Source organism: Myiozetetes cayanensis, unplaced genomic scaffold (assembly GCF_022539395.1).
Source record: "Myiozetetes cayanensis isolate MyiCay16 unplaced genomic scaffold, myiCay2020 scf52, whole genome shotgun sequence".
In the NCBI taxonomy this organism is placed as follows: Eukaryota; Metazoa; Chordata; class Aves; order Passeriformes; family Tyrannidae; genus Myiozetetes; species Myiozetetes cayanensis.
The window spans coordinates 381,297-433,917 of NW_026087765.1; the positions used below are offsets into that span (position 1 = coordinate 381,297).

Sequence of the window (52,621 nt, forward strand, 5' to 3'; positions counted from 1 at the left end):
ACTATAGTCTGTAACCGCTTTTTTCGCGTCCCGTAGGATAGGGTATGGGACAGGTTCCCATTGTCGGTCCTGGTTATCGTTCTCGGAAAACCGGGAAAACTTTCAGTAAGTTCTAAGTCCCCTGCCTCTTCTGCCTGCTTTCTCGGACCCTGCCACTTATTGCTTGCGGTAGGGGAGTCACAGCCTGTGTTGCTACCGGCTGGGGTGTCTGTTGTTGCAGGGTTTCTACTCGCGGCACGGGATCCATGGGCGCAGTCATTTTTGCGGATGTTTACATCCGGGGAGTCGGCGCAGTTGGTAACACGTCGGCTCCGGCCCCTCCCCTCGGAAAAGCGGAGCGCTGCGTGGTCGTCGGGGAATGAGGGGGCGTGGAGTCAGGGCTAGAGTCACTTTGTGCGCTGACCTCATCCCGGGGTGGGGGCGTGCCTAGCTGTTTCACGCGCTTTAGGGTGGGGGGGTAGGTGTCCGCGCCATCTTGCGAGGACGGTGGGCGGGGTTTGGTAGTTTTTTCGGGCTTTTTGGACGGAAGAGAAGGGCTCTCGTCGCTACTTTTGGCATGTCTCTGGTTTTTCAAATGTGGAAGGATGGCACGCCATGACATGAGAGAGAGACCTGCGTTCTTATCGCCCTGTTCAAAGGCATGTCCCAGCGTGTTTCCTAGCTTGTACCACCGCCGATAGGTTAATAATAATGGCCAGTCTTTGCGAGCGAAGATCCGGGGAAGGTCTTTCCACCTTCCAGCCTGCGCATTGGATTTTTTTAGGTGAGACACAGTGTGCGCGGAACTGAGCCCACCCTTTAATCCTAAGGTTCATCTGCCGGGGCCAAGCGAGCTTGGACGGTGGCAGCGAGGTCCTTAGGACGTAGGTGGGTTGCCTTTAAGGGCTAACGAGCTCCACCTGCCCGGGAGTGGCCCTGACCGGGAATCGAACCCGGGCCTCGGCGGTGACAGCGCCGCGCCCTTACCACTAGACCACCAGGGGCTCCCGATAGGTTAATAAATCTGGGGAAATAAGCTTGTTCTTGGAAAGACATTTCGTTAAAGCTTTGAGGGACTTTTTATCTATGGGATGACCCTCAAAGAGTAGTATGGCTTTAATGCGTTTATAAAGCTGCTTTTCTGAGTTGGAAAGTGTGTTGCCCATATTGAAAGTAAAAGAAAAGGATTCTGGGATCACTCACAGGCTATCTTCAGCGAGGCGGTCCTCCAAACGCAGTCTGACGCTGGAGCGGGCTGCGACTACGATTCCCAGCGGCGTGTGCGGGGGCGCGGGGATCGCGGGAGCCTGGGCGGTTCCGCTGAGGCACTGCTCGGGTCCCGGCGCGGAGGGGGGCTGGGCGCTGGTTCCCGGCGCGGCGCGGCTCCGCGGCGGCTCGCTGCTCCGTTGGTCCTCGGGGAGCGGCGAGCGGTTTCGCGGCGGCTCCCGGCGCGCAGCACGGGGCGGCTCGGCGCGGCGGTGCCGTCCGAAGCGGCGGCTGCCCGGGCGGCAGGGGTGGGGCAGCTGCGCTGCTCGGGTGGCGGCGGCGCGCGGTCCCGGTTCCTCTCGCTCGGCGCGGGTTGTCCCAGCACCGGGGTCTCACGCAGCTGGTTTCTCGCAGTAACAGCGGCTGAAGACTGAGTGGGCAAAGCCCACTCGTGGCTTCTGTGAGTGGGGTCTTTGGGATAGACCGGACTCCGGAAATCCAAGTCTATCAGTAGCTCACGGGAGCCGAGATCTCTCTTAATATAAGAAAGATGAGTTCGAGCTCCACGTTCAGAGCGCCATTTATCGCGGGTGGGGTTTGGTCCCGCGACAGACCCAGCGGCACATCTTGTATGGGAGACAGGACACGCACACACACAAGTGTATGTGGCCCACAAAATGGCGTTTATTAAAACAAGAAGACAGTTTATATACAGGGGGATACAGAAGGTTCAGGAATAGAGGTGGGTTTCTTGCTGGGGAACCTCGAATCCCGTGAGCTAGTGATAAGTGAGCTTGGAGGGATAGGCTGCATAGAATATGTCTGGTCACGCCAGGGGAAGGGAGAGCTTAGGGAAGAATGGAAGGATTGTCCTGGGGGCAGAGACATGGGAATCTGCAAAGGCTACAAGGCTGCGGCCTTGTAGCTGGGTCCTAAGCAGTTCTGCGCAGCTGCAGTTACTAGGTGACTTCGATAGAGATCTCTTCTTCTGAGCCTTCTTTGTAGTTCTTTTGCATCTCTCTCCACTCTCTGTAGGCCTCTTCTGGTCCACCCCCGACACTGTCATATGAAGATATGTTCGTTTTATTTATCTCCTTGGGGATAAGAAGCCTGCTCAAGGAGTAAACTGATACAGGGAGGGTGTGTGTATGGCAGATAGTTTTTGCACAGAGGACAATATTAGCCAACATGGTCTCACCTGTGATGGATCGGATCTGTGTTTCTCCCAGCCTTTCCCTGTACCACATCCACTGTCATGGTTCGTTCACATGCTCGATCTCAGGTGACCCAAGTTTATCAGGTCCCTACTAGAAGGACCTTTGTTGCCAGCTGCAGGGGGACCAGGTGGGGCTGAGACTTTCTGCAGGCACTGTGTGGACTAGAAAAGCCAGTGTTGGGAGAGAAGAGAGCTGGTCTAGAAATTTGCTGGGTAGACCAAGAGTTGGTCTTCAGTAATGAGAGCTGCTCTCTAGGTGCAAGCCCCTCTGCTGGGAATGCAGGGCCTGGCTTCCCCATGCCATTATGATGCAAATCCAGGTTAGGGATTGAATGTCATATCTCTGAGTCCTGGCACTGAACTGAAGCAACTGTGAGGTGGGCGGTGGAGGGAAGGGAGTGGTGTCTGAGTGTACAGCAGGCTTGTCTTTGCTAGACCTGATCAGGAACTGCCTCCTCTGCCTCTCTCCCCTTGGTTGGCCCATTGCTCTGCAGGTGCTGAGGACATGGACCTGGCCAGACTGTGTCGCATGGGCCATGCATTCCCACATCCTCCATTGTGTCTTTTGTTTGCTTTTATAAATGCCATTTGGAAATGAAGTCTAGTGGTTCTTTTCTGCATCAGCCCTAGCTGCTGTATTTAATCATCATGGGGTTGCTCTCTGGTGCTGCCATGTTTCCAGCCACAGGCACCAACGACAACTAAATGAGCAGTTTCGGGCTCTGTCAGCACAGGTAGCACAACAAATCTTTAATTAGACATATCTTACAGATTATTACGTATGAGATTGGTATTTTGAGTTCACTGTCTCCATGTGCCTGTGGTTTGTGAGAGGCTCAGCTGGTGTGTTAAATCACCCCTTCAGTGGGGTTGGGTGGGCACAAGGTAACAGCAGCACAACAAATGTAGTGCACAGGGTGTTGAATTCATCTTTTCCGCCCCAAGGACCAAACCACAGTGAAATTATTTCCCTTTCCCAGACACAACTTGATTTTATGCTGCCCTCTCACAGGGACACCTCTGAAAACTGGAGGAAGCTGTTCACCACTGGGTCTGCTGCATCCAAACACAAATCATGACAGGTTAATCATCGGTGTTAGTTAGGAAGACTGTTCATTTGAAAGTCCAATTTCTTGACATCAATCAGCTTTCAGATTTTTGAAATCTCTGGGCACTTACATGTGGCTGTATTCCTCCCTGGAAAGAGCTTCCATGCAGCCCTTGTCCTGCATTAATCTCATGGGTGGCTTAGACTGCTGAGTCTTCCCACATCCCCGGCGATGCATGAGGCTGCTGCTTGAGGCAGCCTCCGTCTTGCCAGGAGGCTGGACTGGGTGGGACCTGAGGACCAATTTGGCACTGATTTTGCTTTCAGATGGCGGTGCATCAACAAGCCATAAGAGATGCTTCCAGCCTCTCAGTGTGTGTCTGGCTCCATGATGTGGTAGAAACCAAGTCCTCTTCCCATACCCCATAACCTGTCTCAACCTGCTCCTAGTGACTCTCACAGAGTGAGTTGTCATTTGCAACAGGGGAAATGGAGAAAGCTTCACGGACATTGTAATTTCTGGGCTTCAGGGTTGGCCCTTTCTGGACCTACTAAAAAGCAGAAAAGGGGTTTCAAACACAGCATGCAAACTGTATCCCTGAGCTTTCTGAGACAGAGGAAAAGCTCTGAGATGATCAATGCCCAGAATCAGTCACAGAGTGACTGGGGCTATTCTGCTTTTCTTCTGGGGACCCTTGGCAAGAGGAAAGGAAGCAAGAAGGACTGGATGGTATCCTGAGAGTTGGGGGAACATTCCTTTAAGACATCTCAAGTCTGTTTCCTGCCTCTCCCCTCACTGGTCAGGTGTGAGAGGTCACGGAGCAGTCAGAATCCTTCTGTTGAGGAGAGGTGGGAGCTCTGTATGCACAAGTATCTGGGGAACTGGATTCTGAATTTAGTTCTTCCTGGCTGAAATTAGTGCAAGCCAACTCAGTGATGGCTGTAGGTGTCGTGCCTCATCCCTGGAATTGTTCAAGGCCAAGCTGCATGGAGCCCTGAACAATGTGATCTAGCGGACGACATCCCTGCCCATGGCAGGACAGGTGAAACTAGATGCTCTTTAAGGTCCCCTCCAACCCAGACCATTTTGTGATTCTATAACCCTCTCCCCCACATGCCTGCATAAGCACAGAGAGCATTCCTGTGCATCAGTGTGGCTGGGACTCATGCTGGAGGGGCTGCAGTGCCAGCCCCTGCCTTATTATGCCAGCTTAAGGGACTTGTTCTTTAGCCCCTGCTGGCAACTAAGCCCCACACAGCAGCTCACTCACTCCCCAACAAGTGGGATCAGGGAGAGAATCAGAAGAGAAGAAGTTAGATAACAGGGGTAGAAATAAAGACAGTTTAATAGGGAAAGCAAAAACTGCACACATGAACAAAGCAAAGCAGAGCAAAACAAGGAATTACGCTGTCCACGGGCAGACAGGTGTTCAGCCATCTCGGGGAGAACAGGGCCCCATCACGTGTAATGGCTATTCAGGAAGACAAACACCATCAGTCCGTATGTCCCACCTTTCCTCCTTATTCTCCCCCACTTTATATACTGAGCATGATGTCATATGGTATGGAATATCCCTTTGGTTAGCTGTCCCAGCTGCGTCGTCTTCCAAATTCCTTGTCACAAGAAGAAAAGGCCTTGGCTTTGTGTAAAGCCCTACTCAGCAATAACATCAACGTCTCTGTATTATCGTTATTGTCTTCAGCACAAATCTGAAACATAGTCCCATACTTCTGCTGTGAAGAATATGAATTCTACCCCAGCCAAAACCAGCATAGGGACTCAGGATAATTTCACTCTGCAGCAAGATCCAAACCACCTCACCTAGCACTGCTAATGACTTGTCATACCTGAATATTTCCTCTATGGAGTCATATTGTGCTACAGCAATATCAGCTAGATGGGCTTGGGTAAACTGCTCTTGGTGTTCTCTTAATCCCCCCACAGATATCAATATCCTTCAAAAACAAAATTTAAATGTTTATGGTTTCTATGTAGTTAAAAAAGAAGCTAGAGGAGAGCAAACAAAGGGGATTTAGCATTTTAGCTATGTTGAAGCCCAGGCTGTCACACCTGCTTGTACCTCTCTGCAGAGGAGTCTGTGGTTCACTAGAGCTGTTGTGCATCATCCTGGGCCTCTCTGAGAAGCTACTGCATCAGCATCAGGAGCTGATGAGTAAGATACAACTGGATGCTGTGGGACCTTGCTCCTGCTGAGGGTATGCCAATCAGACTGGGAGAAGGAGAAAACCAAAATGAAGCTCCTGGGTGATAGAGAAGTGGTGAAATGGAAAACAGTGGTACCTGCTGTAGTGTCTTGGTACCACACAGACTTTTGCATACAGTTCTTGGTCCGCAGGGGCAAATGAGATCAAGAAATGTGCCCTGGCAGAGTGGCTGAAACTGGCTGTGGGGCCAGCTGCAGCTGTGTCATGGTGGGAAATGCTGAGAAACTCTGCTGTGGTTCCAGGAGCTGGGGTCCCACCTGAGGCCTTGGATGATTTGGGAAGGGAATGAGGGAAGGGGTGATGCTGACAGGCCTGTGCTGGAAGCTCAGTCCTTTCCATGCTTTTCTATGCCATGGCTCCATCACAGCCTGCAAGGAGAGGTGACAGGTGAGGAATTCAGTGCCATTCAGATGACTCTTGGGTCCAACAGAAAGACTCTACAAGAATATTGGAGGCTTCATATACATGGATTAGACTGAAAATTACCAGTAATTACATTTAGGGTAATAATATCAGAAAGCTTTATTCAGATGCGGTGACCTCACCTATCACTTGTTCTTTAAATCAAGGTAAAGCACTTTTCAGAAAAAGACACTTGGGCTCAGCATCATTAGGGCTGCTGGAGGAAGTCGGGAGAGTCTGGTGCTTAAGGGACCTCAAACCAGTACTGATCTCTTCTGGCCTCAAAGCCTGTTCTACATAGAAGGCACAACCTGTAATATCCTTCTTGGTCTATTTTTGTCCTCAAACAAAAAGTTTTCTGTCTTCTCTTGGCTGGTGAGGGGCACCTCTTGGCACCTCATCTTACCATATTAGACTGGCCTGAATTTCATTTCTGTTCGCTTGTAAGAGTAGTGGTATTCTTTGCCTGTCTTCCAGTTGATACCATCAGCGTAGCTCCCATGCACACCCATCCAGTACATCCCATTCAGGTTTGAGTAATGACAGTCATTGTACCACCACGCTCCCTTGTATTCTGTGGCACAGTTAAAGGAGCTCATGTCATTGTCCTGATCTGTTGTTGAAAATGGCATGTCCCTGTGGTATGATAAAGAGTCTCCTGCAGAGAGCACAGGTTCACAGTTACTGCAGTAAGGATCACAAACAGGACCTTGATGTGCCTGTGCACCCTTGCTGGGCACCCGTGGCCCTTGCTGGGTGCAAGGCAGATTTTATATATCCCGCCGTAATGTTGCCCCAGTTGCCCAGGTTTCTTCCTTGGTCCTGGACAAAAGAAGAATCCTGAGCTCTGCTAAAACACACAGACAACTTAGCTATGCCTGTTAATCAAATGGGTCAGATTCTCCTCGCAGATACACGGGTGTCACTTCTCTTGCACTGCTCAGGTTCTCTGCAGACACACTGGTGTCTCAAATACTAGACAGAATTGCAGTGTACAAAGCCACATAAACGCAGTGCACTGCTTTCTTAGGTGTTGATTCACTCATTCTTTTATGAGGGATATTGAATTTTGCAGGAAATTTGTTTGCTGTGAATGTGAGCAGGGTGAAATGTGGGCACCCAGTGGGGACAGGCAGCCCTGGCCTCACTCCACAGTGCCAGGATCAGGACCTTGACCCCCAGCACAGCACCTGTGATTTTTAAAGAAAAGCAAAATGTCAGGTATTAAGAGAATGCGGTGCTGATGCTGCAAGGGCTGAACAGCACCCCAGCCCTGGAAGTGCCAGACTTCATGGTCAAATATTTCCTGCCAAAGTAATCAAAAGCAGAACTTGGCCTGGTTGCTCCAGAGCTGTTGGGAAGGTCAGTTGGGTTGGGTGCTGCTCAGGACCAGGCTCCACATTTTCTGTTAAAACGTGTGGCTGGGCTTGTAGGTAATGCTCTGGGTCACACTTCTGTGATGGGTGTCTCTCTCCTTCCCTGCACCTAGAGGTCATGCACCTAGAGGTACCATGGCCAGTTTTAAAAAATTGTTATAAAATGTAGCTGATACAAGGAGTTTGCATGATACAGCTCTACATTATAGATGCTGAGCACTTCTGAAATGCTCTAGTAAAAGTGAGCTGCCTCAAACTTACCAGCATTTCCACCAAGGAAGTCCCCTAGAACCAGTCTGTATTTCTCAGACTCTCCCAAAACTCTGAATGAAGCATACTTGGCAAAATAGTAGTTGTTCTCAAAGTCTCTCAGGTCAATGCGGAGTTCACAGGGTCCTAGAAGAATAGGTTGACAGCAGTGGCGCAGAGCTTATGGTGGATACGTCCCTGGGTGTCAGGGAGGGGTTTTAAGGAGCCCTGAGCTATCTTGAGAGAAACTTTCTCTACGTGAGAAATTATGTTTTATTTAATATTCCCACAGAGGATATTAATATCCTCTACCTTTGATGGTTTTCTTGGGAAGCACCTTCTCTGATGTGATGGTGGGTGGTCACGAGCACTGAAAGCTACATGCTCAGGACTCCTGCACACAGCTCTGACTTCAAGCCTTTGTGTGGACAAGATGATGCCAACATAACCAGTTGAGTAGGAAAATGTTTCGGCCTGTCTCCGGGATAGACCATGCAGCCAGCTCATTCTCTTTCTTGAATTCTTTGTTGTTTTTTTTTAAGATTACAATTTCCTCCATGTAATTGGCTGCAAGAACCTACATCCTGTTGGGGATTAACAGTAGGGGGCATCAAATGGATACAAGAAGCTCAGAGGTCTTTAATGATCCAATGTGGTACAGGCATTGGACTCTCATGGCCCCATCCCGGGACAGAGGCAAACCTTACCCAGCGAGGTGAGGAAGTGGATGTTGTCATTCCCCATCCAGAACTCTGTCAGCTGGTTGCCAAAGCCGCGTTTGTATGAATCCCAATCTCGTAAGAATTTCACTGACCCGTCCCAGCGCCTCTGGAAAACCTAGAGGAAAGGAGACCCTGAGCCAAACCAGCCCATCCCTCGCCCAAAGCATCCACAGCACCTGAGGTACACAGCCCCCTGCATCAGGACACTCTTGTAGGTCTCTGGGGAGCAAACCTCAAAGGAGTCCCTCAATAGAGGATGTCCTCCATCTGCCCTTGGAAATGAGGATGGAATGATTTGCTGATTTAAGCAGCGAGTGGCTCTTGATCTGCTCCCAGAGACAACTCCTGAGAGATTCTCCTTCATCCACACAGGGATTCACACTGGCTTGCTAATGTGAACTTCAGCTGTCTGCTCAAGTCTGTGTTTTCCTCCCTTTTGTTTCTATTTTGGAGCCACCCTTTGCAGCCTTAACAAAAATCACTTTAGGAACATACAAACCTCCCTCTCTCATCCTACTCACAATCCATCCCCCACCATCTGTGTCCATGTCGCAGAAGACAGCTGTGGCATTGCAGCCTTGGGGGTAGATGGTGTACCAGCCGCTCAAGATCTTCCCTTTGCCCAACAGCTCTTGGCAATTCTTGGGTTCTGTGCAAATCAGAGAAAGAGATCACGTGGAAGGAATTATAATGTGCTCACTGCATCCAGGGAGCACACCAGCCTTGAGGCTTGGAGCCCTTCAGCACCCAGCTAGCTTGTAGCACTGCAGGACCCTGGCATGCGGCTGCTGGGAAATAACCCCTGCCATGGTTTCTGAGTCCATATATTGCAGGGGAGATGGGCACCTTCTAAGAGATGGTCTAAGGTGCTCAGATTCCTCTCATTCACACTGACTCTCTTGGGGGTCTGGGTGATGGAGCTGCTCTGAGAAGGACACAGAGGGTGTGTGTGGAGTTGGCAGAAAAGGAATAGTCATACAGAGAAACAGCATGCAGCTGTGAACAGTGTTCAGGTCATCCTCTGTGGACTGAATCATAGCATCACAGACTGTTTAGGATTGGAAGGAACTTAAATTTCGTTCCACCCCTATGCCATGGCCAGGGACACCTTCCACTAACAAGATTGTTCCAAACTCAATCCGGTCTGGCCTTGAACACTTCCATGGAGGGGGCAGCCACTGCTTCTTTTGGCAACCTGTGCCACTGCCTCACCACCCTACTCAAATTGTTCTGAGTAAAGAATTTCCTCTCATACCTAATCTGAATCCTCTTTTTATTTTAAATAATTCCCCCTTGTCTTCTCAATGCTCATGTAAAAAAATCACTCTCCAGCATTTTTATAAACACCTTTTAAGTACTGAAGGGCCACACTGAGGTTTCCCCAAGACAGACAACACTTTTGAATATATATTTTATATATATATATAGATGTACATATTATGCATAATTTTTTTCCTTCCCAAAACCATACCTGCAAACAGAAGCTCAGATTCACATGTGACTGGAATGGTCCCTATCAGACATCCCAGCCTATACCTGCATCTGTGTCTGTCTTAGGGAAAGTTTTGGGAGATGATCTCAGATGGTGGTGCTGGTGGTGCAGATGTCCCAATGTGCAATGTCCCCATGTGGTGCACGGGTGCACAGCTGTACCGGGCGGTCTTGTGGGCGTGGATGTCCATCCTAATGGAGATATGGTCCTGGACTTGGCCTTTTCCTTATTAGTCAAATGTTTTACATGCCCAGTAAACATAAAAGGGCAGAGGAGTGGCTGGGGTAGCAGCGGGCAGTTCAGTGGCATCCCAGTCCCTCAGGTGTTACAGCAGCTCTGATCTGCCTGAGGCCCTGCATGTGACTGTGGCCATGCAACATCCAGTTGTAGCCAGAGCAGGCTGTAGCTCTGGCTTTAGCTCATGGAGTCAGATGGGTTAACTGAAGCTTTTTTGTTTTCTTTCTCCCTTTTTTTTTCCCCATCTTTTTTCCAGTGATTAGGTTAATCTGATCACTACCACATATGTGAACTCTGCATCTACGGAAGCTTCCCACTCAAGCAAGTGGAGGGGCGTAACTGCCTTTTAAGTAGCTGCATGTCCATACAGCTCTTTCTAATGATTTCGTCTTGGAAACCCGGACACTGAAGCTCCAAAAAACTCAGATAGACCTCCACCAGGTCTATCTCTCCCACACAGAGAACAGGAGACCCGAATAGTGCTCAGAGAACATGACTTTCTTGGCCTGACTGGAGTACAGAATAGACCCACAGAAGCTGCATGTACCTGTGAGAATCAAACTGGTTAACTGTGATATTTCCTTACTCTGTCCTTTAATGTCACTCTGAATTTTTTCTTATTCCTGTCCTGACTTCTGTTGCAGGTAGTCCACCAACATGAACTCTTCAAAGCTGACAGTGGCATGAAGACCTAGAATGAGACTCACCCCATATTTCTGGAAATCCAGGCTCTCCTTTTGTTCCTGTTGGACAAACAACTTCATCAATTTTTCTTCAGCTTCCACAGTCAGCACTCCCCTTCCCCCAGCAACTGGCATCATTGCCAAGACAAATCTAGCTGAACTGGAGAGCTGTGATACTACAGGAAGCGCTTGGCTCCTCTGTGCTAAACAGATGAAAGGCATGGAGAAACCAGGCAGGAGGAGTAACTAAATATAAGCTCTGCCCTGGCTACTCCCAGGCCCACCAGAGGAGACCCACCAGCCCATCTGCACAGACCCTGGAGAGCACGGGGGGGGTCATATGGGAACCCAAGTCATAGACCCCTGTAACTACAGCAAAGACACCCAGCACCCTGAGAGAGTGGGAGCAGCTCTGCAGGCTGCCCAGAAGGTTCATGGGGTGGCTGCTGGGTGACGCACAAGCTGATGGTGCCAGACAGCAACACCAGGTTCTGGAGCGGAGGGCAGCACCTGTTGCTGAAGAGCTGGTTTGGGAAGAGTTCTCCCCACAGCACCTGGGCCAGGGCTGAACCTATGATGGGGCACAACTCTCACCAAAGAACTCCATCCAATTCCTAGTGGGGTACTTCCATTTCTCTATAATTGCTCTGTTCTGGCGTGTTGTTGCAGAACAGTACAGGTGGAAGTCTAACAAAGTAGCTCACATGCTGAATTCAGCACAGCGTGATTTACCTTTCAGTCCTGGCAAACCAGGCTCTCCAGCTGCTCCTGCAAAACACAAGAGGAAAATGCTCATCACATATGAATTACTGTGGCTTCCAAGGTGGCTGCCCCAGGCCCTCAATATGTCCCAAATGTACAAGAGAGCCTGTCAAGAGGTGCAAAGGTACGGTGCTGAACTGAGTGTCCCAGGTGGTGCTGCCATGTTCTCTTGAACAACTATCTCTCGGATACAGCAGGAAGATCCAGATACAGGGAAGAGAGAACTGCCATGCCACCTCCTGTTTAGAGTCAGGCACGTGTGAGATTTTGTGCAACAGCTGCTTTTTCAGTGGGTTTGTCCATCTCCTACTGAAGTTTCAGCTCAAGTCTGTGGTGCTTTTGGCCAAGGTGTTTTCCCTGCTTGTCAGCGCTCAGTTCCTGGGTGCTACCTTGTACTGGGAACTCCTTTCTTTAGAATAGTTACATTTCCAACATTTTGCAGCACACAGGCCCTGCTGAAGATCCTAAGTACAAGCTGGGTGATGAAAGCCAGTTTCTCAACAGACATGTTCCTCTTTTCAGGGCCTCATCCTATTACAAAGAAAACCTCACCATGTGTCAGATGTTTCTTGGTGTTTTGATTCTGTCCTTCTAATCAAGTGGGCATTGTGCACGGAGTCCAAGCCTGGAGACTGTTGGAAGCACTGAGCAACGTGCCTCTGCTTCAGGCCTCTGAGATGAAGCTCTGCAGTGAGTTTCAAAGTTCCTCAGAGCTGCAGGATATTTGGGCAGGTTTGTTTTGTGGCAGAGGAAGGTCAGGGTAGGAGTGGGGAATAGGGAGAGGTCTGATTTTAGGGTGCTGTTAAGGATCAGTGGGAAGTTTGAGAAGAGTAGTTATCTTCCTCTGTGCTGCGGTCCCACTCAAGGACACTGTTTCTAAAGCTCACTCCATGCAATAGCCATACCCCAAAATCAGGCTTTGACTATGCTACTTCAGGGCTGTTTCCTGGACTATGGCCAACCCTGCAGTTCATTTCTGTAGACCCAGTCTCCCAATACTTGTCCTGAACTTGGGGAGATTTATGGATTAGAACTGAATATGTTATGCATTACCTTTTGCACCAGGTGGTCCTGCTTTCCCAGGGAATCCCTGTTTTCCCATTTCTCCTGTAAAGAAAGACTCATTTTTTTATGTGCACGTTGCAAGCTGACCAGAGGGGAGAGGTCACAAAATCCGGGATAGCTGGGCCTTTGCTTTCACAGAAGAAAGGGACCTGGGTTTTGTTAATTACATTCAGTCTTGCAATGTAGTTTACTCTTTTTCCTTACTCCTTTTCTTCTGTTGAAGCCTCATTACACTTACACTGTCAGTTTAAGTCCTAATCTGCAGAAAATAAATGGGTTATTTTGCTGCAGAGAAACAAATGAATTATGACATTTCACACCCTAGCATGTCTTTTAACTTTCAGACTTGTGACAGGACTCAGGGAAGAAAGAGGTGACTCCATGTGTATCAGAACATGTCTAGTTGGGGGTGTTTTCCACTCCTATTTGATTCTCCAGTTGCTAACAGCGGCCAGTGCCAAGGCTGCCACTGCTGAAGCCTCATCTTGCTTCCCTTAACCAAAGCAAAAAAGCTGTCTCGTATCACAGTTCTCATCCTTGGCTTTAGGGGTCTCACCTTTTTTTCCTGGGAGACCTGGTTCTCCTTTTGGGCCAGAGACACCTGGGATACCTGGGCATCCTTGGAGAATGGCGAGTCGGTCAGCATCACCCAGTCCCACTATTCTCACCTCTGAGGAAAGGAAGAAAGTGTTTGTGGAGATTATTAGGGTTCTGAAATATTTTGGAGAGGAAAGCAAACCCTCTGAAGTTGAAGAAAAACTTGATCAAAAGCAATGAGTGTGGAAATTTGAAGGTGTTGTGTGAATTGACAGCTGTTGTATGAATGGCATTGAGGATCTCACATTTTAGGGGAGCCAGACTCTGAATCTGTCCTGCCTCAGGAGAGTTCAGTAGGAGAGGAGGCTGATATATATGAAATATATATGACATTGCATGACAAATACACTGCAGCTTAATAAAACAAAAGCTGAGAGGTACACCAGTGGAGTATTAACAGTGGAGTAAGTGACACTGATGGATCTGTGGGCAGTAAGTGTTCTCTTAAATTTCCTGATGGCAGGTCAGTTTGAAATTGTCCCTATGGCCTTCATGAGGAATACAGACAGAACACTGCACTGTGTAGCATCCCCAGGCTTCCAGGGTGCCTGGCACCCAGCAGGCATCCACTAATCCTCTGTATTGTTCTGCATCCTTTGGTAACTGTGCCAAGGTACCACCAACAAAAACCTTAACCAGGATGGAAAATCTCAATGGGAACAGCCTGTTCCTAGAGATCCCGCTGGTGACTGGGGAAGGATGTTGCATTTTTAATTGGAATTTGCTTTGTTAAGTGGCTTCTCAGACTTCAGCATCCCCCTTGCACTCCCACCACTTGCAGCTGAATTTAAAAAAGCTTAGAAGGAACAAAATTATATGCCCCCCCAGCTCCTGCTCTTATGGGGAGAGATGAAACAGGCTGTCTCAGTGGGATGGCAGTAAGATTTGTGCTCCACTCACCTGAGCAGGTGTCCTCAGCATCACAAATAGTTGCTGTCAGGCTGAGCAGTACCAGGAGAGTTGGGGCTGCCTTTCCCATGGCCAGCACTGCTCTCTGCTTTCTGCACAGCTTCTCTCAGCCACCTCACAGGCGCTGTGGTCAACACTGACCTATCCAAGCCTTTTATATCTAACAAACAGCCCCAGTGTAAGCTCCGCCTCTGCACTTGGCTGCTGGGGCCTGGCTAGGTCTCAAGCTGTTTCCCAGATAAGCCATTTTCCACAAGTCTGATTGGAAAGTTCTAGCCTGGCTGCCCCAGCTGCCTCACCTCTGTCCTCTGAAAAGTCTGTATGCCTTTCCCTTCTCATATTGTGTTTCTAGAGAAAACGAAAGAGCAAAAATGTGTTTAGCTAAGTGTAGATATCTCCCCTCATCCTACCTGCTACTCGCCCTTTGTGAAGAGCAGAACTTACTGTGTAGATGGGGAAAATGAGGCACTGGGAGTCAAAAGCCCAAGGTCAGCTGAGGCCAGGGGCAGAAAGAAGTACACACGGCCTCACACTGCAGCACTCTGCCTACCCACCGGTGCAGCGCCACTTCCCAACCCTTCAAAGAGAGACTTCTGTTTACACATGATCCATGACTGTCATGGAGTTCAAACTCTGTGCATCCAGGCAAGGATAGGTAGGCAGAGCACATTTGATTTTTTCCACCACCTCTCTATTCCATTAGCAAGCAGAATTTCTTGTTTTCTTTCCTGTTACTGTGCTCTACTAATTTGTGGCAGTGTTACTAGAAGTCCAATATGCTGTGTATGCAGTTCCTGGGATGAAATTAGATCATCATCTTTCTTCCTTCAGAAGAAAGCCTTCCAGAAGGAAAGGGAAAATGGATTAGCAGGCGCTAGGGAGAGAGAGATCTGTGCAGAGCAGCTTTAGGGTGACTGGGAATGTGTACACCTCTCTTCTCATCTGTACAGCCTGTGTTGCCCATCTGGGATGAACTGGAGTCTGCACCATGGGGCAGGTGGAGGAGAAGCAGAGCCAGCCCCTAGCATTGACAAGCCTTTTCATGCCCAGTGCCTCTGCTCTGTGTATGGAAACAGCTGCAATACCTTGTTCCAGCTATCTAGAGGAAAAAGCTGCTGGCTTTAGCTGTTCCCCTTGGTAAATCATTCCAAAAAAGCGAAGACCTTGCAGATTGTTACAGTCTCTCAAGGGCTTGAGGCTAAATCTGTCCTGATTAATAAATTAAAGAAAAACCCACGTAAAAGCGGGTTTGCCCAGCTTTACCCAGTTGTTCCATCAGCGGGATCCAGCTGTGAGTTGGGCTGAGATGTGTGTTATGGAGACAGCTGTGATACATCTGCTCAGCACTGATGCATTCCCTTAAGTGTTACCAGCTGGGTCCATCCAGCCTGTGGAACACTGTTGTCTACCCACTGTTATCTCAGAGAGCAGCACTGTCCTTGTCAATGCAGCTCATTTTACCTGGAAGCTGAGGGGAAACTGCCAGTGAACAAGCTTAGTCCAAAGTAGGTCAGGCTCCCGAGGGTAGATTTTGAAATTGACCCAGTGATCAATATGCCTTAATTGCTTTTTCTCATCCCAGCACCCAGTGAAGATTGCAGAGGGTTGATCATTTACACCATCAGAAATTCTTTTGTATATTTACAATATTATATTTTCCTTGAGCCCTGGGAAATGCCCCTTGTGAGTCTTGAAATTCGAGGGTCACTTGGGGATGAGAAAAGAATTCTAAGCACACTGGGTGAATGGGAAGCACCTCTGAACATTGTGACCAGTCACTTCACCTCCACAGACATAAATGCTGAGTGAAATTCCCAGAATTGAACTCATGTACAAATCCGTAAGAAATCAGCTTAGGAAATCAGAAGGCATAAAAATCTTCAAAAAGTTCATGTTGGGAACATCATAACCATGTTTAACAGGGGATTTAGCACTGATTAATGCAAAATTGTAGGTGGAATCCTGGATTCTAATGGCATCCTGTGTCTCCACTGCCGCCAGATTGCTGGAGTTTTGCAGGGAGGATAGGTAGACAGCAAAAGCTGTAAGTGCAAAAAACAGCAAGTCATAAAGCTGCAAGAAGGGCAGATGATGGGCACTGGGAGCTGGGAGGTAAACTCTGACAAAGCTCACTTTAAGGAACGTGAAATAAGAGTTTGCATGAGATTTGGCAACATTAGGGGTCCCACACTTGTTCTGGATGTCACGAAGTTTCTGTTGTAGCTTGCTGCATGCGAGTCGAAAGGCTGCTTTTCTTATAAAACAAGATGGCTGAGCAAGGTGGGCTTGGTGAGCAGTTCTCTTCTTACTCAAAAATTCCTGGATCTCATGATTGTTTTCATCAAACCAGTCCTTGTTTTTCTTGAAGGAGAACCCTAAGGATTCTTCAGAGGACTGCAGAATGCTATTTTTAATAAGTTGCCAAAGCACTTCAGGAGAGGGATCTGTGGAATGAACTTCGAGCCTGGATTGAAGATTTGCCTGGAAACTGTCCCTCACTGTAGCTGTTTGAAGACTGTTAACTTGAAGTCTCCTTCTAGGAATGCCACCCTTTTTAGGCTTGAACTTAAGGTGGAGGTTAAGTTTACAGCGCACAAGGCGATGATCCGTTTGACATTCTGCACTAGGCATCACGCGGGTGTGACGAACATCGCGGATATCTCTCTGTCGGACCAAGATGTGCCAGTGCTTGGACCTAGGATGCATCCAGGTTGTCTTCAGACTATCTTTCTTCTGAAAGACAGTGTTGGTGATGGTAAGCTGCTGCTCAACACAAAACTCTAGCAGAAGGCGACCATTATCATTGCAGTTCCCAACACCATGCTTGCCTAGTAGTTCTTTCCAGGCTTCAGAGTTCTTTCCTACTCTGGCGTTGAAATCATCAAGGATAATGATCTTATCATCTGCAGGAACCTTTTGGATAAGGTGGCACAGGTCGGTGTAGAATTTATCTTTTTCAGCAGCGTAAGCTTGGAGGGTTGGGGCATTTATACTGAAGAGAACAGCATGTTGCTTGTTCTGTAGTGGGAGAGATAGGGAGATAATGTAATCAGAATGACCAATCGGCAGATTTTCAAGTTTAGAGGCAATAGAGTTTTTGGTCATGAAGCCAACTCCTGAGAGATGCCTTTCAGATTGGGTTTACCTGACCAGTAGAGTGTATAACCAGCACCATGTTCTCTAAGACTGCCTTCCTCATGGAGACCAACTTCACTGAGAGCAGCAATGTCGATGTTGAGTCGTGACAGTTCATGGGCAATTACAGCGGAGCGACGCTCAGGACATCCACTATCTGCAGTATCAGGCATGGTTCTGACGTTCCAGCATGTAAGTGTAGCAGTTATTAATATAATAAATAATAAGTCCCATAGGGACCATAGCGACACCAACGTGGTGTGTAACAAGAGTAACGTTTATTCAAGGAGCCACAGCTTATATAGCAGTTTCAAATGCTGCCACGTCACACAGGTAACTTCCTAAGGCCAACCCCATGCAAGCATTCAACAGAGCATGTGTGACAGAGTACTTAGAACTACAACTCCCAGGATACTTTGCAGCACCTGGTGTAACCAGACCCCATATGCAAGTGTTAATTTGAGTACACCTTTGAAGGCAGGTGTCTGCCTTTTAATCTTTATTTGACTTCATCAGAAGATACCCGTTGGCAACAGTTAACCAACCAGGTGAAGGATGGAGATGAGCTTTGGTTAGACCACCTTTCCTAGGCACTTCTCCGTGTGGAGCAAGCAGTGCTCTCCTTGAAAAAGGCTACTTGGTTATTCAGGATGCTGCCGAATGAGACTGTCACGTCCAGGGTCAGACTCAGGCGACCAATGTCCTGAACTGCCTGCATGCAGGGTTAGGACTGTGGCTTCCACTGCACCTTTATCACCTGCTGTTTTGTCCCTCACCTGTCGCTACAGGGCTTTGCAAGTGTGGGTGTTATTGGTAAAAAGACCAAAATTATATTTTGGTAAAATATAAAAGAAATTTATTGAAGGCAAGTAAGCAAAACAGCGCGCTGGGTGACTGGAGGACACTTTCGTTCCATCAGCGGTCTGCAACGTGACAGACCAACGGTCCATCTTTTATACCCCACCCTTTTTCTCCACCCCTCGAGTCTCTTTCAGTTTCTTCGTTGGATTTCATTTAGCGGGCTTCCCCGATATTGGTCCTTATTTCGCGGGCTTTCCCGATATTGGTCTTTGTTTTTCGCGGGCTCCATCTTGTCGCCTGTTTTCAGCCAATGATCGGATTAGACCGTAGTCTTCAGAGGCTGTCTCTTGGAGATTTCCAGACGGGGGGGTAAGTCCTCTCCCTTTGGTTCTTGCTGCTTTTATTTTCTTGCCCTGTAGGTATGCTTAGAGCAACCATCTGTATAGTACTAAAACATACAAATTCATAATAATCATGTAGGTAATCACTTAACTACTACAACATTGTAGTTTCCTTGTGACTGCCCAGTCCATAACAAAAACAAAGTTCTTCTTATTGAACTCATGGTAATAGGTGCAATTAACCTTAATCGCTTAGCTCAATTTGATGAGCAAATTGTAACTTTTATCCTGGGTTACCTATTACAGTTCCCCCTTTCCTATTTCATCATAAATTTGTTCATCAAATTTCATTATTATTTCTTTTGTTGCATTTAGGTTAGGAGTTTGTCTTTCTTCAGGTACCATTCTATTCATATCCTCATATTGTTGGGACATAGTCATCAACTGCACTGTGTTAATTCAATTTTTGACAAAAGTCATGAATTTGTTTAAAATACATGGACCAAAAGTTAGTGTAATTATCAACATTGTTAGAGGACCTATTAAGGTAGAGACTAAGGTAGTTAACCAAGGAGATTGATTATACCATGATTCGAACCAGTTTTGTTGTGATTCTTTCTTTTTCTTTCTTTGGGCAATTCCATCTCATAATTTTGTCATGGACTCTCGGATAACTCCTGAATGGTTTGCATAAAAACAACACTCTTCTCCTAATGCTACACATAGTCCCCCTTGTTTTAGAAATATCAGATCCAGTCCCCTTCTGTTTTGTAATACCACCTCAGAGAGTGAGGTGAGTGATTGTTCTAGATATGTTATTGATTTTTCGATTCGATCTAAATCTTCATCTACTGCTGTCCTTAAGGCTATTAGTCCTTTTCTGTGTTGAACCAGGGAAGTGATTCCTGTCGCGGTTCCTGTTGCCCCCAGTCCCAGCAACATAGCTATAGTGAGGGTAATCGGTTCTCGTTTTTGTATTTTATGATGACCCGATTCCCATTGTTCAAACAGTGATTCCTCAGAATGATAAATCATTCAAGGTATTATCACAATTTGTATGCAAAATTCAGTACTTTCATTAAATTTTGGTAAAAACACACAGGGTGTTAAGCCCATTTTTGAACATATCCACCATTCTTCTTTATTTGGTATAGCCCATTGATATTTTCTTTTGTTTGGTTTTAATACTTCAAAACCACACAATTCATCTTTGTTTAGGGGAACATTTCCCATACATGTTCTATATCCTCTAATTTGTTGCATGGTAAGTCCCACTCTTTTCTGGTCCTATTTGCATTGTTTAGGATTATTTTCTTTATTTATGTTAAAAGTAACATTCAGTCTGATCCCTTCATAGAACGGCGGTTCATCGTCATAACACAGCCAGTAGGATTTAGTTATATTGGGTGTGGACTGATTGAGAGCACTATAGGATGCCTCTGCTAATCTTAAAAGCTCTCTTACTCCGGGAGAGAGTCTTATTTTTTCATAGGTTTTTGTAGTGGGTAGAAAAGGTTGTGATGACTTTTCTTCCCCTTTGTTTTTTCCTTTCTCCTTTTCGTTATTTACTACCTTGTTAGGTCCTATGGTCTGAGATGGTGGAGACATTGGTTGTTTTATTATCTTTATTTCACTTCCTATATCTGTCCCAGGTAAGTGCAATCGCACTCCCCATATTTTTCCTGTTATCCATTCTGGATCATCAGGACTTTTGATCTGAAATTGCAAATGTGAGCATTTTGACACCGGTGATCTGGATCCCATGATACCAATGCCTGAGGGAGGATGTGTACACCCTAGAGGAGCCCATTGGACTATAATGTATTTGTCATACATTTCAGGTTCCCAAGCAGTAGCTATAGTTTCACAGCCCCAGTAACCACAATAGTTATATCCTGGATAGTTGCAATATGACTTTCTTGGATTGTATTTGGGATACCAGTAAGAGGGTAAATGATTAATTGTTCTTGTCTCAAGAGGTCTGCCATAGACTATATTTGGTTTGTACACATATGATATGTGTTTTATTAAGTCACAATTAGTGATATTAAAAGTAGGAGTTCTGGCACTTATTGTCTCCTTGACTATTTGTTTGTCATCTAATCTGATTACAGCCCATCTATAGGGCTGGTTTAGAGTTTTTGTTTCGCGCGTTATAAGCGTCATGCTTATAATTAATAATAAAAATCTGTCCATTTCTGCAACCAACAACACAATTCCTTTCTCGTCTTAGAGGTAAAGGGTATTTGGCAAGTTGTCTCCACCGTTGTACCACTCTGCCTTCCTTCGTCTACTCCTTTGCAGGGAGCAACGAGGTATCAGTTCTTCTCGGCAGCAGTGGGATTCTTCAGGAGTCTTACCTAAACAATTGTCAGAGTTTCTCCTATCTCGATTTGAGGGAATATAATGTCTTTGTCAGCGACTCTATTTCCAAATATTAAGTTTTTTAATTATTCTTTGTAATTCCAAGTATATCTCTCTACTTGGTTGACCCAACCTCCAGGAAAGTCTAGAGCAACACTCCCTCAATACTGCCTCCCAGTTTGTCTCATAAATTTCCCAATTCACCGGCATTAGTAATTCCCATCCACAAAATATTTTACAGACCTCTGTCCGGTCTAATAATCTCTGTGGACACTCAAATGTACTGAATCTGCATCTCATGACAACAATGAGGTTGTCTATTGATTGAAGAACAATACCACTTTTGATTACATATCTCACATTTACAAATTACCCAGCTAAAATGTTCAGAGTCTGGGTGTTTAGCACATGGTATTCTGAAGGGGTTGGAAAATTCAGGCATTTCAGTCTCTAGTTCACAACAAAAGGGAAATGTGATTGGTGTTCCCACTATTTTGTACAATCCAGACCCTCCCGTCTGGTTAGGTATTCGTTCTTGTCTGTAGGATACGTAATGTATCCTTTGTAATGTCTGGTCAAGGGGTATTTGAAAAAATTTATACGGGTGTCATAGTTCTGATTTTAGCAAAGAATTTTTTCTTCCCCTTCCCCCTGCCGTGTGTGTGTGTGCTCTGTATATTGCCCATTAGGTGAACAAAAGAATCGGCCTGGCCCAGTAATAGCTGAGAGATTAGTCTCCTTGACAACGAAGGGGGAAGAGTTGAGGGGGAACTGGTGTGTGGGGCTGGAAGGAGGTGGGGAAGGGAGGTGTGGCTGGTGTGTGTGTGCCAGTGAGGCGAGGACCTGCTGTAAGCTGCAGAGCTGCCTAGTTTGCTTCTTTTCTTCCTGTCGGAGTGGAGTTTGTTGCTGTTCTCTTCTCAGCTGTTGCTGGCTGCAGGCCCTGCTTAACACTAATCCTAATCAGCTGAAGTTCGTGAGTTTTCTTCCATTGGGAGAACTTTCTGTTTTATTGCTGTTTTTTTTTCTTTTCCTTCCCCCTTCCCCCCCCCCCAGTCCCTCTCTCTCTCTCCTTCCCAGTGTGGGAAGGGAAGGGGAACCGAGTTTTTTTTTGGTTTTTGGTTTGTACCTGGAGAGTACTGTTTTGGTTTTTTTTTTCCCCCATCCCACGGGGCGGTGACTAGGGATTCCATAGCGCCGCCTGGTGATGGGCACTGGACGTTTCAAGTTCTGCTTCCTCCAGTGATCCAACAGCGCCACCTGGTGACTACAATAGGACACTACAAGTTTTTGCACCTTCAGTGACCCAACAGCGCCACCTGGTGAACGATACAGGACATTACAAATTTTGCATCTCCAGGGACCCGACGGCGCCCCCTGCTGACTGTGGTTGGAACTGCATCAAAGGGTGCAAAAAATTGAACTGTTTGATTTTCTTCTTGCCGGTTTATCGGTTTTGTTCTTAAAGGGGATTATTGGTGGGTATAGGAATATTGCTTAGTTATTTTACTTGGGTTTTTTGTGTTCCTGTTAATACACACATACCTTTAATAAAGGGCTGTTATTTTCCTTTTCCATAATTTGTTTTCCTTCACTCGAAGCCTCTTAATTTTGGATTTATAATTGCTTGGAAAGAGAAGTTTGGGTCTTTTCCTCCTAATCCATCCTCAGCAAAAGACCCTTGTCTCATTTAAACTGGGACATCTTTTGGCACCCAACGTGAGGCCCAAGAGAGGAAAAGTAGAAAAGGAATAACTACCCTTGTGTGACTTTATATGTGTTTGTGAACCTGTAGGCACCATGAAGTCTAAGATTGCTGCTTTTCTGTGGTATATAATTATGCCAAAATCTATGTCCCACTTGTCGATGTTTTTCAGCTCAGACACTATGACCCTCATTGCAATAAGTATGTTTGAGATCTCACACTGGTTTTATGACATAGCAAACTCAGTACCTGTTATTATTGTCTGTAAGTGCTTCCGAGTGCGTCTAGCTGAGATGAACGGACTGCGCGTTGTCATGTGTGCCAAGTGGAAAGGCTTCGAAGCAGAAAGAGACTACCCATGCTTAGAAGTTTCCAATTCAAAGGGGTAGACATCTAGCTGAGAAGAACATGCCGCGCATCTTCAGATGTGTGCAGCGGAAAGGGCTTCGAAGCATGGGCTGATGTGGACGTTCAGGACTCTGCTTGGTTGAAAGGGTTTCAGCGCACAAGCAGCTGAAAACAAGGCACTACGAGGAAGTGTGCCAAGAGAGAAAGTTTTTAGCGTCTACCCATTCGAATTGTAAACTGTAAGCATTGGCAGTCCCTTTCTGCTTCGAAGTCTTTCCACTTCACACGTACGACAATGCGCTGCACGTTCATCTCAGCTAGACGTACTCTGAAGCGCTTACAGACAAGCGCTTAGCCGCAAGCCGAGAGTGTCGGCTTCAGCCACCGCAGAGTGAGACGAGCCCGGCAAAGCGACCTTGCTGCATTCGCCCTCCTCCTTGCAGCCGACAAGAACGCGCAACGCTCTGTGGAGGGCTGTACAGCTGAAAGGATGCAAGGGGAAACTCACTCCCAGTCGAATGGCAGTGACTTGAAGTTTGCAGTTGGAAGGGGAATGACACTGAAAGCCTTCTCTCTTGGCACACTTTTCTTTGTGAGCTGTAGCGCACAGCGTGGATCTCGGCTGTGCGATTGAGAGTTTTGCTGGTACGTGGAGGGAAGAAGTGCAAATCTTGGTGTGGTGCTTTCTGGTTTCAAGAGAGAGAGATACCTAGCTGTGGGTTTTCCTTTTAGGACATTTGTCATGGGCTCATCTGTTGACCTCTCTAAGGGTATCAAGTCAGATGTGTGGGAACCAAAGAGAAGAAAGGACTCTGCCCGTGTAAGAAGGAAAGTGCCTAGCTCTTGTGTTCAGGGCGTAGCAGAACGGCAGGACGGACAGGGCGAAGGTGGCAGCTTTTTGCCGGTCTCGCTTTCCTGTGTGGCAGCAGCAGAGAGACGTCTCTGGACTGCGCTCAGAGTACATCTAGCTGAGAAGAACATGCCGCGCATCTTCGGCTGTGTGCAGTGGAAAGGGCTTCGAAGCAGAAAAAGACTACCAATGCTTAGAAATTTGCAAATAGAGAGGACTGGTCCTGACAAGTTTTCTGTCTTGAGACACATCTATAGCGCTGCCTTGTACTCAGCGGTTTGGACTAGGGATTCCATAGCGCCGCCTGGTGATGGGCACTGGACGTTTCAAGTTCTGCTTCCTCCAGTGATCCAACAGCGCCACCTGGTGACTACAATAGGACACTACAAGTTTTTGCACCTTCAGTGACCCAACAGCGCCACCTGGTGAACGATACAGGACATTACAAATTTTGCATCTCCAGGGACCCGACGGCGCCCCCTGCTGACTGTGGTTGGAACTGCATCAAAGGGTGCAAAAAAATTGAACTGTTTGATTTTCTTCTTGCCGGTTTATCGGTTTTGTTCTTAAAGGGGATTATTGGTGTGTATAGGAATATTGCTTAGTTATTTTACTTGGGTTTTTTGTGTTCCTGTTAATACACACATACCTTTAATAAAGGGCTGTTATTTTCCCTTTTCCATAATTTGTTTTCCTTCACTCGAAGCCTCTTAATTTTGGATTTATAATTGCTTGGAAAGAGAAGTTTGGGTCTTTTCCTCCTAATCCATCCTCAGCAAAAGACCCTTGTCTCATTTAAACTGGGACATCTTTTGGCACCCAACGTGAGGCCCAAGAGAGGAAAAGTAGAAAAGGAATAACTACCCTTGTGTGACTTTATATGTGTTTGTGAACCTGTAGGCACCATGAAGTCTAAGATTGCTGCTTTTCTGTGGTATATAATTATGCCAAAATCTATGTCCCACTTGTCGATGTTTTTCAGCTCAGACACTATGACCCTCATTGCAATAAGTATGTTTGAGATCTCACACTGGTTTTATGACATAGCAAACTCAGTACCTGTTATTATTGTCTGTAAGTGCTTCCGAGTGCGTCTAGCTGAGATGAACGGACTGCGCGTTGTCATGTGTGCCAAGTGGAAAGGCTTCGAAGCAGAAAGAGACTACCCATGCTTAGAAGTTTCCAATTCAAAGGGGTAGACATCTAGCTGAGAAGAACATGCCGCGCATCTTCAGATGTGTGCAGCGGAAAGGGCTTCGAAGCATGGGCTGATGTGGACGTTCAGGACTCTGCTTGGTTGAAAGGGTTTCAGCGCACAAGCAGCTGAAAACAAGGTACTACCAGGAAGTGTGCCAAGAGAGAAAGTTTTTAGCGTCTGCCCATTCGAATTGGAAACATTGGCAGTCTCTTTCTGCTTCGAAGTTTTTCCGCTTGGCACACGACAATGCGCAGTCCATTCATCTCAGCTAGACGTACTCTGAAGCGTTTACAGACAAGCGCTTAGCCGCAAGTCGAGAGTGTCCGCTTTAGCCACCGCAGAGTGAGACGAACCGGGCAAAGCGACCTTGCTGCATTCGCCCTCCTCCTTGCAGCCGAGAAGAACGCGCAACGCTCTGTGGAGGGCTGTACAGTTGAAAGGATGCAAGGGGAAACTCACTGCCAATCGAATGGCAGTGCCTTGAAGTTTGCAGTTGGAAGGGGAATGACACTGAAAGCCTTCTCTCTTGGCATGCTTCTCTTTGTGAACTGTAGCGCTCAGCGTGGATCTCGGCTGTGCGTTTGAGAGTTTTGCTGGTATGTGGAGGGAAGAAGTGCAATGCTTGGTGTGGTGTTTTGTGGTTTCAAGAGAGAGAGGATACCCAGTTGTGGGTTTTCCTTTTAGGACATTTGGCATGGGCTCATCTGCTGGCCTCCCTAGGAGTATCAAGTCAGACCTGTAGGAACCAAAGAGAAGAAAGGACTCTGCCCGTGTAAGAAGGAAAGTGCCTAGCTCTTGTGTTCAGGGCGTAGCAGAACGGCGGGACGGAGCAGGGCGAAGGTGGCAGCTTTTTGCCGGTCTCGCTTTCCTGTGTGGCAGCAGCAGAGAGACGTCTCTGGACTGCGTCAGAGTACATCTAGCTGAGAAGAACATGCCGCGCATCTTCGGCTGTGTGCAGTGGAAAGGGCTTCGAAGTAGAAAAAGACTACCAATGCTTAGAAATTTGCAAATAGAGAGGACTGGTCCTGACAAGTTTTCTGTCTTGAGACACATCTATAGCGCTGCCTTGTACTCAGCGGCTTGTACCATAAAGTGCTTCCAGGCTCGCAGAATCCTTAGAATTCCCTCTGCCGCGGTCGTACAAAAAAGCGAGACAGGGCAAAACTCCTTAACCCTTTCGCCCTACTCCTCCCGACCCTTCAGCTACACACTGCACACGAGAGCTAGGTGATTTCCGTCTCACATAGACAGCGTCCCTTCTTCTCTTTGGCTCCCAAACATCTGACTTGACACTCCTAGAGAGGCCAGCAGATTAGCCCAGCAGAGAGTGCACCTGGCAAAGCCGTGGGCTGCCAGCTTTCCCAGGAGTATATTATGGGAGGCAGCGTGAAAGGCTTTGCTGAAGTCCAGATAGACCACATCTACAGCCTTCCCCTTGTCCACCAGGCAGGTCAGCTGATCATAAAAGGAGATCAGGTTGGTCAGACAGCATCTTGTGGTGCTCTGTATGGCATCTTGGCTTAATGTTAAAGCTGTGGGCGAGGCGAGGGGCGGTGGCTGAGCAGGGCCAGCGGCGGTGCCGGACGGGGCTGCCCTGGGGGTGCCTTCCACCGTGGGGGTCGCAGCCACGGGACCCGCCCCCACCCTGCGTTGCCCCTCCTGGTGCGCCCCGCCCATCGTTGGGGGCTGCGGTAGGCCCCCGGCCCTTCCCGCGCTGCCGAGGCTGCCGGGGAGGGACAGGGCTGTGCGGGGGGGAAAGGGCTTTGGTCCTTGTGTTCGAGTGCAGCAGTAGGAGGGTGTTCCAGGGCGGTGCAGGGGGGGCCGGGTGACCTCACGGATGGCGCGGTGGGGCCCGAGGGCTGCAGCTCTCAGGGCCTGGCGGTGGGCGGGGTCTGCCTGGGTTTAGAGGGAGAAGCTGGGACTTGGCATGGTGTGATTTGGTGTGTGTGTGTGTGGGGAGGTGTCTGTTTTTCTGCTTTCTTTTTCAACCACTGCGGTGCTGGGCAGAAAAGGCTGGAAAAGAAAGAGTGGCAGTGGCTTCCCAATTCACTTTACAGACATTTGCCACCTTCAGAGGAGGCACTAATCCCCACGCAGCTGAGCAAGGGCTGCGGGGAGTGCAGCAGGGTGCAGCGAGCTGGGGCGGAGCTGTGACTCAGGGGAGGGTGTGCGCAGTCCCTCAAAACCCGCACCTAACCCCAGCCCAAAAGAAGCCCAGAGCGAAGCACCATGAGCCAGTGCAGGTCCCGGGCCCCCCCTGAGAACAGCCCCTGCCTCCTGCTCGCTCCGGCAGCGCCCCTTGGCTGGCGCCGGCCCCTTTCCCCGGCTCGCGCAGCCGCCTGTGGTTCCATGCACCCTTCTGTCCTCTCCCATGCGAGACAGCCCCAGGTGTGGGCAGTGAGGATGACCAAGGAGCGGGACAGCCCCAGGTGTGGGCAGTGAGGATGACAAAGGAGCGGGACAGCCCCAGGTGTGGGCAGTGAGGATGACAAGGGGTGGGCCCTGCTGAGTGGTTATCTGGGCCACTTTTTGTAGGGAGCTTCTGCGGGGGAGCAGTCTTTCAAGGAGTAACGGTGAGGGCGTCTCGCCGAGGCAAGCACCTGAGGTACCTGGATCATCGCTCAAGGAAGGGGCCGAGGGATGAGCCATGTGCCAGGAAGCAGCACAGGAGAGAGGAGCAGCGCACGTGAACAGGTGGGGGAGTACAGAGAAGATGCAGCTCGGACTGGAGGAAGAGCTTGGAGGTTTCTTTTACTGATATGAACATGCAAAGCAGGGAGCGAGGTGGGTTATAAGCACTATAGCTGCTCGGGCAGGTGAGCCAGGACTTAGGGGATGGACTAGCTTTCCTGAGCACCAAAAGTTCCAATTAATTGCCTCTCTCAGGAGCAGTCGAGAGGAGTTTCTACTTTGGGGCTGGGCTACAAAGGAAGGCAGCTGAAACTGCTGTGGGAAGCTTACTGCTGTAACCAGGCAGTAGTTTACACTGAGTTTTTAACTACTAAACCCACTGAGTTTTGTTTTCTCTGTTCCCAAAACCTGCTGGTACTTGTTAAACTGACTTGCTAAGTTGTGCATTGCTCGATAAACCCTTGCCTCTTTCCTTTTCCTAGAGGGATGATTAGTCTTACCTTGGAAGCAAGAGAATGTCCTGGTGTGCGTGCTTTTGCCATTTTTTATCCCAGCTTATCTTCGAGCCTTACTTGATGCTGCGTGTGATTTTTTTCAGCACTATGGGAAGGGCACAACTTGCCATAATATTGGCCTGTTTCCTTCTCTGTGCAAAAGGACATGTTTCAGCAAGTGTGATGGTGCCTGGTGCCACCTGCAGAGCTCTCTGACTGCCTGAGCCCTCTTTTCCTTTTGCTTTTCTTTTGTGGCTTTAATTGGCACCTGGATAAGTTTAGAAGAGCTGTTAAGTTCCTTGCCTGTGTAAATGTGCTGGTAATACCAGGGAGGGAAAGGCTTGAGCTAGGAGCAGAATTTCTGAAGGAAGAATAACAGTAAGCAAATAGCAATTATCCAAGAACTTGGCTGTTTTGAAGGCATCAAAGTTTTATTGCTGCCTGTTGTTTGGCACAGTGTGGCGAGCGGATGGTCTTGGGGAACAGATCTGGAGGAAATTCAGTATGGGTTCTTTGAAGCCAAAGGTGTCCCTCTGCGCATGTCTCCCTCTGCATGAATGCCATCAGTGGGGCTGCCTTTCCCACTCTTGGCATTGCAGTGGCTGTGCTGCTCTACTCAGATCCGATGGGTGGCTTGGGGGTGCTGGATGGCTCTGTCAGAATGGCGAGGTTGGGGTGCCCATCCTTAGGGTTACACTGTGGGTCAGAAGCATTTATTGGTTTTGCTGTTGCAAGATGGAAGAGAATGTGTGCTTCTTAAATCCAAGGACAGCCGAAAGCTAGGAGAGATCCCAAGCAGGTTTGGTGGCACAACAGCAGTTTTAAAAAATCCTAACCCTTAGAGAAATGGCCAGGGAAAATGGTTCCTTGTTTGCAAGGAGAGGGAGCTTGCTGTACTAACTAAGCAGAGTACTCACCTTGGGATGTGCAGGGTGAGGAAATCTCCGTTCTGTGTAGGCTTGAGAAAACGTGTATAGGTACCCGTGTGTGGCATCCGTACAGATGTAGGAAAGGAGATCTGTGACATCCAAGCTGCCAGGGAGCCAAAATATTGTGTGATTGTCTGAAAAAGGCAAAAGCTCTGTCGACCTCTATCGACACCTGTACCAATGGAGATGCAAAATACTTTTTCCTCCTCTCAGCTGAAGACCTCACAAACCTCATCAGAGGTTTGAGAAGGACAGCATTTTGCAGAGGAGATAGAGATAATCAGGGTTGGTTTTTTCATGGTAAAATCTAGGTAACCTGTAGGGATTTTTAGTGTTAATATAGATAATATGCTGCACCTGTGAAAGCATAACCTTATGCTGCAGGTATAGGGATTTATAATGCTGATTTAGAGTATATGCTGCAAGCTGTGAGAACATAGCCTGATGTTGCTAGCATAGAAAATATGCTGCTGTGGGAACACAATTCTAGGTTGCTAACTAGAGGATATGCTGCTATGGGAAATAATTTTATGTTTCAATTCTGAAAACATGATCTGCTGTTCTGATGGCCTTCTGATGATACAGGATGAGAAAGATTTACTAAGAGAAACAGTAGCAAAACTAGATCTAGAAACTAGGGTCTCAGTACCAGCTATCAGGGTGAGAAAGGATGTAAAGTATGCTAAAGAAACAAAGGTCAGAGAAGAGTATTGTTAGAAAACTGTATAAAAGACCAACGCTTGGTTTCAATAAATGGCATTCTCTGATCATCACATTGATGTGCTGAGTCATCCATGCTTGCGCCGAGGGAACCCCACAGTAACCTAGGGATGGAATGAATATTTTGGGCCTAAAATCAGAGGTAAACTATAGGGGTCAGAGTGTATATTTTGAGTGTAATAGCTCAGATAGTTGTTGGAGGTAACCTGGATGAGGAAGAGGAGTTTAAAAGGTGGAAGGAAGCAATATCTGGCAACATAGGCCAGATAGCATCAGACAGACAGACTGTCTGTTAGATTGTGAGCTCTCTCTCTTGCTGGGGGAGAGCAGGTTTCTCTGATTGGCCAAAGTCCAGTTAGAGGCAGTTAGTTTTCCCAATTAAGAACTTAGTAGTTATCTAAAGATGCATGTATCCCCCCCATTATGTATATCAATCTTAAATCCTATCCAATACCCTGTCCAAGTTTATATATACACCTATCCCCTTTTTCCAGAACCTTCCTTATCTGCCTATAAAACCCCTCCATTTTGTGAAATAAAGTTAGATCAGCCTTAGCACCCACAGCTGGTGTCTCTGTGTGATTTGACCCCTGAGCTCGGCCGATACACCACCAGGCACAATGAAAGAAACTGCAGCTCAGCTGTGAACCCCTGCCAGTCTGAGGTGATCCAGAAACCCCAAACCGTGATAGATAGTCTTTTCCCTAGGAAGGAAAGCATGTAGCCCTGTGATTGAAGGTGTAGATGACAGGCTGCCTAGGGGAGGTAAAGGACAGCAAGACTTTTCTGTCCTGACCCTTTCTGTACAAACAGGTGAAAGAGGCCATCGGCACAAGTGTGGAGAAGAGCCAGGTGAACACTGGTGAGCAAGATGAGCGTGGACTCCTTGACAGAAGTAGATGTTCCTTTTCTGGTGAGCTACAAACATGCCTAGTATTTTGCGACAAGGTTGGGTGGTCTTGGGCTGGCCTTGTGAGTAATCCCGAAGTATTACAGGGCTCAGCGATGGAGCATGTGCCTTTTCTATTTACAGATGCTGCCCAGGTCGCTTTTGGAAAGAGAGGAGAATTCCAGGTGAGTCGGGGCGGTGGCAGGAGGAGCAGGGGTGCCCTGAGCTTTCCAAAATGCCACGTAACTTTGTCCGTCACTCACCCAGATATCCCGTGCGATGCCAGCCGCAGCCTCTGGCATGGGCAGAGGCGGCAGGACTCCGTCCGGAGCCGGTGAGCCGAGGACCTCGGTGCAGCTGGGAGAGTGTGAGTATGGGAATTGTTGGGGTTTGGCTGAGCTGCTGCTAAGCTCCTGAAGTGATTGTGGTTTTGTTTCTTGTAGCTGACAAGGAGAATAAGCCAGCGTCTGCAGGAACCTCTGAGGTAGCCGAGATGACCTTTCCTGTGTGTTGAAGAAGGATTCACAACCCCAGCTGTCATAAAGATAAGTGGAGGGCTGTGACCCGGAGAAGGGAGGAGAGCAGGGTACCGGGTTGGGAATTTCTGGGATCGATTTAGAAATTAGCGTAAGGAGAGAGGGATGTCCAGTAACAGGCCCCTAGTGCACAAAGAGGGAGTGGCTTGCTTTGGAGCACAACACCGGGCCGTGCAGGGCAGAGCAATTCCGGTCTGCGTCACACAGTTTGTCTAGTCCGTCTTGCGTGTCTTGCGGGTTCCTCGGATCAGCCGTCTTTGCGTTCTGTCCCAAAGGGGCTTAAGGGAAGCGTGGGGCGTCATCCCCGGGGTCTCGAATGTCTCCTCGGCACGGTGCCGATATCGTCCGTTCCTCGACTCGCAATCTTGCATCGAAATCGCATCTTGGAATTTTACAGTCGGGTGTCTTCTCCGGCCACATTTCAGGCTGCGTCGTCAGCTGTCCCCCCAGTCTTACATCCCGAACGTAGCGTTCTCACACATCCCTCTTTGCGGTTTTGACAGGCCCTTCTTGCCCAAGGTAGTTCTCTTTGAGTCTTTCCAGAGGTTGCCGTAGGGCATTCTCAGCTCGGAGACGCAGTCGCGTAGGTCATCTTGCTCAACAGCATCTCGGTTCTCGGAGTTCTGCTGCTTGCCGAGAACTGTCTCTCATCATTCTGCTGCATGTTTGTAATGTTACGTGTCAGGTGGGCATGTGTTTGTCCCGAAGCTGCTCTGCTCTGATGTTAGATGAGGGGGCGGGGGGTTGCAGGTACGTGATATCATAAAAGTTGCAGGTAATCCAACCTGCAGGAGGTTGAGGGTAAGTCATTTCTTCCCTAAGAGGAAAGGGGTTTTGTTTGCTTGCAGGAGTCCCGTGCTGAAATTGCCAGTCTGACTGCCAAAACTGAATACAAACAAAGATTCCTCTGAGGCAAAGCTTCCATCACAGAAAGCTCCCGCTGTCCATGGAGTATCCAGGAGGGCCTACAACCTTGACTACTGACCCCGTGGGTAAGCACTTTCTTTCCTGAGAGAATTGGCTGTCGTTCACTTGTAGGAATCCTGTGCCGAAATTGCCAGTCTCACCCCCGAATTGAATATGGACGAAGATTCCTCCAAAACAAGAGGTGCAAGGACAGAAACCTCCTGCTGCCCATGGATTGCCCAGGCTGGGCCACCAACTGCACTGGAGACCCCCAAGGTAAACACTTTCTTTCCTGGGACAAAAGGCTATTGTTCGCTTGCCAGGATCATGCGCTGAAATTCCAAGTATGACTGCCAAAATTGAGTTTGGATGAAGATTCCTCCAAGACAGAAGGTGACTGGACAGAAAGCTCTTGCTTCCCATAGAATGCCAAGGGCAGCCCACAACTAGGACCCTTGACCCTGGGGATAAGCACTATCTTTCCTGGGAGAAAAGGCTGTTGTTCGCATGCAGGAATCCTGTGCTGAAATTGCCACTCTGACTGCAAAATTGAATACAAACGAAGATTCATCCCAGACAGAAGGGGGCAGGACAGAAACCTCATGCTGCCCGTGGATTGCCCAGGCTGGCCCACCAACCGCACCTGAGAGCCCGAGGGTAAGCACTTTCTTTCCTGGGAGAAAGGGCCGTTGTTCCCTTGCAGGAATCCTACACTGAAAGTACCAGTCGGTCTTCAAAATTGAATCCAGACAAAGATTCCTCCAGGAAAGAAGGTGGCTGGACAGAAATCTCCTGCTGCCAATGGAGTGTGGAGGCCAGCCTACAACCTGGACTTTGACCCCGAGTGTAAACACTTTCTTTCCCAGGAGAAAGGGCTGTTGTTCGCTCAGAGATAACCTGTGTTGAAATTGCCAGTCCGAGTCCAAAATGGAATACGAATGAAGATTCTTCCCAGATAAAAGGTGCCAATCGAGAAATCTCTTGTTGCCCATGGAGTGCCCAGGCCGGTCCACCAAATACTCATAACAGCCAAAGGCTACAGGCTTTCTTTCCCGGGAGAAAGGGCTGTTGTTCTCCTGCAAGAGTCCAGCGGTGAAACTGCCAGTCTGACTGCCAAAATTGAATACAAACAAAGGTTCCTCCCAAACTGAAAGTGGCTGGGCAGAACGCTCCTGTTGTTCATGGAGGGCCCAGGCTGGCCTACAAACCAGACCCTTGAAAACAACAGTAAGCATTTTCTTTCCTGGGAGAAAGAAAGGAATCCTTGAAGGAATCCTACGCTAAAATTGCCAATCTGACTCGAAACTTCAAGATGAACAAAGATTCCTCCTAGACAAGAGGTGCAATGAGAGAAAGATCCTGCTGCCCATGGATTATCCAGGCTGGCCCAGAAACTGAACTTGAGAATCTGAGGGTAAGCACACCCATTCCCGGGAGAAAGGGCTGTCGTTCGCTTGCTGGAGTGCTGCGCTGAAATTGCCGATCTGAATGCCAAAATTGAATACGAACAAAGGTTTCTCCCAGACAGAAGGTGGCTGGGCTCCTGCTGCCCGTGGAGTGCCCAGAACAGCCTAAAACCCAGGCCCTTGACTCTGAGGGTAAGCACTTTCTTTCCTGGGAGAAAGGGCCGTCATTCGCTTGCAGGAGTCCTGCGCTGAAATAGCAAGTCTGACTAATGAATCTAAACACCGATGAAGATTTCTCCCAGGGAGAAGGTGGCAAGACAGAAAGGTTCTGCTACCCATGGAGTGGCCAGGCTGGCCCACTAACTACACCTGAGACCCCCAGGGTAAGCACTTTCTTTCCTGAGAGAACAGGCTTTTGTTTGCTTGCAGGAGTGCCGCACTGAAATTGCCAGTCGGACACCAAAATTCAAAACGAACAAAGATTGCTGCCAGACAAAATACGCAAGGAGACAAAACTCCTGGTGTCCATGGAGTGCCAAGGCCAGCCCACCAACTGCACTTGAGACCCTGAGACTAAGCACTTTGATTCCTGGGAGAAAGGCTTGTTGTTCACTTACAGGAATCCTGCACTGATATTGCTACTCAGAGTCCCAAACTGACTACAAATGAAGATTCCTCCCAGACAAGAGGTGCCATCAGAGAAAGCTCCTGCTTCCCACAGATTTCCCAGACCAGCCCACCAGCTGCACCTAAGCCTCTGAGGGTAAGCATTTTCTTTCCTAGGAGAAAGCGCTGTAGTTCGCTTGCAATAATCCTGTGCTGAAATTGCTAGTCTGACAACAAAATGGAATAGGAATGAAGATTGCTCCCAAACAAAAGGAGCCATCACAAAAAGTTCCTGTTTCCCTTGGAGGGCCCAGGCTGCCCCACAAAGTGCACATAAGACCTTGAGGGTAAGCACTTTCTGTCCTAGCAGAAAGGACTTCCGTTCACTTGCAGGAGCCCTGCGCTGAAATTCCCAGTCCAACTGCAAAAATTGAAGACAAACAAAGATTCCTCCCAGACAGAAGGTGGCCGGGCCAAAAGCTCCTTGTACCCGTGGAGTGCCCGGGTCGACCTACAACCCAGACCTTAAAGCCAAGGGTAAGCACTTCCTTTTCTGGGAGAAAGGCCTGTTGTTCGCTTGCAGGAATCCTGCACTGATATTGCTTCTCTGACTTCAAAATGGAATAAGAACAAAGATTCCTCCCAGACAAGAGGTGCCATCACAGAAAGCTCCTGTTGCCCATGGAGTGCCCAGGCTACCATACCAACTGCACTGTGGACCCTGAGGGTAACCTCTTTCTTTCCTGGGAGAACGGGCTGTTGTTCACTTGCAGGAATTCTGTGATGAAATTTCTAGTCTGACTCCAAAATTGAATACGGACAAAGATTCCTCCCAATCAAAATGTGCAGAGAGAAAGCTCCTGCTGCCCATGTAGATCCCAGGCTGGCCCACAACCTGGACATTTTACCCTGAGGGTAAGCATCTTCTTTTCTGGGAGAATGGCTTGTTGTTTGCTTGCAGGAATCGTGCACTGAAATTGCCAGTGCGATTCCAAAATTAAATTCAGACGAAGATTCCTCTCAAACAGAAGGTGGCTTGACAGGTAGCTGCTGCCGCCCATAGAGTTCCCAGGCTGACCCACCAAGTGCACCTGATACCCCTAGGATAAGCACTTTCCTTCCTGCGAGAAAGGGCTTTTGTTCGCTTGAAGAAATCCTGCGCTGAAAGTGCCACTCTGACTCCAAAGTTCAATACGAGCAAAGATTCCTGCCAGACAAAAGGTGCAAGGACAGAAAGCTCCTGCTGCCCATGGAGTGCTGAGGATGCCCTACCAACCTGGACATTTTACCCTGAGGGTAAGCACGTTCTTTTCTGGGAGAATGGCTTGTTGTTTGCTTGCAGGAATCCTGCAATGATGTTGCTACTCGGACTCCAAAATTGAATAAGAACAAAGATTCCTTCCAGACAAGAGGTGCCATCGCAGAAAGCTTCTGCTGCCCGTGGAGCGCCCAGACAGGCCCACCAACTGCAACTAAGCCCCCGAGGGTAAGCGTTTTGCTTTCCTGGGAGAAAGGGCTTTTGTTTGCTTGCAGGAATCCTGTGCCAAAATTGCCAGTCTGAATGCCAAAATGAAATATGGACAAAGATTCCTCCCCAGTCAAAATGTGCAGAGAGAAAGCTCTTGCTGCCCATGTAGATCCCAAGCTGTCCCACAGCCTGGGCATTTTACCCTGAGGGTAAGCACTTTCTTTCCTGGGAGAACGGGCTGTTGTTTGCTGTCAGGGGTGGACCAGAAGAGGCCTACAGAGAGTGGCGAGAGATGCAAAAGAACTACAAAGAAGGCTCAGAAGAAGAGATCTCTATCGAAGTCTCCTAGTAACTGCAGCTGCGCAGAACTGCTTGGGACCCAGCTACAAGGCCGCAGCCTTGCAGCTTTTGCAGATTCCCATGTCTCTGCCCCCAGGACAATCCTTCCATTCTTCCCTAAGCTCTCCCTTCCCCTGGCGTGACCAGACATATTCTATGCAGCCTATCCCTCCAAGTTCACTTATCACTAGCTCACGGGATTTGAGGTTCCCCAGCAAGAAACCCACCTCTATTCCTGAACCTTCTGTATCCCCCTGTATATAAATTGTCTTCTTGTTTTAATAAACGCCATTTTGTGGGTCACATACACTTGTGTGTGTGTCCTGTTTCCCATACAAGATGTGCCACTGGGTCTGTCGCGGGACCGAACCCCACCCGCGATAAATGGCGCTCTGAACGTGGAGCTCGAACTCATCTTTCTTATATTAAGAGAGATCTTGGCTCCCGTGAGCTACTGATAGACTTGGATTTCCGGAGTCCGGTCTATCCCAAAGACCCCACTCACAGAAGCCACGAGTGGGCTTTGCCCACTCAGTCTTCAGCCGCTGTTACTGCGAGAAACCAGCTGCGTGAGACCCCGGTGCTGGGACAGCCCGTGCCGAGCGAGAGGAACCGGGACCGTGCGCCGCTGCCACCCGAGCAGCGCAGCTGCCCCCCCACCCCTGCCGCCCGGGCAGCCGCCGCTTTGGACGGCACCACCACGCCGAGCCGCCGCGGAACCGCGCCGCGCCGGGAACCAGCGCCCAGCCCCCCTCCACGCCGGGACCCCAGCAGTGCCTCAGCGGAACCGCCCAGGCTCCCGCGATCCCCACGCCCCCGCACACGCCGCTGGGAATCGTAGTCGCAGCCCGCTCCAGCGTCAGACTGCGTTTGGAGGACCGCCTCGCTGAAGATAGCCTGTGAGTGATCCCAGAATCCTTTTCTTTTACTTTCAATATGGGCAACACACTTTCCAACTCAGAAAAGCAGTTTTATAAACGCATTAAAGCCATACTACTCTTTGAGGGTCACCCCATAGATAAAAAGTCCCTCAAAGCTTTAACGAAATGGCTTTCCAAGAACAAGCTCATTTCCCCAGATTTATTAACCTATCGGCGGTGGTACAAGCTAGGAGACACGCTGGGACATGCCTTTGAACAGGGCGATAAAAATGCAGGTCTCTCTCTCATGTCGTGGCGTGCCATCCTTCCACATTTGAAAAACCAGAGACATGCCAAAAGTAACGACGAGAGCCCTACTCTTCCATCCAAAAAGCCTGAAAAAACTACCAAACCCTGCCCACCGCCCTCACAAGATGGCGCTGAGAGCCACCCCCCCCACCCTAAAGCGCGTGAAACAGCTAGACACGCCCCCACCCCGGGATGAGGTCAGCGCACAAAGTGACTCTAGCCCTGACTCCACGCCCCCTCATTCCCCGAGACCACGCAGCGCCCGCCCCGGGGGGAGGAGCCGGAGGCTGCGTTTCTCTGACTGCGCCCATGGATCCCATGCCGCGAGTAGAAACCCTGCAACAACAGACACTCCAGCCGGTAGCAACACAGGCTGTGACTCCCCTACCGCAAGCAATAAGTGGCAGGGTCCGAGAAAGCAGGCAGAAGATGCAGGGGACTTGGAATTACTGAAAGTTTTCCTGATTTTCCGAGAAAGCAATTGGGACCCCGAATGGGAACCGGTCCCATACCCCATCCTACGGGACGCGAAAAAAGCGGTTACAGACTATGGTTTAAATTCTCCTTTTGTTTCTGGAATGCTAGATTCCTTATTTGCAGCATACACCCTGACACCAACTGATATACGGGTAATTACAAAGGGATTTTAAACCTAATGCAGTATTCCCTCTTTGAACAAGAGTGGAAAAAACTCATAAGGCAATATGCTGAGAACTCACACCATGCACTGCGAGTGCCTGTGGAAGATTTAATTAATGAATTGTACGGGGAGGGTCCCTACTCCTCCAGCAGAATGCAGGCAAGGATACCCTTCGGCAGGCTAGATAAAACAAAAAGCCTGGCTTTAGAAGCCATCAAGGCTGTGGCAGAGGCCACAACCACTTCTCCTTCGTTTGCACACATACAGCAAGGCCTTAAAGAACCCTTTTATGACTTTGCTACCAGGCTGAGGGAAGCAATAGCTCGGCAAGTGAAACCTTTAGAGGCCCAAGATGCCCTGTTTATCCGATTAGCTATAGAACAGGCTAACCGAGATTGTCAGCCTGTTCTCCGTTCCTTGGTGAACCCCACACCCATGTCAATGATACAAGCCTGTAAAGACGTTGGCTCAAGCAAATATGAAAGCAAAATAATAGCAGATGCATTGATTGAGGCAGAACCAGTCAGAGTACAAGCCATCACAGAAGCAATTATGGAGGCACACAGAGCTAATAGTGTGTGCTACAAATGCCAGCAGGCAGGACACTTTACACGAGACTGCCCTAACCCAGATCCTAGCCCCAAGTTTCCTAGGACCCTGTGTCCCATATGCAAGAAGGGGTATCACTGGGCACGCTACTGCCGCTCCATTTTCAACAGAGATGGGGAGCCATCCGAGCCAAGGGATGAGGATCACCTTAGCCAAAGCTACCAACACAAACACAATGTGCCTTTCCCTCGACAGCGTGAGTCATCCTTTTAAAAGCTGTCTCGTGGGTATACCTGAGTGGAACAGGTTTATCCAAAACACTTCCCTTGTAGATAATTTCCTTCCTTCCCCAGACACTATTTCCCAAACTCTCCTACGTCTAGGTACCCTAGATACAGATCCCCAAGAATTAGATCTCTTAGGCTCATCTGTAGCTACCACTTGCTTTAGCTTCACACCCACTACTAATCGCCTTACCCTAGAACCTAACATATCCCCCAACTCTTCCATCTATACTATCACCACCGCATGGTGCAATTACTCCCAACCTTACCCTCTTCCCACTGAACGTTTCTTTAGACCCACAAAACTGCCTTCCACCTACTTTCTTATCTGTGGTGATAGAACGTGGCAAGGCATCCTGAAAAATCCAGTGGGAGGACCATATACCATTGGAAAACTTACTCTGTACAACCCAGCTAAATTGCAAATAATCAGGAACCAAATTTCTGACAGACCCAAACTCATTCGAAACAAAAGATCCTACATTTTAATGCGCACCAAATCTAGACCACTCCCAGTCGCGCCTGATTCTAAACCACGGGCACGCAAAGTCCCTCAAAACAATCCAACCAAAGAGGATAAACTAAACATCCATGTTCCACCAGACTGTGACCCCAAATTTCAAACTTGGTCCCATACTCAGAGATTCTGGGGTAGTTTTCCACTTGCCAACATTGGTGCAGCCAAAGCCCTCTCCACTCTAGCCCACATAGCCTGCTGGATGGCCAGCGAAGCCAATGCCACTTCCCTTGCCATTGGGAGCCTGCTAGCAGACACTCTGAAAATCAAAGAAGCTACTCTCCAAAATAGAGCAGCCATTGACGTTTTACTTCTTGCCCACGGCCATGGTTGCCAAGAATTTGAAGGGCTGTGTTGTCTGAACTTCTCAGACCACTCTGAGAGTGTGTTCCAAAGCATCAACACTCTAAAACAACTGGTTAATGACATCACCATAAACCAAGACAAAGGTTTTTCAGGTCTCTTTAGCTGGCTTCACTTTCCTTCTCTTTCTGATTGGGCCAACAAGATTGTTAAAGGAATCATTTTGTTTCTAATTATCACTTTCTCCATCCTTGTCTTCCTTCTCTGTCTAATTTTTTGTGTTAAAAAATACATAACTAAAAGTTTTTCCCAAGCTTTTCCAGTCTTGAAAAACAGAGAAGGGGGAAATGTCAGGGGTGGACCAGAAGAGGCCTACAGGAGTGGCGAGAGATGCAAAAGAACTACAAAGAAGGCTCAGAAGAAGAGATCTCTATCGAAGTCTCCTAGTAACTGCAGCTGCGCAGAACTGCTTGGGACCCAGCTACAAGGCCGCAGCCTTGCAGCTTTTGCAGATTCCCATGTCTCTGCCCCCAGGACAATCCTTCCATTCTTCCCTAAGCTCTCCCTTCCCCTGGCGTGACCAGACATATTCTATGCAGCCTATCCCTCCAAGTTCACTTATCACTAGCTCACGGGATTTGAGGTTCCCCAGCAAGAAACCCACCTCTATTCCTGAACCTTCTGTATCCCCCTGTATATAAACTGTCTTCTTGTTTTAATAAACGCCATTTTGTGGGTCACATACACTTGTGTGTGTGTCCTGTTTCCCATACAAGATGTGCCGCTGGGTCTGTCGTGGGACCGAACCCCACCCGCGATAGTTTGCTTGCAAGAATCTCGTGCTAATGTTGCTACTCTGCCTCCAAAGTTCAGTAAGAACAAAGATTTCTCCCAGAGCAAAGGTGCAAGGAGAGAAAGCTCCTGCTGCCCATGGATTGCCCAGGCTGGCCCACTACACCTGAGAGCCCCAGGGTAAGCACTTTCTTTCCTGCGTGAAAGGGCTGTTTTTTTCCTTGCACGAGTCCTGCGCCAAAATTGCCAGTCTGACTACAAAATTGAATACAAAAGAAGATTTGTTTCAGAGAGAAGGTGGCTGGACAGAAAGCTCCTGCTGAAAATGGAGTGTGGAGGCTGGCCTACAACCTGGACCTTTGACCCTGGGGGTACTCACTCTCTTTCCTGGGAGAAAGGCCTGTTGTTTGCAGGAAGAATCCTACGCTAAAGTTGCCAGGGAGACTACAAAATTGAATCCAATGGAAGTTTCCTTCAAGACAAAATGTTGCTGGAGAGAAAGCTCCTGCTGCCTGTGGAGTGCCCAGGCTGGCCCAAAACCTGGATGTTTTTCCCTGAGGGTAAGCTGTCATAGTTCCGATTTTAGCAAAGAAATTTTCTTTCTTTTCCCCCTGCCATGTGTGTGTGCTCTGTATATGGGCCATTAGTTGAACAAAGGAATTGGCTCTGGCCCACTAATGGCCGAGATTAGTTTCCTTGACAACGAAGGGGGGAGTTGGCTGCGGTGTGACTGGAAGGGGGTGGAGGCTGTGGGGAGAGGGGAGTCTCTCTCTCTGCCGGGAGGAGAGCCTGCTGCGGGCTGCAGACACTGCTGGGTTCCTTTGTGTCTTTCCTGTTGGAGGGGAGTTCTGGCTGCTGCTCTTGGCTCAACTGTGGCTGGCTGCAGGCCCTGCTTACAACGGACCCTAATCAGCTGAAGTTTGTGAGTTTTCTTTCATTGGGAGAACTTTCTGTTTTATTGCTGTTGTTTTCCTTTCCCTTCTTCCCCCCCACCTACCTGTCAGCATTTGAAACTTCTCTATAAGCCCTTGTGTCTTCCAATAAAGCCTGGCATTTGTTCCATCCCACATTAGTGTCATTGTCTGGTCCGTGGGACTGTTTCTTTATTATATTAGTACAACTGCTACATTTGGCAGCCAGAGATAACCTTGGAATATGAGTAGCAGGAAAATGCTGACCTTGCTCCTCCGCCCTCTAGTGCCGGTAGGCCCACCAACCGCCTGCATCCCCCCTGGAAAAAAAGAACAAAAACACGCTCACAGAATGACCAGTGTCAAAAAGGGCCAGAGAAAACCTTGGATTCTGGCTGGCAGGAAAATGCTGACCTTGCTCGGCTGCGCTCCGGTGCCGATAGCCCAAACCAAGGCTTGCATCCCACCTCGAAACAAAAGAGCAAAAACACACTCACAGAATGACCACCGACAAGAAGGGCAGAGATAACCATGGATCATGACTGGAAAGAAAATGCTCACCTTGCTTGTCTGCCCTCTGGTACCGATAGCCTCAACAACCGCCTGCATTCCACCTCGAAAGAAAGAGCAAAAACACGCTCACAAAATGACCACTGAGAAGAAGGGCCAGAGATAACTCTGGATACAGGCTGGCTGGAAAATGCTGACCTTGCTCGTCTGCACTCCGGTGCCGATAGCCCAAACCAATGCTTGCATCCCACCTTGAAAGAAAGAACAAAAAGAGGCTCACACAATGACCTCTGACAAGAAGTGCTTGGAAGAACTGCAAAGACAGACCCACAAGAATCTTCCATGGGGGATATGCTACGCTCTGCCCTGCACACCCTAGTGCTGCCCGTAAAACTCAGCCGCTTTGCTTCCCTCTCGTAAGAAACTTCATCTTAAACATCCCGTTCCCTACACTCATTTCAAAAGCCCTCCCGGCAATTCCTAAGCCTCTACCCGGCTCTCACCCTCTCTCTGCCTCAGAGCCCTCCACTTATCTTGCAGAGAGACGAGCCTGTCAATCCACCTTTCAAAAGCATCGGCCTTCAGCTGCCTCAGGGCTTCCTGTAGTCCCTGGGTTCTTCTCTTCCTCAACTCCAAGAAAGGAAACCAAAATCAGAGTATGACTTTAGCAGCACATTGGCCAAACCCCAACCATTCCCTCACTCACAGTCTGTTAAGTGCTCCCAAGTCGTCGTGTCACTGCCTCCAGCAAGAGGCGCAGCTTGCAGCTCCCACTGCATGGCACACCTGCAACAGGGAACAAAAGCTTTCAGTGGCATTTCTGACACTTCCCAGAACCCTCCTCCTCCTCGATACCTCCCCGACTCACCTGGGACGCTCATGTCTTTCCAAAGAGTACTGGGCTGGCACCTCAAAAGAGAAGAGGGCAATGCTTAAATGCCCAGCCCTGAACTACCCTGCCATTGCCCACAAGGCCAGCACCAAAGCACTTGACCTTGTCGCTCCGCTCCTCGACCCGTGGCTCTGCTCCTCTGGCAATATGGATGGCCACTGCAAAGAAATCACACAGGCAAAATCAAATAGAGACGGATCCCCTTCGAGTAAAACATTCTGACCAACTTTCCCTCTCAGGTTCCTTTACGCTCACCTCTTACTGCAAGGACCTCCTTCCTATTCTGCTGACGCTTGTCAGCTTGTGCACCACCGGAAAAAAAGCAAATGACAAAGGATGTGCTTAGATTCACCAAAATTACAAGGCGCCACAAGTACCACCTGATTCTTACAGCCAGGAAAATGCTCACCTTGCTCGTCTGCACTCCGATGTCAATAGCCCCAACCACCGCCTGCATCCGACCTCGAGAGAAAGAGGAAAAAAGGTGCTCAAAAAATGACCACTGTCAAGAAGGGCCACATGTGGGGTCTGGTTTCAGGATGGTTGCCAGCAAAGCATCCTGGGAGTTGTAGTTTTTAAGTACTCTAGTCCACATGTGCAGCTGAATGCTTGGATAGGATTGGCTGATTAGGTCACGTGTGTGGTGACCTGTCAGCATTTGAAACTTCTATATAAGCCCTTGTGTCTTCCAATAAAGCCTGGCATTTTTTCCATCCCACATTAGTGTCATTGTCTGGTCCGTGGGACTGTTTCTTTATTATATTATTACAACTGCTCCATTTGGCAGCCAGACACAACCTTGGAATATGAGTAGCAGGAAAATGCTGACCTTGCTCCTCCGTCCTCTAGTGCTGGTAGGCCCACCAACCGCCTGCATCCCCCCTCGAAAAAAAGAACAAAAACAGGCTCACAGAATGACCAGTGTCAAAAAGGGCCAGAGAAAACCTTGGATTCTGGCTGGCAGGAAAATGCTGACCTTGCTCGGCTGCGCTCCAGTGCCGATAGTCCAAACCAATGCTTGCATCCCACCTCGAAACAAAAGAGCAAAAACACACTCACAGAATGACCACTGACAAGAAGGGCAGAGATAACCATGGATCATGGCTGGAAGGAAAACGCTCACCTTGCTCGTCTGCCCTCTGGTGCCGACAGCACTAACAACCGCCTGCATCCCACCTCGAAAGAAAGAGCAAAACCACGCTCACAAAATGACCACTGAGATGAAGGGTCAGAGATAACTTTGGATACAGGCTGACTGGAAAATGCTGACCTTGCTCGTCTGCACTCCGGTGCCGATAGCCCAAACCAATGCTTGCATCCCACCTCGAAAGAAAGAACAAAAAGAGGCTCACACAATGACATCTGACAAGAAGAGCCTCTAAGATCTGCTGAGCTCTCTCTGGCTGGGTTTGGCCTGTCCTGGAGAGCCTCAGGTCTGGTTGGGCTGCCCCAGGCAGACGTTGCAGGAAGAAGAGCCCAGGCCTCCTGTGTCTGCTGTCCCTGGGGCTCAGCCTGTGCCCCATTCCTGCCCAGGGGCTGAGCCCACCTCTGCCTCGGGGCCTTGGGCAAAGGGCTGGCGAGGGAGAGGCCCAGGAGCCTTGGGGCCTGCCCAGCTTTCCTCCTCCCTGGGGGCTCCCAGTCCTCGCCTGACACCCTGTTGGCCCCAGGCCTTGCTGGCTCCAGGCTCACGGCCCGCTGGCACCATCCCACTGGTCTGACCCCCCTCCTTGCCCTCTCTAAAGCCACTCCTGACTTTTATCAAGGCACCATCTAAGGAAAACCCCGGTTATCAGAAATGGCACCTGTGGGACGGCTGCAAGGCTCGAGTCTGCCAGGCAAGAGCAGGAGCACAGAGAGCCTGAGGAGCCAGGAGATGCCCTGGTTGGGCATTGTGCTGCTGTGGGAAGAGCTGACCCCTCTGCACAGTCTCTGCCGTCGCTGCCAGCCAAGTTCTGCCCGGGCTCTGTGCACGGGGACGGAGCGCTGACAGTTTTCAGACCCCACGCTGTTCCACAAAGGCTGTGATGTCACAAGGCCCTTGCCTGGCAGCCAGAAGATGGGTAAGGCAAGGCAAGGACGGAACCTCTGAGCCACCAGTACTCTGTCCCAAAGGCTGGGATGGCACAGAAGCCCAGAATCCATGAGGTTGGCAGAGACTTCAGAGATCAACAGGCATCCAGTCTACCACTCAGCCCCAGGACGTCAAGCAGACCACAGCACTAATGTCCACTCTGTCCCTAAACACCTCCAGGCACGGTGACTCCACCACCTCCCTGGGCAGCCCATTTCAATGCCTAATCCCTGTTGCTGTTCAAAAATTCCTGATCCTTTCCCTGACAATCATCCCCTGACAGGCAGGTCCTCACGTCCTCTTGCCCAATCGCCTGTTGCCTCGCAGAAGAGGCTGACCCCACCTGGTTCCACCCTGCTGTCAGGAAGTTTTGGACAGTGAGAAGGTCAGCCCTGAGCCTCCTCTTCTCCAGTTGCCTCAGCTGCTCATCATAGGATGTGCACTCCAGACCCTTGAACAGCTCCAACAAACTCCAGCCCCTCAATGTTCTTCATGAATTGAGGGGCCCAGAACCAGACACAGCACGCCAGTATTGGGGACTCACCAATACCCAGTCCAGCGGAGGAATCACTGCCCTGCTCCTGCTGCCTACACTATTTTGGATACAGACCCTAAAAGCCATCAGAAAAGCACTTGACCTTGTCGCTTGGCTCCCCAGCCCGTGGCTCTGCTCCTCTGAGAATACGGATGGCCACTGCAAAGAAATCACAGAGGCAAAGGCACCAGGTGTGGCCTCAGCAGTGCCCAGTCCAGCAGAAGAATCCCTGCCCTGCTCCTGCTGGCCCCACTCTTTCTGATCCAGGCCAGGATGCCCTTGGCCTTCTTGCCCACCTGGGCACCCACTGGCTCAGGTTCAGCCTCTGTTGACCAGCACCCCCAGGGCCTTTCCCACCCTTTGCAGCTACTCTGCCCCAGCCTCAAGCTGAAGGGGATTATTGTGGCCAGAGGCACCAAAGGCACTCTTGAACCTCATGCCCGTGGTCTCGGCCCAGAGATCCAGCCTGTCCAGGTCCCTCTGCACAGCCTTTCTACCCTCCAGCACATCGACACTGACACCCAACTTGGGGTCATCTGCCAATCTGCTCATGGAAGATTCAATCCCCTCATGCAGGTCTCCATGAAAAATGTGAAACAAGACTGGGCCTGTTACCCAACAAGTTCTATTTCCTGACAAAGGAGCCCACGCAGCAGTGGGGAGAAATTGTTGGCAGGAGATTGAATCGGTGAAATAGACAATGGATGATGGACCAGGTCCAGGGCCATCCTTTCTTAGAAAAACAAATGGAAAGTGTAAGGCCTGTCATACTTCAGTGGTCATAGACCAGAGAGAGAAAACAATTTTTGGGACTGGGACACCAAGAATGCAGAATTCCTAAGCCATAAAGACACAGAAACCAGAGATGAAGACAAAACTAACAGAGACAATCACTGAGACTCTCCCTATCTAGGGAAAGATAAGAAAAGGACAAAAATTGTGGACTAAGTATCCTGCAAATAACCAATAGAAGAGAGAATAAGAATTAATTCAGAGAGTTACAGACCTCATAAGGCAATGGACATTAATTCCTTTGTTTGCTCAAATGTATAAATAGTTCAAAGTTTTGAGAACTGATGTCCATGTGTTAGAGAGCAATCCCCATGTCCCTTCAACTCTTGAACCTAACCAGCTGATCAGAGATTTTATTCCCTGGCTTTTGCTGACAGTTTCTGGGGACCCAGATGAGACAAAGTAGCCCTGGCACGGCAGACCAGAGGAACTGTTGGCCCTGCAGCGGGTACCAAAGGAGTTTTGGAAAGATCTTCCAATTGCCTGGTCTAGAGAGTTCTCCACGCCTTCTTTTCTGGGAAAAAGAACAGGACATTAATTTAGGGTGCTTGATTTGGAGGTTTTTTGCCTGTACATAAGGCACACCAACAGGAAGGACGCAGTGTGAGGCTGAGAGGTTTCTGCCATGGTTTGTGGGCTTGAGTAAGATTGGGAGATATTTACGGGATGCCCATAAAATCTTGACTTTGGGGAAGGTTGGGAAAGGAGTTCAAAGGTGGTTTTGTCTGAGGTGTTAAACATAGCAGGGGCGTCTATCTTCACAATTCCCAAGACAAGAGATGGCAGAAAGCTGCCCTGCAGGTTCTACTTTAAGGAACAGAAGAAGAGACCGAGGGTAAGGGGTTTCTTTCCTGGAGGGACGGGCTGTCGTTCACTTGTAGGAGCCCTGCACTGAAATTGCCAGTCCGACTCACAAATTTGACTATGGACAAAGATTCCTGCCAGACAAAAGGTGCCAGGACAGAAAGCTCTTGCTGCCCATGGAGTGCCTAGGGTGGCCCACCAACTGCACCTAAGACCCAAAGGTTGTGGGCTTCCTTTCCTGGGGGAAAGGGCTGTCGTTCCCTTGTGGAAACCCCACGCTGAAATTGCCAGTCCAACTCCCAAAATTGAAGACAGACGAAGATTCCTCCTGGACAAAAGCTTCCAGGACAGAAGGGTCTTGCAGCCCGTGGAGTCCCCAGGGTGGCCCACCAGTTGCACCTGAGAGACTGAGGCTATGGGCTCTCTTTCCTGGGGGAAAGGGCTGTCGTTCGCTTTTCGGAGGCCTGCTCTGAAATTGTCAGACCTACTCCAAAATTGAATACCGATGAAGATTCCTTCCAGACAAATAATGCCAGGAAAGAAAACTCTTGCTGCCGATGGAGTACCATGGTTGGCCCACCACTTGCACCTGAGACCCCGAAAATAAGGACTTTCTTTTCTAGGGGAAAGTGCTGTATTCGCTTGCAGGAGCCCTGTGCTGAAATTGCCAGTCTGACTTTTAAAAAATTGAACACGACTGAAGATTCCTCCCAGGTAAAAGGTGGCAGGAAAAGAAAGCTCTTGCTGCCCATGGAGTGCCCAGGGATGCCAACTGCACCTGAAACCCAAAGGTTAAAGGCTTTCTTTCCTGGGGGAAAGGTCGTGACTTCACAGAGTCCCCTGGCAGATGGGTGGGGCTGCACTGTGGGGTTGTGAGGTGTTGGTTCTTTGGTTTCCAGGGGCTATTCCAGAATGCAGAAGATAGGCTGTGACATCACAATGGGCCCCATGGCACACCGGTGGGGCTGCATTCTGACCTAGTGGCGTGTTGGCTGCTTGGTTTCCAGGAGCCCATTCCAGAAAGGAGACTACAGCCCATGACTATGGCATTTCGGGTCACAGCAAGGGTGTTAAAAAAGCATTCTGGGAGTTGTGGTCAATGTGTACTCCATCACACATGAGCAGTGGAGTGTTTGTTTAGGATTGGTGCCCCCAAGTCCTCGTGTCACTGCCTCCAGCAAGAGGTGCAGCTTGCAGCTCCCACTGCATGGCACACCTGCAACAGGGAACAAAAGCTTTGAGTGGCATTTCTGACACTTCCCTGGACCCCTGCTCCTTTTTGATACCTCCCCAACTCATCTGGGATGCTCATTTCTTTCCAAAGAGTGCCGGGCTGGCACCTCAAAAAGGAAGAGGGCAATGATTAAATGCCCAGCCCTGAACTACCCTGCCATTGCCCACAAGGCCAGCGCCAAAACACTCCGGTGCCGATAGCCCAAACAAACACTTGCATCCCACCTCGAAAAAAAAGAGTAAAAACACGCTCACAGAATGACCACTGACAAGAGGGGTCGGAGATAACCTTGGACTCAGGCTGGAAGGAAAATACTCACCTTGCTCGTCTGCCCTCCGGTGCCCATAGCCCAAGGAAACGCTTGCATCTGTAATAAGTAGGAGTAGTTTAATTTACTCATCGAATTAGGAATAGTAGTTTACTCATTAAATTATAGTGCATGTTATATTCTTTTATACATATATATGTTATTATAATCACTGTTCTGTTAAGGTTAGGAGACTGTAAGTTGTAGAACGGTTCATTAATCTATCAGCATTGTAAGCTGATAGGCATGCAGCTTGCTGTTCTTTAGCTAGAAAGACAAATTTTTGTGCCTTGTTGAATAAGTATTTTTGCATCTTATTTTTCCAAAAAAACCTATTGTCTCTGCACGCATTAAGTAACGAAAGGAAGGGCAAGGATCAAAGGGTCAAGAACTAAAACGATACAAAGAATCCAAGATGGACATCTGGAAATACCTAACACACCAGGTTTCAAGGACTAAAGACTAATTAAAACTATGGACAGGAAAGCACCTGGCAACTAAAACGTGCCTGCAGGGAAAGCAACCAGAACCAGACCTGCAAACTCGGATCCAATATAAGGATAACAAGTGACTATGGGAGGGAAACTGATAAGGGAATAAAAGTTACTGCGCTTGCGTGCCGTGAGTGGAGCAGGGGTCTCTCCAACCGCCCAGAATGTTGTTTTGCTGTAGCAGTTATTAATATAATAAATAATAAGTCCCATGGGGACCATAGTGACACCAATGTGGTGTGTAACAAGAGAGAGAGAGAGAGTTTATTCAAGGAGTCCCAGCTTATATAGCAGTTTCAAATGCTGCCACGTCACACAGGTAACTTAAGCCAATCCCATACAAGCTTTAACAGAGCATGTGTAACAGAGTACTTAGAACTACAGCTCCCAGGATGCTTTGCAGCACCTGGTGTAACCAGACCCCACAATTCCCCCATTTTTATTAATAACATGATACAAAACAGTGTAAATTCAAAAAACAGTGTAATTCTTAACAAAATGTTTTTCACTTGACGTAGTAAACTTATTTCTTGCTTAAACCTTATATACTTAAGAGTTCTATATAATAACAAAACTTTATTAATTAAAAACCTTATTTACCTAAGAGGTCTATGCAATAATAAAACTTTATTCATTAAAAACCTTATTTACCTAAGAGGTCTATGCAATAACAAAACTTTATTCATTAAAAACCTTATTTACCTAAGGGTTTTTTGTAACTGGGTAGAACAAAAACTTTTATCAATCTGAGGGTTTACTTATAACTGGGGAAAACTTACTTTATTAAAACACAAGGAAAAGTTTAAAGGAGGAACATCATGTTTTGAGTTGTCTTTTATTAAGGCGATGTATTAGAGGTAGTGTTTGTTGTGTGTTCGTTTCAGATATTTTGTAAAGGGTGTAAATGGTTCACATACATTCATACATTCACACAATTTCTCTTTCACTCATTCGGGTGGTCACCCCAATCATTTTTCATTCATGCATACATGCAATCTTTATTTTGTTTTCATATTCTAGTTATACAACTTAAACTTTTATGTAGTGTTTGGTCAGAATGAAAATTGTTTGACTCGGGATTTACTTACTTAATTACATGCATATTTTTACTGTCTACTCCCCTTTTTTTGTTGTGAATATTGAAAGTTAATGAATTTAAAGGTATAATACTGGTAAGTAGTGTGTACATACTCGACTGTGTACTTAGGGAAATTAATAGGTAGGTTACTATTATAATCTGTTAATTAATAACAATAGAAATTCTTAAAGATGCTAATTACTACTTAAACGAAATAGTTATAAACTTATTTAGATACATTTAAGAACTTAACAATTTTAAACAATACTTAGTAAATGTGACTATTAGTAATTTAAACAAAGGTACAGGGAAATTAGAAAGTTAAAAATGTATTAATAAGGCAATGTTGAATTTTTCTCTCTTATGAGTGTAAATAGAAAACTAAAGACAGTTAACTAAACTATTTTAGACAAAAACATTTGTAATAATTTCTAAAGGTTTATATGTAAAACATGTAAAAACAGTCAGTAAATTCAGTGTCTGTACAGTTTTGGCCTCGGCCCAGGTCTTTGTCCGGGCCGCCGCCCCTCTCACAGGAGTGGGGAGGCGGTGTTATCACTGTTGAGGCTCCCGGAGGAGCCGGAGTCGCTGCGGCCATGGCCCGGTTCGCTCACGGTGGGGGCCATGTCGCTGGTCATCGCCACCGGGCCTTGGCTCGGCGCTGCGCTGTGCCGCATGTGCGGCTGTCCCGGGCCGCGCTGCTGCGGCCGCGTGGTCCGCTTCAGGGGAGCGGCGGCACGGGCGGGCTGGCTGGTTTGTGTAGTGGAACGCGGCCGTCAGTTCCAGGCACGGCCCGGCCTGGCCGTCACTACGGGCTGCCCGCGTTCCAAGTGCAGGTGGGCGGCGAAAGCCTCGCAGCTCCACGCGGCCGACACGTGCTCGGTGAAGCTGCCGCGTCGCCCTCGGCGCATTTACAAACTTGCACCACAGTACCGGTGCAAGCCTGCTCGGCCGCCCGGGATGGCCGCGGGGCCGTCCCGCGGCTTCTCCTCAGGCATGGCGGCCGCCCCCCCGGCCCAGGGTTCCACGCGGAGCTCCGCCGAGAGCTCTACGCGGGTCGGGGGCGCGGCGGGAGTCGCCGCCAGCTGCGGCGGGGCTTCCGTGCTCGGGTCACTGCCTCCCGTTCGGCTGTGTCTCGGCCGGGCCTTGGCCCGCTTGCGGCGTCCGGGCAGAGGTGCCCCGCGTCGGCACCGCTCCAGTCGCCCGGCTCCCTCCACGCTGTGTGCCGGGCCCGCCGCTCCCAGTGGTGCCGCCGCCGCTGCCATCTGGGTTTGCGCAGGAACCGCCGCCGCAGCCTGGTCAACACCAGCCGGCACCGCGAGAGGAAGTCACCCTCGCTGCCAAGCCCCGTCCCGGAGCCGCCCGCCCCGGGGGGCTGGAGTCGCCGCCCGCCGCCAGCAGTCCTGCGGAGCCGTGTGCAGCTCCGTCCCCAGCCTGACTCGCTGTGGCTGCCGAGCGTCTCAACAGCCCCGCGCTCTGTGCCCGCCACCGGCCTCGCCGCTCGCAACGTCGAGCGGCTATCACGGATCTTTTTTAAACATCGCGCCGCTGTTGCTGGTAGGCACAGCAGCTGTTGCTTAGCTACCGGCTCCCAGCACAGACCATGTTCCATGCGTGCCTCCAGCAGAGGCAGTCCACAACATGGCCACGAGACAGGAAGAGAAGGCACTACCTCCTGCTCCCGGCATGGGCAAGATGGCGCCGCCCACGCTCCGGCGTGGTCTCCACGTGTCTGCAGGTTTTTAATGGCTTGGGGATTTAAAGTTTGTTCCCTTTTACCAGTCACATAATCCGCGACACGCGCCTTCTTCCCGGAATTCACGCATCCGCGAAAATTCAGTACAAAAAGGTATATTCTAAGGCTTTTCTTCCGTACTCTCGGACCCCCTCCCCCTTTCCACACAGCAGTAGCACGTGGAGTTCCATGCTTTACAATGTTTGGGGGAGGGGAAGATTCAAAGTTTCTCTCTGTGGACGAGTTCTCTTGCGAGGGTTTTAAAGTGTCCACCTTTTTTACTTCTGTTTTCTCTCTGCTTCTCCACCCCTCTTTCCAAGCAATTTTACTAAGAATTGTAAATAACAGCAGTCCTAAAACAGTTATTTTCATCAATTTTAAAAGTCCAGTTATTTTATGCTTGTTAACTTGTTTCCAAAGTCTTTTCAATATTAAGCTTAAGGCTTTTGCAATATTCTGCGGTTCACGTGAATTACAAGTTTTCATTTTCTCTCTTTTTCTTTTTTCTCCCGCCCTCTCACCTGGGACGTAGATTTTTCTTCTCGAGAGCGTCCTCTCAAAACGTAGGCAATTTCCTACCGAATTCAGGCCTTTCTTCGAGCTCAATCGCGGTTTCTCCCGCCTACGCCCATCAGAGTTTCCTTTCCTCTGGTACCTGGCGTTTCTTTCTTTTTCACGGCGGACGTCCCTCAGCGTTAAATATAGGCTGGTACCTGACGTCTGGTCCGTATTTCTTCCTGATTCAGGATAAGGGTTAGGTCCCTGTTCGGGCGCCATATGTAGCAGTTATTAATATAATAAATAATAAGTCCCATGGGGACCATAGTGACACCAATGTGGTGTGTAACAAGAGAGAGAGAGAGAGTTTATTCAAGGAGTCCCAGCTTATATAGCAGTTTCAAATGCTGCCACGTCACACAGGTAACTTAAGCCAATCCCATACAAGCATTCAACAGAGCATGTGTGACAGAGTACTTAGAACTACAACTCCCAGGATGCTTTGCAGCACCTGGTGTAACCAGACCCCACATTTTGCTTATTTGCATTTTCTATAAATCTTCAATAAATTTTTATTACTATAGTTCAGCTCAGTTTCATTTTACTTATAACAATTTCTGGTGTCGTGACTCGGACCAGCAAACAGAACAAATTTAAAAAAACACTAAACCACAACC

General features: G+C 48.7%; 2 protein-coding genes, 1 long non-coding RNA gene and 1 other non-coding gene across 20 annotated transcripts; 2 read left to right on the top strand and 2 right to left on the bottom strand.

The window, feature by feature from the left end:
- The first annotated feature begins 459 nt into the window (after positions 1-459).
- Positions 460-33,259, top strand: LOC126649948 (uncharacterized). Of its 10 annotated transcripts, none has more exons than XR_007631201.1 (7): positions 460-763; positions 10,798-18,474; positions 20,027-20,098; positions 30,496-30,595; positions 30,716-30,756; positions 30,858-30,938; positions 31,015-33,259. It is a non-coding gene; the product is annotated as an uncharacterized LOC126649948 (long non-coding RNA). The 10 variants fall into 10 exon arrangements; XR_007631205.1 differs by having other exon boundaries at positions 10,798-11,722; positions 12,121-20,098; XR_007631202.1 differs by having other exon boundaries at positions 462-763; positions 10,798-12,330; positions 16,538-20,098.
- TRNAD-GUC (transfer RNA aspartic acid (anticodon GUC)) lies at positions 912-984 on the bottom strand. Its single transcript has one exon. It is a non-coding gene; the product is annotated as a tRNA-Asp (tRNA).
- Positions 4,778-14,287, bottom strand: LOC126649946 (ficolin-2-like). Of its 3 annotated transcripts, XM_050334342.1 has the most exons (10): positions 14,161-14,287; positions 13,220-13,333; positions 12,652-12,705; positions 11,569-11,604; positions 10,861-10,896; positions 8,946-9,073; positions 8,410-8,539; positions 7,715-7,849; positions 6,484-6,735; positions 4,778-6,043 (listed from the first exon to the last, which is right to left on the bottom strand). In XM_050334342.1, the coding sequence occupies exons 1-9, from the start codon at positions 14,237-14,239 to the stop codon at positions 6,488-6,490; spliced, it is 960 nt and encodes a 319-aa protein (XP_050190299.1). In that variant the 5' UTR covers positions 14,240-14,287; the 3' UTR covers positions 4,778-6,043; positions 6,484-6,487. The 3 variants fall into 3 exon arrangements, with proteins under 3 accessions (XP_050190299.1, XP_050190298.1, XP_050190300.1); XM_050334341.1 differs by having other exon boundaries at positions 4,778-6,735; XM_050334343.1 differs by lacking the exon at positions 7,715-7,849 and having other exon boundaries at positions 4,778-6,735.
- A 23-nt stretch (positions 33,260-33,282) lies between the features above and the next one.
- Positions 33,283-40,038, top strand: LOC126649944 (uncharacterized). Of its 6 annotated transcripts, XM_050334339.1 has the most exons (5): positions 33,283-33,802; positions 34,039-34,182; positions 34,419-34,562; positions 35,368-35,511; positions 35,749-40,038. In XM_050334339.1, the coding sequence occupies exons 1-5, from the start codon at positions 33,689-33,691 to the stop codon at positions 36,094-36,096; spliced, it is 894 nt and encodes a 297-aa protein (XP_050190296.1). In that variant the 5' UTR covers positions 33,283-33,688; the 3' UTR covers positions 36,097-40,038. The 6 variants fall into 6 exon arrangements, with proteins under 6 accessions (XP_050190296.1, XP_050190293.1, XP_050190292.1 ...); XM_050334336.1 differs by having other exon boundaries at positions 33,283-35,511; XM_050334335.1 differs by having other exon boundaries at positions 33,283-34,562; positions 35,368-40,038.
- The last annotated feature ends 12,583 nt before the right edge of the window (positions 40,039-52,621 follow it).

Bases quoted from the DNA above. Each gene is read 5' to 3' on its own strand.
- LOC126649944 (XM_050334336.1), top strand. From the start codon at position 38,363: ATGGGGAGCCATCCGAGCCAAGGGATGAGGATCACCTTAGCCAAAGCT.
- LOC126649946 (XM_050334342.1), bottom strand. From the start codon at position 14,239: ATGGGAAAGGCAGCCCCAACTCTCCTGGTACTGCTCAGCCTGACAGCA. The intron at 11,605-12,651 runs GTAATGCATAAC...TGTGTTTTGCAG, and splicing joins AGGACCACCTGGTGCAAAAG to GAGCAGCTGGAGAGCCTGGT. The intron at 9,074-10,860 runs GTGAGTCTCATT...TGATTTGCACAG, and splicing joins TGGATTTCCAGAAATATGGG to AACCCAAGAATTGCCAAGAG.